The following is a 57481-nucleotide window of genomic DNA, read 5'->3' on the forward strand; positions in this document are numbered from 1 at the left end:
CTCTTCTTTCTCATATGAGAAGGAACAAGAAAAAAGGCATTCTTGTTGAAGCTGATCCTGAACCTGAAAGGACCCTAAAGAGGAAACTAAGAGAAGCTAAATTACAACAATCCAGAGACAACCTTACTGAAATTTTTGAACAAAAAAGGATATGGCAGCCGAACCCAACAACAATAATGCAAGGAGGATGCTTGGTGATTATACTACACCTACTTCCAAGTTTAATGGAAGAAGCATATCAATTTCTGCTATTGGAGCAAACAATTTTGAGCTGAAACCTCAACTAATTGCTCTAATGCAACAAAAATGCAAGTTTCATGGACTTCCATCAGAAGATCCCTACCAGTTTTTAACTGAGTTCTTGCAGATCTGTGAGACTGTTAAGACTAATGGAGTAGATCCTGAAGTCTACAGGCTCATGCTTTTCCCTTTTGTTGTAAGAGACAGAGCTAGAACATGGTTGGACTCACAACCTAAGGATAGCCTGGACTCTTGGGATAAGCTGGTCATGGCCTTCTTGGTTAAATTCTTTCCTCCTCAAAAGCTGAGCAAGTTTAGAGTGGATGTTCAGACCTACAAGCAAAAAGATGGTGAATCCCTCTATGAAGCTTGGGAAAGATACAAGCAGATGACCAAAAAGTTTCATTCTGACATATTTTCAGAATGGACCATGATAGAGATATTTTATTATGGTTTGTCTGAGTTCTCTAAGATGTCACTGGACCATTCTGCAGGTGGATCCATTCACCTAAAGAAAATGCCTACAGAAGCTCAGGAACTTATTGAAATGGTTGTAAATAACCAATTCATGTACACTTATGAGAGGAATTCTGTGAATAATGGGACGCCTCAGAGGAAGGGAGTTCTTGAAATTGATGCTCTGAATGCCATATTGGATCAGAACAAAATGTTGACTCAGCAAGTCAACATGATTTCTCAAAGTCTGAATGGATGGCAAAATGCATCCAACAGCACTAAAGAGGCATCTTCTGAAGAAGAAGCTTATGATCCTGAAAACCCTGCAATGGCAGAGGTAAATTACATGGGGGAAGCCTTTGGCAACACCTATAACCCCTCATGGAGAAATCATCCAAATTTCTCATAGAAGGATCAGCAAAAGCCTCAACAAGGCTTTAATAATGGTGGAAGAAACAGGTTTAGCAATAGCAAGCCTTTTCCATCATCTTCTCAGTAATAGACATAGAATTCTGAGTAGAGAACCTCTAACTTAGCAAATATAGTCTCTGATCTATCTAAGGCCACTTTAAGTTTCATGAGTGAAACAAGGTCCTCCATCAGAAATTTGGAGGCACAAGTGGGCCAGCTGAGTAAGAAAGTCACTGAAACTCCTCATAGTACTCTCCCAAGCAATACTGAAGAGAATCCAAAAAGAGAGTGCAAGGCCATTGACATAATCAACATGGCCGAACCTAGAGAGGAAGGAGAGGACGTGAATCCCAATGAGGAAGACCTCAGGGGACGTCTCTCAAGCAAGAAGGAGTTCCTTATTGAGGACTTAAAGGAATCTGAAGGTCATATAGAGACCATAGAGATCCCATTAAACCTCCTTCTGCCATTCATGAGCTCTGAAAACTATTCTTCCTCTGAAGAGGATGAAGATGTAACTGGAGAGCAAGTTGCTCAATATCTATGAGCTATCATGAAGCTGAATGCCAAGTTATTTGGTAATGAGACTTGGGAAGGTAAACCTCCCTTGCTCATTAGTGAACTAGATACATGGGTTCAGCAAACTTTACCTCAAAAGAAACAAGATCCTGGTAAATTCTTAATACCCTATACCATAGGCACCATGACCTTTGAAAAGGCTTTGTGTGACTTAGGGTCAGACATAAATCTTATGCCACTCTCTGTAATGGAGAAGCTGGGGATCATTGAGGTACAGCCTGCCATATTCTCATTGCAAATGGCAGACAAGTCAGTAAGACAAGCTTATGGATTGGTAGAGGACGTGTTGGTAAAGGTTGAAGGCCTTTTACATCCCTGCTGATTTCATAATCTTGACACTAGGAAGGAGGAGGATGAATGCATCATCCTTGGAAGACCTTTCCTAGCCACAGCAGGAGCTGTGATAGATGTTAACAGAGGAGAATTAGTCCTTCAATTGAATGGGGACTACCTTGTGTTTAAGACCCAAGGGTGTTCTTCTTTAACAATGGAGAGGAAGCATGAAAAGCTTCTCTCAGTACAGAGTCAAACAGAGCCCCCACAATCAAACTCTAAGTTTGGTGTTGGGAGGCCATAGCCAAACTCTAAGTTTGGTGTTGAATCCCTACATTCAAACTCTAAGTTTGGTGCTGGGAGTCTACAATATTGACCTGATCACCTTTGAGGCTCCATGAGAGCCCACTGTCAAGCTAGTGACATTAAAGGAGCACTTATTGGGAGGCAACCTAATTTTTATTTATCTTATTTTATTTTTCTTTTATTGTTCTTTTATGCTTTATTAGGTTCATGATCATGTGGAGTCACAAAATAAATATTAAAATTAAAAACAGGATCAAAAACAGCAGAAAAAAAAGCACACCCTGGAGGAAGGGCTTACTGGCGTTTAAACGCCAGTAAGGAGCATCTGGCTAGCGTTCAACACCAAAACAGAGCATGAATCTGGTGTTGAATGCCAGAAACAAGCAACATACTGGTGTTTAAACGCCAGGAAAACACCCTAAGGAGAGCTGGCGCTGAACGCCAGAAACAAGCATGGAACTGGCATTCAACGCTAGAAACATGCTACAAATCGGCGTTGAACGCCCAAAACAAGCATGAAGCTGGCGTTCAACACCAGAAATAAGCATCAATCTGGCGTTGAATGCCAGGATTGCATGAAAAGGGCGTTTTACACGCCTCATTGGTGCAGGGATGTAAATCCTTGACACCTTAGGATCTGTGGACCCCACAGGATCATCTCAGGATCTGTGGACCCCACAGGATCCCCACCTACCTCAACTCACCCTCTCTCCTCTTCACACAATCCAATAACACTCTTCCCCAAAACCCTTCACCAATCACCTCAATATCTCTTCCCCATCACCTCTTCACCACTCACATCCTTCCACTCTTCCCCATAAACCCCACCTACCTTCAAAATTCAAAATCTCTTTCCCATCCAAACCCACCCTAAATAGCCGAACCTACTCCCTCTCCCTCTACTATATAAACCCCTCTATTCTTCTTCATTTTCGCACAACACAACCCTCTCTTCTCCTCCTTGGCCGAAACAAAACCCTCTCTCCCTCTCCTCCAAATTTTATTCTTCTTCATCTATTCTTTCTTCTCTTACTCGAGGGCGAGCAATATTCTAAGTTTGGTGTGGTAAAAGCATAGCTTTTTTTGTTTTTCCATAACCACCTATGGCACCTAAGGCCGAAGAAACCTCTAAAAAAGGAAAAGAGAAGACAAAAGCTTCCACCTCCGAGTCATGGGAGATGGAGAGATTCATCTCTAAAGCCCATCAAGACCACTTCTATGATGTTGTGGCCAAGAAGAAGGTGATCTCTGAGGTCCCTTTTAAGCTCAAGAAAAATGAGTATCCGGAGATCCGACATGAGATCCAAAGAAGAAGTTGAGAAGTTCTAACCAACCCCATTCAACAAGTCGGAATCTTAATGGTTCAAGAGTTCTATGCCAATGCATGGATCACTAGGAACCATGATCAAAGTATGAACCCGAATCCAAAGAACTATCTTACAATGGTTCGGGGGAAATACTTAGATTTTAGTCCGTAAAATGTGAGGTTGGCATTCAACTTGCCCATGATGCAAGGAGATGCACGCCCCTACACAAGAAGGGTCAACTTTGATCAAAGGTTGGACCAAGTCCTTATGGACATATGTGTTGAAGGAGCTCAATGGAAAAGAGACTCCAAAGGCAAGCCGGTTCAATTAAGAAGACTGGACCTCAAGCCTGTGGCTAGAGAATAGTTGGAGTTCATCCAACGCTCCATCATCCTCACTAGCAACCAATCCGAAGTTACTGTGGATCGGGCCATCATGAGGAAGCTCATCACCAAGGAATCCCAGAGATGCCTCAAGGGATGCACTTTCCTCCCAACAACTATTGGGAACAACTCAACACTTCTCTAGAAGACTTGAGTTACAATATGGATCAATTAAGGGTGGAACATCAAGAACACTCCATCATTCTCCATGAAATTAGAGAAGATCAAAGAGCAATGAGGGAGGAGCAACAAAGGCAAGGAAGAGACATAGAAGAGCTCAAGGACATCGTTGGTTCTTCAAGAAGAAAGTGCCACCATCACTAAGGTGGACTCATTCCTTGTTCTTATTTCTCTGTTTTTCGATTTTTAAGCTTTATGTTTCTATGTTTGTGTCTTTATTACATGATCATTACTATGTAGTAACTATGTCTTAAAGCTATGAATAATTCCATGAATCCTTCACCTTTCTTAAATGAAAAATGTTTTTGATTCAAAAGAACAAGAAGTACATGAGTTTCGAATTTATCCTTGAATTTAGTTTAATTATATTGATGTGGTAACAGTACTTTTTGTTTTCTGAATGAATGCTTGAACAGTGCATATTTTTGATCTTGTTGTTTATGAATGTTAAAATTGTTGGCTCTTGAAAGAATGATGGACAAAGAGAAATGCTATTGATAATCTGAAAAATCATGAAATTGATTCTTGAAGCAAGAAAAAGCATTGAATAGCAAAAGCTTGCGAAGAAAAAAAAGTGGTGAAAAAAATAGAAAGAAAAAGAAAAAGCAAGCAGAAAAAGCCAATAGCCCTTAAAACCAAAAGGCAAGGGTAAAAAAGATCCAAGGCTTTGAGCATCAATGGATAGGAGGGCTCAAGGAAATAAAATCCAGGCCTAAGCGGCTAAATCAAGCTGTCCCTAACCATGTGCTTGTGGCATGCAGGTCCAAGTGAAAAACTTGAGACTGAGTGGTTAAAGTCGTGATCCAAACCAAAAAGAGTGTGCCTAAGAGCTCTGGACACATCTAACTGGGGACTTTAGCAAAGCTGAGTCACAATCTGAAAAGGTTCACCGAGTCATGTGTCTGTGGCATTTATGTATCTGGTGGTAATAGTGGAAAACAAAGTGCTTAGGGTCACGGCCAAGACTCATAAAAGTAGCTGTGTTCAAGAATCAACAAACTTAACTATGAGAATCAATAATACTATCTGAAATTCTAAGTTCCTAGAGATGCCAATCATTCTAAACTTCAAAGGATAAAGTGAGATGCCAAAACTGTTCAGAAGCAAAAAGCTACAAGTCCCGCTCATCTAATTAGAATTAATATTCATTGATATTCTGAGATTTATAGTATATTCTCTTCTTTTTATCCTAATTGATTTTCAGTTGCTTGGGGACAAGCAACAATTTAAGTTTGGTGTTGTGATGAGCAGATAATTTATACGCTTTTTGGCATTGTTTTTAGGTAGTTTTTAGTAGGATCTAGCTACTTTTAGGGATGTTTTCCTTAGTTTTTATGCTAAATTCACATTTCTGGACTTTACTATGAGTTTGTGTGTTTTTCTATGATTTCAGGTATTTTTTGGCTGAAATTGAGGGACCTGAGCAAAACTCTGATAAAAGGCTGACAAAGAACTGCTAATGCTGTTGGATTCTGACCTCCCTGCACTCGAAATGGATTTTCTGGAGATACAGAACTTCAAATGGCACGTTCTCAATGGTGTTGGAAAGTAGACATCCAGAGCTTTCCAGAAACATATAATAGTCCATACTTTATTCGAGATTAGATGATGCAAACTGGTGCTCAACACCAGTTCCAAGCTGCATTCTGGAGTCAAACGCCAGAAACACGTCACGAACCAGAGTTGAACGCCAGAAACACATTACAACTTGGCGTTCAACTCCAAAAAAACCCTCTGCACGTGTAAAGCTCAAGCTCAGCCCAAGAACACACCAAGTGGGCTCCGGAAGTGGATTTCTGCATCAATTACTTACTTCTGTAAACCCTAGTAGCTAGTCTAGTATAAATAGGACATTTTATTATTGTATCAGACATCCAGGATTGTATTTTTGATCCTGTGATCACGTTTTGGGGGATGGTGATGATTTGATTTTTGATGGTTTATAATTTCACAAATGAATTCTCGTTGCAAGTATAGTTCCTAAACCAAACAATAATCTTTTCATACAAAAAGTTGTTTGTCACTAAAACAAACCCCTAAATTTATAAACCGAAGTATTGAAACCTCGGGTCGTTCTCCCTAGGAATTACAATAGAGTGTCTTATTATTGGTTGTGATGTGTTTTGGGGTTTTGGATAAGAAGTATGAAAAGTAAATGGCAATGAAAATAAACTAACAACTATAAAAGGCTCTTGGCAAGGTATGAAAATTAGAAGTCTTATCCTAGTTATCCTTCTCAATTGTGATGAGAATTGTTCATTGCTACCACTTAGTTAACCCTTACTAAATAAAGGAAAGTCAAGTGGATGAATTGACTTGAGCCACAAGTCCTAGCCAACTCCCAAAGAAAGACTAGCTTTAGTGCACTCCAAACCAATTAGCAATCTCTCCAATTACCAATCAACAAAGGGATTAGATAACTCAAGTGTCACTAATTACTCTACCTAGGCCAAGAGGAACAAAATCTATACTATAACTAGAAGAGGCATTTCAACAAACACATAAAAGGCAATAAAAGTAAACAACATAAATTGCAAGAATTAAAAAAAGATCTAACTACAAAGGCAAGAGATCAACAATAGAAAAGCAAAGAAGAACAATTATTATGAATTACCTCTTATTGAATTGAAAGAAAATGGAAGGAACAATAGTAGATCTACAACAAAGTGTAAGAACAACATAAAGGAAATTACAATAAAAGAATGGAAGAAGAATGAATGTAACAACAAGGAATTGAGAAGATAGAAGTAGAAGAAGATGAATTAAAATCTAGATCTAAGAACTAATCCTAATCCTAATCCTAGAGAGAAGTGAGAGCTTCTCTCTCTAGAAACTACTTCTAAAACTAAACTATGACTAATAGTAACTAACTTCTTTTTCCCTCTTCATTCCTTGGGTTAAATAGCATCAGAAATGAGTTGGATTGGGCCCACAAGGCTTTAGAATTCGCTGGCCACGTTTTGCTTTAAGTGAACCAGGTGGCAGCAACGGCACGTGCGCGTACTATGCGCGTGCGCACCACCATACGTGTAGCAACTATGGCAAATCTTATATCGTTTCGAAGCCGCGGATGTTAGCTTTCTAACCCAACTGGAACCGCATCATTTGGACCTCTGTAGCTCAAGTTATGGTCATTTAAGTGCGAAGAGGTCGGCTTGACAACTTTCCGGTTCTTTCATTTCTTCATGAGTTCTCCAACTTTTCATGCTTCTTTCTTCATTCCCTTGATCCAATCTTTGCCTCCTAAACCTTAAATCACTTAACAAACATATCAAGGCATCTAATGGAATCAAGGAGAATTAGATTTAGCTATTTTAAGTCCTAAAAAGCATGTTTTCACTCTTAAGCACAATTAAGGGAGAAGTTATAAAACCATGCTATTTCAATGGATAAATGTGGGTAAAAGGTTATAAAATCCCCTAAATCAAGCACAAGATAAACCCTACAAATGGGGTTTATCAACCTCCCCACACTTAAACCAAGCATGTCCTCATGCTAAAATCAAGAATGAAGTAAGGGTATGGCGTTTATTCAATGTAAATAAACTATATGCAATCTACCTATATGCAACTATCTATATGAATGCAATTGCTTGGTCAAAATAAATCAATTCCCAAGAAGCATATATGCACAAGGGCTAAGGACTAGCAAGTCTAATCCACAATTGAATTGAGTTATTAAATATTTTTACATACTTACATGAAAAGAGATGATCATGGGTGGAAACATGTAATTGAGCAATCGAACCCTCACCGGATGTATTTGCACTCTATTCGCTCAAGTGTTTAGGGTTGATTCTCTCAATTCTCCCTAATCATGTTTTCCAAGATTTGTTCTTCTTCTAACAATCAACATATATTTCATGCATGCATACAAGTATCATGAGGTCTTTTCTTTGGCTGTAATGGGGCTAGGGTCAAGGTATGATGCATATATGGTTAAGTGAGCTTGAAATTTGAATCTTTGATAAGCTTAAACTTCCCACCTAACCTATGACATCCTATACAATTTCAAAGCTACCCTAACTACCCATTTCTCACTTTTTCACATACTCATGCAATTTCTTTTCATTTCACAACACATATGCATTGAGTTTTATTGGACTTGCTTTGGGGCATTTTGTCCCCTTTTATTACTTTCTTTTTCTTCTTTTTTTTCTTTCTTTTTCTATTTTTTTCTTTTTTTTCTTTTCCATATTATTTTTCTTTTCTTTTTCTTTTGTTTTTCTCATTTTTTTTCTTTCTATATACAAGAACCTCAATGCATAAGGTCTATACATTTGATCAATACATGAGCATGTACCCAATTCCTAATATTTTCAATAAAAATACAAAACTACCCTTTTATTCACCCAATGTCACAAGATTCCCACACTTGAATGATACTCACACACACTTGCCTAAGCTAATCAAAGATCCAAATTAAAGACATTTATTGTTTTCTGCTTTAGGCATGTAATGTGCTAAAATTAAGAACAAGTGGATTAATCGTAGGCTCAAATTTGGCTAACAATGGAAGATAAAAGGTAAGGCTTTTGGGTAAGTAAGCTAAATGAAATGATGGCCTCAATCATATAAATGCATGAATACATAAAATAATGGAAATAAAGAATCAAACAAAGCAAAGATTACAATCATAGAAAGAGAATAATGCACACAAGAAGGGAAAAATAAGTGGTTATAAGATGTAACCACACCATTAGGCTCAAATCTCACTTGCTTATGTTCTTAGCTCAAAAACATGATCCACAAGATATATAATTCAAGCAAGTTTAATGAAAAGTTTTCACTCAAATCAATTGGTGCCCTATAGATAGAAATTCTTGAAAATTTTCGTTATTTTGACTAAGCTTATTGTGTATACATATGCAAAAATTAAGAAAATGCAAGTAAAAATCCTAAAATCCTAGAATGAAATGCAAAAGTGTTGGGATTAGAATTTTGTCACCCAAAATCGCCGACCGATCGGACACCTCCCTACACTTAAAAGTTTACACCGTCCTCGGTGCACTCAAAGATGAGCAAGGGGGTACGGCGACTCTCCGGATTGCTACGTGTTCTTAGTCTTGCTTCCGTTATTGCTTGTGGTGCATTGTTCATGGAAAACAAAAATATAACACCATAAGATGAGACAATACAAAATCAAGGAAGCATACTTTGTTGGAGTGAGGTAAATCACTAGAATTGAGTGAGTGAATTAGTGTGACATTAAGAAATATTAGGTGTGTGAATTCTAAATTGCGCGGTTTAGAACACACATTAGCCTAAAAAGTTATGTCACAAAAGAAGCATGCACTTTACTCATTCTAGTATGCTTGAGATTCTTTTAAGTGAACTTGTAAGGTAAAACAAGCATTAAAGAAGCATGAAAGCATGCAAGCTAAGCCTATAGATGCATATGTTTATGAAATACAATGCATTAAGGTAAATGCACAACACCATCCATCAAGAAGTTGCCTAATTACAAAATAAGGCTCAAATCACATGGTGGCCAAATCATGCAATTCAAAAAGAGTTACAAGCTCGAAGGCAATTCTCATCACTTGGTATTCTTAAAAGGTAAGCATGAAGAACTCAAAACCAAGTAGCAAAATATAACCTCAATCATAGAATCCAACAAAGATTGTAAACATAATGATGTTAAGAAAACATCCCTTTTTAATACTTAGCAGCAATTAATGGTAAACAAGAATATCAATCCAACACTTACAATGAAAAAGAGAAAATAGAATGAAAACTAACTAAAACTAACTAAGCAACTAACTAACTAACTAATTAACTAATTAACTAATAACTAACTAAAATAAATGGTTATCAATGGTGTTTGGAAGTGTTGGATGAGGGGTAGAAGAAATAAAGAAGAAAAGGGGAATGAAAGAAATGGAAAGAGGAGAAGAAAAGAGAAGTGGATGGGAGAAAGAAATCCGCGCGTACTGATGAGCGGATAATTTGTATACTTTTTGGCATTGTTTTTAGTATGTTTTTAGTATGATCTAGTTAGTTTTTAGTATATTTTTATTAGTTTTTAGTTAAAATTCACTTTTCTGGACTTTACTATGAGTTTGTGTGTTTTTCTGTGATTTCAGGTATTTTCTGGCTGAAATTGAGGGACCTGAGCAAAAATCTGATTCAGAGACTGAAAAGGACTGCAGATGCTGTTGGATTCTGACCTCTCTGCACTCAAAGTGGATTTTCTGGAGCTACAGAAGCCTAATTGGCGCGCTCTCAACGGCGTTGGAAATTAGACATCCTGGGCTTTCCAGCAATATATGATAGTCTATACTTTGCCCAAGATTTGATGGCCCAAACCGGCGTACAAAGTCACCCTCAGAAATCCCAGCGTTAAACGCCGGAACTGGCACCAAAATGGGAGTTAAACGCCCAAACTGGCACTAAAGCTGGCGTTTAACTCCAGGAAGAGTCTTTACACGAAAATGCTTCATTGCTCAGCCCAAGCACACACCAAGTGGGCCCGGAAGTGGATTTTTATGTCATTTACTCATCTCTGTACACCCTAGGCTACTAGTTCTCTATATATAGGACCTTTTACTATTGTATTTTCATCTTGGTTCTTCTGGTTCCCTCTCTGGGGGCCGAAACCAATGATCACTTTTGTTCTTATGTATTTTCAAAGGTGGAGTTTCTACACACCATAGATTAAGGTGTGGAGCTCTGCTGTACCTCGAGTTTTAATGCAATTACTATTGTTCTTCCATTCAATTCCGCTTGTTCTTGTTCCAAGATATCACTTGTTCTTCAACTTGATGAATGTGATGATCTGTGACACTCATCATCATTCTCACTTATGAACGTGTGACTGACAACCACCTCCGTTCTACCTTCGATTGAGTGAATATCTCTTGGATTCCTGATTGCACGATGCATGGTTGATCGCCTGACAACCGAGTGCTCGTCTGACAAACGAGCCAGCCATTCCGTGAGATCAGAGTCTTCGTGGTATAGGCGAGAACTGATGGCGGCATTCAAGAGAATCCGGAAGGTCTAACCTTGTCTGTGGTATTCTGAGTAGGATTCAATGATTGAATGACTGTGACGTGCTTCAAACTCCTAGCAGGCGGGGCGTTAGTGACAAACGCAAAAGAATCGATGGATTCTATTCCGGCCTGACCGAGAACCGACAGCTGAATTCCACGTGCTGTGACAGAGCATATGCAATCGTTTTCACTGAGAGGATGGGAGGTAGCCATTGACAACGGTGAAACCCTACACAAGCTTGCCATGGAAAGGAGTAAGAAGGATTGGATGAAGACAGTAGGAAAGCAGAGAGACGGAAGGGAATGCATCTTCATGCGCTTATTTGAAGTTCCTACCAATGAATTACATAAGTATCTCTATCTTTATCTTTATGTTTATTTCGTTCATCACCATATCCATTTGAGTTTGCCTGACTAAGATTTACAAGATGACTATAGCTTGCTTCATACTAACAATCTCCGTGGGATCGACCCTTACTCGCGTAAGGTTTATTACTTGGACGACCCAGTGCACTTGCTGGTTAGTTGTGCGAAGTTGTGTAATGCCATGGTACTGAGCTACCAAGTTTTTGGGGTTCATGACCGGGGATTATGAGAGTTGTGAAAAGTATTGTTCACAATTTCGCGCACCAAGTTTTTGGCGCCGTTGCCGGGGATTGTTCAAGTTTTGAGCAAGCTTTTGGTAACATCAGTGCCAAGATCCGGCAACAACACCAAGTTTTTGGCGCCGTTGCCGGGGATTGTTTTGTGTATGGACAACTGACGGTTCATCTTGTTGCTTAGATTAGGTATTTTTCTTCAGAGTTCTTAAGAATGAATTCTAGTGTTTCAAGGTGATGTTCTTATCATCACCAAAGCTGATTGATCTTCATCAATTTAGCTCTTGAATGCAATGTTCTGCTGAAGCTTGGCTAGCCATGTCTAATTCCTTTAGACTGAAGCTTTAGACTAACCTTGCATGATTCCTGGAATTCTCATTAAGAATTTTGATACCTTTATTTTCTTTTTCCACTTAATTTTCGAAAAAACACAAAAAAATCAAAAAAATCATAAAATCCAAAAATATTGTATGTTTCTTGTTTGAGTCTAGTGTCTCATTTTAAGTTTGGTGTCAATTGCATGCATTCATTCATGTGTCTCAAGGATCTTCAAGATGTTATTGATGATTTCTTTACTCTAATCTTTAAATTCTCTTGACTTGAGTGTTTATGTGTCTCATATGCATTCACATTTTATTAAGTGTCAGTAGTATACAAACTGCTAAGTTTGGTGTCTTGCATGCATTGTTATTTGATTTTAGTTGCATTTTGATTATTCCTTATTATTAAAGAATCCAAAAATATTTTTAATTTGTGTCTTTTCAAGTCAATAATACAGAGAATTGAAGACTCATAACATACAGCAGAAGAATTACACAGAAAAAGCTGGGCGTTCAAAACGCCCAGTGAAGAAGGACAGACTGGCGTTTAAACACCAGCCAGGGTGCCTGGTTGGGCGTTTAACGCCCAAAAAGGTAGTGCATTGGGCGTTAAACGCCAGAATGTGCACCATTCTGGGCGTTTAACGCCAGGATGGCACAAGGGGGAGGATTTTGTTTTCAAATCAATTTTTTTTCAAGTTTTCAAAGTTTTTCAAAATCAAATCTTTTTCAAATCAAATCTTTTCAATCAAATGTTTTCAAAATCAATTTCTTTCCTTTTTCAAAGATACTTACTAGCAATTAATGATTTGATTGAACATTTTAAGTATGTTGCCTTTTCTGTTGAGAAAGGTTTAATGTTTGAATCATATCTTTTCTTGTTAGGCAAGTCATTAATTTTTTAAAATCAAATCTTTTTAAAATTGTTTTCAAATCATATCTTTTCAATCATATCTTTTTAAAAACCATAACTTTTCAATCAAATCTTTTTAATCACATCTTTTTCAAAATAGTTTTCAATCAAATCTTTTTGATTTCTAATTTCAAAATCTTTTTCAAAAATCACTTGATTTCTTTTCCACTTTTAATTTTCGAAAATCAATTAAAGTTTTTCAAAAATATTTTCAAAATCTTTTACTTAATTTTCGAAAATTACTTCCCTTCTTCTCACATCCTTCTATTATTGGAGTACCACTCCTTCTCAATGCACAATTCGAACTCCATCTAATTAAGTTCGAATTCTTCTCCTTCTGTCTTCTATTTTTCTTTTCTTCTGACACCTCAAGGAATCTCTATACTGTGACATAGAGGATTCCATATTTTCTTGTTTTCTTCTCTTTCATATGAGCAGGAACAAGGACAAAGGCATTCTTGTTGAAGCTGATCCTGAACCTGAAAGGACCTTGAAACGAAAGCTAAGAGAAGCTAAGGCACAACTCTTTGTAGAGGACCTAAACGAATTCTTCAAGGAAGAAGAACACATGGCAGCCGAAAACAACAATGCCAACAATGCAAGGAAGGTGCTGGATGACTTTACTGTACCTACTCCCGACTTCCATGGGAGAAGCATCTCTATCCCTGCCATTGGAGCAAACAACTTTGAGCTTAAGCCTCAATTAGTTTCTCTAATGCAACAGAATTGCAAGTTTCATGGACTTCCATTGGAAGATCCTCATCAGTTTTTAGCTGAGTTCTTGCAAATCTGTGACACTGTTAAGACTAATGGGGTTGACCCTGAGGTCTACAGACTAATGCTATTCCCTTTTGCTGTAAGAGACAGAGCTAGAACATGGTTGGACTCACAACCTAAAGAAAGCCTGGACTCTTGGGAAAAGCTAGTCAATGCCTTCTTGGCAAAGTTCTTTCCACCTCAAAAATTGAGTAAGCTTAGAGTGGAAGTCCAAACCTTCAGACAGAAGGAAGGAGAATCCCTCTATGAAGCTTGGGAAAGATACAAACAATTAATCAGAAAGTGTCCTTCTAATATGCTTTCTGAATGGAGCATCATAGGTATTTTCTATGATGGTCTCTCTGAACTGTCCAAGATGTCTTTGGATAGCCCTGCTGGAGGATCTCTTCATCTGAAGAAGACGCCTACTGAAGCTCAAGAACTGATTGAAATGGTTGCAAATAACCAATTCATGTACACTTCTGAAAGAAATCCTGTGAACAATGGGACTAGTCAAAAGAAAGGAGTTCTTGAGATTGACACTCTGAACGCCATATTGGCTCAGAACAAAATATTGACTCAACAAGTCAATATGATTTCTCAAAGTCTGTCTGGAATGCAAAATGCACCAAGCAGTACTAAGGAAGCTTCATCTGAGGAAGAAGCTTATGATCTTGAGAACCCTTCAATAGAAGAGGTGAATTACATGGGAGAACCCTATGGAAACACCTATAATCCTTCATGGAGGAATCATCCAAATCTTTCATGGAAGGATCAACAGAGACCTCAACAAGGTTTCATTAACAATAATGGTGGAAGAAACAGGTTTAGCAATAGCAAGCCTTTTCCATCATCTTCTCAGCAACAGACAGAGAGTTCTAAGTAGAATACCTCTGACTTAGCAACCATGGTCTCTGATCTAATCAAAACCACTCAAAGTTTCATGACTGAAACAAGGTCCTCCATCAGAAATTTGGAAGGACAAGTGGGTCAGCTGAGCAAGAAAATTACTGAACTCCCTCCTAGCACTCTCCCAAGCAATACAGAAGAAAATCCAAAAGGAGAGTGCAAGGCCATCAACATGGCCGAATTTTGGGAGAAAGAAGAGGCAGTGAACGCCACTGAGGAAGACCTCACTGGACGTCAACTAACCTCCAATGAGTTCCCCAATGAGGAACCATGGGAATCTGAGGCTCAAAATGAGACCATAGAGATTCCATTGGACTTACTTCTGCCATTCATGAGCTCTGATGAGTATTCCTCCTCTGAAGAGGATGAGTATGTCACTGAAGAGCAAGTTGCTAAATACCTTGGAGCAATCATGAAGCTAAATGACAAGTTATTTGGAAATGAGACTTGGGAGGATGAACCCCCTTTGCTCACCAAGGAACTGGATGACTTGTCTAGGCAGAAACTGCCTCAAAAGAGGCAGGATCCTGGGAAGTTTTCAATACCTTGTACCATAGGCACCATGACCTTCAAGAAGGCCTTGTGTGATCTAGGGTCAAGTGTAAACCTCATGCCCCTCTCTGTAATGGAGAAGTTAGGGATCTTTGAGGTGCAAGCTGCAAAAATCTCACTAGAGATGGCAGACAATTCAAGAAAACAAGCTTATGGACTTGTAGAGGATGTTCTGGTAAAAGTTGAGGACCACTACATCCCTACTGATTTCATAGTCCTAGAGACTGGGAAGTGCATGGATGAATCCATCATCCTTGGTAGACCCTTCCTAGCTACAGCAAAGGCTGTGATTGATGTTGATAGAGGAGAGTTGATCATTCAAGTGAATGAAGAATCCTTGGTGTTTAAGGCCCAAGGATATCCCTCTATCACCATGGAGAAGAAGCACGAAGAGCTTCTCTCAAAACAGAGCCAAACAGAGCCCCCACAGTCAAACTCTAAGTTTGGTGTTGGGAGGCCACAACCAAACTCTAAGTTTGGTGTTGAACCCCCACATTCAAACTCTAAGTTTGGTGTTGGGAGGTTCCAACATTGCTCCGAGCACCAGTGAGGCTCCATGAGAGTCCTCTGTCAAGCTATTGACATTAAAGAAGCGCTTGTTGGGAGGCAACCCAATGTTTTATAATTAACTATTTTCTTTTGTTATTTTATGTCTTTTGTAGGTTGATGATCATAAGAAGTCACAAAATTAATGAAAAAAGCAAAAACAGAATGAAAAACAGGAAGAAAAACAGCACACCCTGGAGGACGCACCTACTGGCGTTTAAACGCCAGTAAGGTTAGCTGTTGGGCGTTTAACGCCCAGTCTGGCACCATTCTGGGCGTTTAACGCCAGAAAGGGGCACCAGACTGGCGTTAAACGCCAGAAAGGGGCAAGAACCTGGCGTTAAACGCCAGGAATGGGCACCAGCCCGGCGTTTAACGCCAGAAATGGCCCAAAACGTGTTTTTGAATGCCATTTGGTGCAGGGATGACTTTTCCTTGACACCTAAGGATTTGTGGACCACACAGGATCCCCACCTACCTCACCACCCCCTCTCTTCTTCTTCACCCATTCACCAATCACCTCTACCACTCTCCCTCTCCTCCATTTCTTCTTCTTCTACTCTCTTCTTTCTTCTTTTGCTCGAGGACGAGCAAACATTTTAAGTTTGGTGTGGTAAAAGCATTGCTTTTCGTTTTTCCATAACCATTTATGGCATCCAAGGCCGGAGAAACCTCTAGAAAGAGGAAAGGGAAGGCAAAAGCTTTCACCTCCGAGTCATGGGAGATGGAAAGATTCATCTCAAGGGTGCATCAAGACCACTTCTATGAAGTTGTGGCCTTGAAGAAGGGTCAACTTTGATCAAAGGTTGGAACAAGTCCTCATAGACATTTGCGAAGAGGGCGTTCAATAAAAGAGAGATTCAAGAGGGAAGCCGGTTCAACTGAGAAGGCATGACCTCAAGCCCATCACTAAGAAAAGGATGAGACCCCACTCATCATGAAATCCCTGAGATGCCTCAAGGGATGCACTTTCCTCCACAAAACTATTGGGAGCAAATCAACACCTCCCTAGGAGAATTGAGTTCCAACATGGGACAACTAAGGGTGGAGCACCAAGAACATTCCATCCTCCTCCATGAAATTAGAGAAGATCAAAGAATCATGAGAGAGGAGCAACAAAGACAAGGAAGAGACATTGAGGAGCTCAAGCACTCCATAGGATCTTCAAGAGGAAGAACAAGCCGCCATCACTAAGGTGGACCCGTTCTTTAATCTCCTTGTTCTTTATTCTTCTGTTTTTCGAATTTTATGCTTATGTTTACCCATGTTTGTGTCTTGTGATCATTAGTGTCTTAGTGTCTATGCCTTAAAGTTATGAATGTCCTATGAATCCATCACCTTTCTTAAATGAAAACTGTTTTTATCACAAAAGAACAAGAAGTACAGGATTTCGAATTCATCTTTAAAACTAGCTTAATTAGTTTGATGTGGTGACAATACTTTTTGTTTTCTGAATGTATGCTTAAACAGTGCATATGTCTTTTGAATTTGTTGTTCATGAATGTTAAAATTGTTGGCTCTTGAAAGAATGATGAAAAAGGAAACATGTTACTGAGGATCTGAAAAATCATAAAAATGATTCTTGAAGCAAGAAAAAAACAGAGAAAAGAAAACGAAAAAAAAGAAGAGAGAAAAAGAGAAATAAAGTTGTGATCCAAGGCAATAAGAGTGTGCTTAAGAACCCTGGACACCTCTAATTGGGGACTTTAGCAAAGCTGAGTCACAATCTGAAAAGGTTCACCCAATTATGTGTCTGTGGCATGTATGTATCCGGTGGTAATACTGGAAGACAGAGTGCTTTGGGCCATAGCCAAGACTCAAAAAGTAGCTATGTTCAAGAATCATCATACTTTACTAGGAGAATCATTAACACTATCTGGATTCTAAGTTCCTAAAGAAGCCAATCATTCTGAATTTCAAAGGATAAAGTGAGATGCCAAAACTGTTCGGAGGCAAAAAGCTACTAGTCCCGCTCATCTAATTTGGAGCTAAGTTTCATTGATAATTTGGAGTCTATAGTATATTCTCTTCTTTTATCTTATTTGATTTTCAGTTGCTTGGGGACAAGCAACAATTTAAGTTTCGTGTTGTAATGAGCGGATAATTTGTATACTTTTTGGCATTATTTTTAGTATGTTTTTAGTATGATCTAGTTAGTTTTTAGTATATTTTTATTAGTTTTTAGTTAAAATTCACTTTTCTGGACTTTACTATGAGTTTGTGTGTTTTTCTGTGATTTCAGGTATTTTCTGGCTGAAATTGAGGGACCTGAGCAAAAATCTTATTCAGAGACTGAAAAGGACTGCAGATGCTGTTGGATTCTGACCTCTCTGCACTCAAAGTGGATTTTCTGGAGCTAAAGAAGCCCAATTGGCGCGCTCTCAACGGCGTTGGAAAGTAGACATCCTGGACTTTCCAGCAATATATGATAGTCCATACTTTGCCCAAGATTTGATGGCCCAAACCGGCGTACAAAGTCACCCTCAGAAATCCCAGTGTTAAACGCCGGAACTGGCACCAAAATGGGAGTTAAACGCCCAAACTGGCACTAAAGCTGGCGTTTAACTCCAGGAAGAGTCTCTACACAAAAATGCTTCATTGCTCAGCCCAAGCACACACCAAGTGGGCCCGGAAGTGGATTTTTATGTCATTTACTCATCTCTGTACACCCTAGGCTACTAGTTCTCTATATATAGGACCTTTTACTATTGTATTTTCATCTTGGTTCTTCTGGTTCCCTCTCTGGGGGCCGAAACCAATGATCACTTTTGTTCTTATGTATTTTCAACGGTGGAGTTTCTACACACCATAGATTAAGGTGTGGAGCTCTGTTGTACCTCGAGTTTTAATGCAATTACTATTGTTCTTCCATTCAATTCCGCTTGTTCTTGTTCCAAGATATCACTTGTTCTTCAACTTGATGAATGTGATGATCCGTGACACTCATCATCATTCTCACTTATGAACGTGTGACTGACAACCACCTCCGTTCTACCTTCGATTGAGTGAATATCTCTTGGATTCCTGATTGCACGATGCATGGTTGATCGCCTGACAACTGAGTGCTCGTCTGACAAACGAGCCAGCCATTCCGTGAGATCAGAGTCTTCGTGGTATAGGCGAGAACTGATGGCGGCATTCAAGAGAATCCGGAAGGTCTAACCTTGTCTGTGGTATTCTGAGTAGGATTCAATGATTGAATGACTGTGACGTGCTTCAAACTCCTAGCAGGCGGGGCGTTAGTGACAGACGCAAAAGAATCGATGGATTCTATTCCGGCCTGACCGAGAACCGACAGCTGAATTCCGCGTGCTGTGACAGAGCATATGCAATCGTTTTCACTGAGAGGATGGGAGGTAGCCATTGACAACGGTGAAACCCTACACAAGCTTGCCATGGAAAGGAGTAAGAAGGATTGGATGAAGACAGTAGGAAAGCAGAGAGACGGAAGGGAATGCATCTTCATGCGCTTATTTGAAGTTCCTACCAATGAATTACATAAGTATCTCTATCTTTATCTTTATGTTTATTTCGTTCATCACCATATCCATTTGAGTTTGCCTGTCTAAGATTTACAAGATGACTATAGCTTGCTTCATACTAACAATCTCCGTGGGATCGACCCTTACTCGCGTAAGGTTTATTACTTGGACGACCCAGTGCACTTGCTGGTTAGTTGTGCGAAGTTGTGTAATGCCATGGTACTGAGCTACCAAGTTTTTGGGGTTCATGACCGGGGATTATGAGAGTTGTGAAAAGTATTGTTCACAATTTCGCGCACCACGTACGCACGCATGGCGCGCGCGCGTCGATGGCTTATTCGAGAGTGGCTCGTACGCGTCATGTGCACGTGCGCGTGAATGGGGTTTGTGCCTCAAGCCCAATTTCCACACAGTGCAGGCCTAACTCTCGGGTCAAGGTATGGAAGGTGGAACTTCTCAATCCACGCGTACGCGCCATGTACGTGTGCGCGTGGATGGTCGAAAACGCTTGATGCGCGTGTACGCACGCAGTGCGCGTACGCGTGGATGGTGCTCTGTTTTTCAAAAATTTTTGCTATGTTTTTGCACCAATCCAAGCATTCCAAACCTCCAAACAGCTACCCAAACACCATAAAACCTTATTTAACATACTAAACTACCAATTAGACTCATTAAAACAATTAAAACAATAAATTAGACTAATTCTACCAATATGTACAAAAGAGAAAATGAGAGAATTTTACCATGGTGGGGTGTCTCCCACCTAGCACTTTTGTTTATTGTCCTTAAGTTGGACTTATGGGGAGCTCCTCTCAAGGTGGCTTGTGCTTGTACTCATCTTGGAACTTCCACTAATGCTTGAATCTCCATTGTGCCCCAAGATTTCCTATGGGTTGAGCCAAGTGTTGATGGAGTTCTTCACAAGCTTGGGGCTCCCAAAGTTGATCCTCTTCTTGTAATCCGGGATCCCACACTTTGTTTTCACACCCGTCTTGAGGTTGATCATCACTATTAGTCCAACCGGGTGGTGAATAAGGTGAATTCTCTATACAGTGGCCAACAATCCTCCTAGACCATCTATTTGAGCACTACCCCAACCTTTATATCTCATGTTTGATGCATCAACCATAATGAGCCTTGATTTGCAACGCCCACCACAAAACCTTTTCCACTTACGCTTCATCCCACAAACTTTCCTAAGTTGGCCATCCATTTCAAGCAAACCATATTCAAGTGGGATAATAAAAATAATAGAAATGAATTTCACCCACTCAAATGAAGGTGTAGATGGCAACCTAGGCAAAGATGCTTCCAAAGATCTTGACAAAGCATAACCAACCCTCGTTCTTCTATCTCTAGGGATTTCCACCTCTTCACAAGATCTCTTGATCGCAATCCTTTGTTCAACAATTTTATCTAAACCTTTTCCTTTACTCAAATCATAATAGGGAGGGTGAAAAAAATTTACCTCCTTAACGCTTTCAAATCCAACCGGAGAAGGTTCTTCATGCTCAAAGGATTCTTCACCACTAAGACTTGATGCTTGATATTCATCACCAAGGGAACTCAATCCTTGCTCTATCCCATCCAAGTCTTCATATGGAGTATGCCTTGGAAGGTGTGTACTTTCCTCTCTAGCATCAATTTCAATCATCTTGAAGGGGTTTTCTTCAACTCTATGTTCCCATGGAGGCTCCGCATCTCCTAAGTCTTCTACCACTTCTTCCTTGTCTTCAACAATTAAAGCTTCCTCCAATTGTTCCAATACAAAGCAACTTCCTTCATTTCCCACCGGAGTTTCCAATCTCTCCTTCATGCTATGTTCGTCTTGAGCCATGGGAGTTCCTTGAGTGTTCAAGCATTGGGAGGCTAATTGATTTGTTACCGCATCCAAGGCGGCCATGAAATTTTGCACATCCCTTTTCATCTCTTCTTGCCCTTGAACAAGAACACCAAGGGTTTCATCCATTAGAGGTTGGGGTGGGTGGAAGGGTTCCTTATTTTGGGGGAAGGGTTTATAGTAGGAAGGTGGTTCTTCTTGGTAGAATTGTGGTGGTTTTATGTTTTCCACTCTTTCCACTTGTTGCACAACACACTCCATGGTTGCTTGAAATTGATCCAATGCTTCCTTGAGACGATCCCTTGACTCTTGTTCCTCTTGGATAATATGATTAGGATCATGTAGCTCTTGGATCAATGGATATGAGTATTCTTCCATGGGAAGTTGTGGTGGAAAGTAGTATTCATCTTGTGGTTGAAAATTTTTATATATTGGAGGTGGTTTATCTAGGTAATAATGTGGAGGAGGTGGCTCTTGAAAATATTGATGTTGGAATGTTGGTGGCTCTATATGTGGTTCATATGGCTCATATGGTTGTTGGAATGGTGGATATGGATTAGGGTCATATGAAGGTGGTTGGTAAGAAGGGGCTTGTGAGTATGGTTGAGAGTTATGTTGAGGATATGGTTCATAGGCATATGGTGGTGGTTCTTGAAAGTCACAAGGTGATTCACCATAGCCATTGGATTGGTATGCATCAAAGAATGGCTCTTCTTCATAGTGCATTGGTGGAGGTTGTTGCCAAGAAGATTGATCATATGCATATGGCTCCTTCCACCTTTGGTTATCCCATCCTTGATACACATCCTCATTGTAGCTCTTATCACCTACAACATAATTGTAATCACACTCATAGCCAAAATGAGAATTCATGGTAGCAAGAAAAAATAAGAAACAAAAACTAATAAGAAATAATGAAACAAAATACTAAGACTAGCAAAAACTAACAAGCAATCTAAAAAGCAAGCTATTCACAATATTCACATATATACAATAACCAATAACATAACACCATTGCAATTCCCCGGCAACGGCGCCATTTTGATGATTAGATTTTTGATGGTTTAGAATTTCACAAATGAATTCTCGTTGCAAGTATAGTTCCTAAACCAAACAATAATCTTTTCATACAAAAAGTTGTTTGACAAACCCTTAAATTTATAAACCGAAGTATTGAAACCTCGGGTCGTTCTCCCTAGGAATTACAATAGAGTGTCTTATTATTGGTTGTGATGTGTTTTGGGGTTTTGGATAAGAAGCATGAAAAGTAAATGGCAATGAAAATAAACTAACAACTATAAAAGGCTCTTGGCAAGGTATGAAAATTAGAAGTCCTATCCTAGTTATCCTTCTCAATTGTGATGAGAATTGTTCATTGCTACCACTTAGTTAACCCTTACTAAATAAAGGAAAGTCAAGTGGATGAATTGACTTGAGCCACAAGTCCTAGCCAACTCCCAAGGAAAGACTAGCTTTAGTGAACTCCAAACCAATTAGCAATCTCTCCAATTACCAATCAACAAAGGGATTAGATAACTCAACTGTCACTAATTACTCTACCTAGGCCAAGAGGAACAAAATCTATACTATAACTAAAAGAGGCATTTCAACAAACACATAAAAGGCAATAAAAGTAAACAACATAAATTGCAAGAATTAAAAAAAGATCTAACTACAAAGGCAATAGATCAACAATAGAAAAGCAAAGAAGAACAATTATTATGAATTACCTCTTATTGAATTGAAAGAAAATGGAAGGAACAATAGTAGATCTACAACAAAGTGTAAGAACAACATAAAGGAAATTACAATAAAAGAATAGGAGAAGAATGAATGTAACAACAAGGAATTGAGAAGATAGAAGTAGAAGAAGATGAATTAAAATCTAGATCTAAGAACTAATCCTAATCCTAGAGAGAAGTGAGAGCTTCTCTCTCTAGAAACTACTTCTAAAACTAAACTATGACTAATAGTAACTAACTTCTTTTTCCCTCTTCATTCCTTGGGTTAAATAGCATCAGAAATGAGTTGGATTGGGCCCACAAGGCTTTAGAATTCGCTGGCCACGTTTTGCTTTAAGTGAACCAGGTGGCAGCAACGGCGCGTGCGCGTACTATGCGCGTGCGTGCCACCATACGTGTAGCAACTATGGCAAATCTTATATCGTTTCGAAGCTGCGGATGTTAGCTTTCTAACCCAACTAGAACTGCATCATTTGGACCTCTGTAGCTCAAGTTATGGTTGTTTAAGTGCAAAGAGGTCGGCTTGACAGCTTTTCGGTTCTTTCATTTCTTCATGAGTTCTCCAACTTTTCATGCTTCTTTCTTCATTCCCTTGATCCAATCTTTGCCTCCTAAACCTTAAATCACTTAACAAACATATCAAGGCATCTAATGGAATCAAGGAGAATTAGATTTAGCTATTTTAAGTCCTAAAAAGCATGTTTTCACTCTTAAGCACAATTAAGGGAGAAGTTATAAAACCATGCTATTTCAATGGATAAATGTGGGTAAAAGGTTATAAAATCCCCTAAATCAAGCACAAGATAAACCCTACAAATGGGGTTTATCAGCTGGCCATTCGGCCATGCCTGGACCACCATCACTTATGTATTTTCAACGGTGGAGTTTCTACACACCATAGATTAAGGGTGTGGAGCTCTGCTGTACCTCGAGTTTTAATGCAATTACTACTATTTTCTATTCAATTCAGTTTATTCCGGTTCTAAGATATTCATTGCACTTCACCATGACGAATGTGATGATCCGTGACACTCATCATCATTCTCATCTATGAACGCGTGACTGACAACCACTTCCGTTCTACCTTAGACTGGGCGCATATCTCTTGGATTCCTTAATCAGAATCTTCGTGGTATAAGCTAGAATTGATGGCGGCATTCATGAGAATCCAGAAAGTCTAAACTTTGTCTGTGGTAGTCCGAGTAGGATTCAGGGATTGAATGACTATGACGAGCTTTAAACTCGCGATTGTTGGGCGTGATGACAAGCGCAAAAGAATCAATGGATTCTATTCCGGCATGATCGAGAACTGACAGATGATTAGCCGTGCTGTGACAGAGCATTTGGACCTTTTTCACTGAGAGAATGGGATGTAGCCATTGACAACGGTGATGCCCTACATACATCTTGCCATGGAAAGGAGTAAGAAGGATTGGATGAAGGTAGTAGGAAAGCAGAGATTCAGAAGGAGCACAGCATCTTCATACGCCTATTTGAAATTCCCATCGATGATTTACATAAGTATTTTTATCTTTATTTTCTATTTATTTATTATTATTATTCAAAAACTCCATAATCATATATTATTCGCCTAACTGAGAATTTCAAGATGACCATAGCTTGCTTCATACCAACAATCTCCGTGGGATCGACCCTTACTCACGTAAGGTTTATTACTTGGATGACCCAGTGCACTTGCTGGTTAGTTGTGCGAGATTGTGAAGAAAGCGTTGAGTTATAAGCGCGCATACCAAGTTGAATTCCATTGTTAGAGATCACAATTTCGTGCACCAGTATGCACCAGTAGCTAATTATCTAGTTAGCCACACTTTTCCTCCAAATTTTACTAAGCATCAAAGAGACAAGCTGAAAATTGAGTCCAAATATTATATATGGGATAATCCATATTTATGGAGGTGTGGTGCTGACCAGGTAATTAGACAGTGTGTGCCTCAATCAGAATTCCAGTCCATTTTAGAGGTCTGCCACTCATCTGAGAGTGGAGGACATTTTGGCCCTCAAAGAACAGCTAGAAAAATTCTATACTGCGGATTCTAGTGGCCTACTCTTTTTAAAGATGCTACTGAATTTTGTAAATCTTGTTCCCCTTGCCAAAGGTTTGGTAATATATCCAAGAGGGATGAGATGCCTCAACAGATTATGCTTTTCTGTGAGATTTTTTATGTTTGGAGCATTGACTTCATGGGTCATTTCCAAATTCTAATGGTTACTTTTATATACTGTTAGCTATAGATTACGTTTCTAAATGGGTGGAAGCAATTCCTACCCATACTGATGATGCTAACACTGTTGTTTCTTTTGTGAGAAACCATATTATTTGTCGCTTTGGATCACCACGAGCAATCGTGAGTGATCAAGGCACTCACTTTTGTAACAGGAGACTAACAGGATTGCTGAAGAAGCATGTGATAGTTCATAAAGTAGCAACAGCCTACCATCCCCAGACTAATAGGTAAGCCGAGGTGTCTAACAGAGAGATAAAGCGTATATTACAGAAGATAGTCAAGCCTCAGAGAAAGGACTGGAGAACCAGGCTCCAAGATGCGCTTTAGGCATATCGGACATCATACAAGACACCAATCGGGATGAGTCCCTTCCGCTTAGTTTATGGAAAGGCCTGTCACCTCCCAGTTGAGGTAGAGCACAAAGCCTTCTAGGCGGTAAAAGAATGCAATATGGAATTTGAGAAAGTCGGAGCTGAAAGGAAGTTGCAACTGCAAGAATTAGAAAACCTTCGCCTAGAAGCTTATGAGAACTCCAGGCTGTACAAAGAGAAGGTGAAGGCTGTGCATGATAAGCACATCAAGAGGAGAGAGTTCCAACTTGGAGACTTAGTCCTCCTTTACAACTCCAGATTAAGGCTCATGCCAAACAAGTTGAGATCAAGATGGGACAGTCCCTATTAAGTAGAGAAGGCTGAGCCATACGGAGTCTTTCACTTTAGTCATCCTTCAAGCTCTGAATTCGTCAAGGTCAATGGACATCGCCTAAAGCTATATCATGGTGAGAAGATGCAGAAGAACAAGGAGTTAGAGATCTTCCTCTTGGAGGATCCACTAACAGCAGGAGACTGAGCTAGTGGAGTGTTCAACTTAAGGACGTTAAAGCAAAGTGTTGGTAGGAGACAACCTACCATGGTATGATCGTTCTTTTCCCTCTCCTTAGTTTTCTTTTTAAATAACTCTTCTCATTATTAGTACATATAGTTGCATCTTCATCTGCATACTATATAAAAAAATGGCACATGACGCTACAGCGTCGCCGACGCATCCGCGTCATATGTGCCTTGGGAAGACAAGAAAATTTTACAGAAAGTCGCGTGAAAGCGTGGCTGGAGGTGTGCCTTTGGCACAAATACGCCCTCGTGACCGCGTCACTGACGCTTCCGCGTCATGTGGAAAAATGGCCTCCCACGCATCCGCGTCATCCACATGAATGCGTGCCCAACACAAGCCCTACCACGCGAAAGCGTGCCCCACGCGTCCGCGTCATTTTTCAACAAATGGCCTTTCACGCGATTGCGTCACCCACGCGAACGCGTCACCCTAAATTTTGGCAAAATGAGTTTGAAACAGAAAGTTGCGCGAACGCGAGGCTGCTCTTGTGCCAATAGCACAATTCATATCACGCGAACGCGTTACCCACGCGTCCGCGTCGCCTGCTGTAACACCCTACCACACAGGGCCTTACGCTTAAGTCGTAAAGCAGAGGTGGCAAGGTACTACGACTTCTAAAAGAAAAGGATATGTACATAGATATAGTTGAATGACGTCATATCTAGGAGCCTTGAAGAACAAGCTAAACAAATTGATAAACAGAAAATCGTGACACACTCGCATGGATATTCGTAAAACGGACAGGTAAAATCGAAAGATAACTGAACACATATATATACATATCAGAGTTCCAAAACTCAGATAGCAAGCTCCAGACTCGACCTGCGAAGCTAAGGCCGACCAGAGTATATAATTATGTATATATACAACCCAAAATAAAACTCAAACCACAAAATAAACCCCTGTATCTCCAAGTCGACCTCTAGGAGGGACAAAACACAAAATATACATGCGGAGATTCTATAAACATATATACATAGCCTAAAACAAAATATGACAGTCCAAAAGACAGTTCTTCGCTCGTAAGGAGGATACCCAAATGCTCAACGAGGTGTCTCTCAACCTGCATCTGAAAAACAACAACACAGTATGGGATGAGAACCGGAAGTTCTCAGTATGGTAAAGGTGCCCGCATAGTTAATATAAAAGGTCTCGGGAAAGCCAGAGGCATTTCTAAAACTTCGACACTCAGATTTCAGCTTAAGAATTCAACTAAACCGGAAGTTAGGTAAATTGTCTAAGGTATTCTAGTTCTAAATCTAACTTTAACTTAATACTTCACTTTCTGACTCCTCCAATCCTCCGAGACATTGGTGGAACAACCTTCTCTCCTCACACCTTCGTCAAGAGGAATTTCTCAAAAAGCATACACATACAATTCAAGCAAGGAAAACACAGATAGAGAAGCATTTACAGCAAGTAGAACAAGTAGCAGATAAGCGGAATTAAACAGTTAAACAAGCCAAAACAATACACGCTCAAGCAAACAAACAAATGCATATGATGTATGCCTGTCCTATGGCTGATGAGTCTCATCTGTCGGTTATACAGCCAACCCGATAAGTCCTGGTAGTTAACCATTGGACAGTCCCTCTGTGCGCGCATCCCCAAGCTCAATAATATTCCATGGAGTCAAACTCCAAGCTCAAATATAATATTCCATGGAGTCACACTCCAAGCTCAATAGTATAGTATTCCATGGAGTTAAACTCCAAGCTCAATAATATTCAATATTCATATTTATATGCATGCCCATGGGGGAATCCGGGGAGTTAAAGTGCCCGGTCACATCTTGCGACAGAGGGTCAACAAATAGTCTCAAATACACAAGCCACATAATAATCTCTTTCCCTTTTAAAATGTTACCTCAAATCAAAACTCCAATTTTTAAAGAAATTTTGGCAATATCTCCTCTAAGACTCAAATTTCTGCCACCCTTCAAGGGTCCCAACTATCAAACCAAACACCTCTCAGTCACTCAAATCATGTCCAGTAACAAATTATTTCATAATCAAACAAATACTAATATTAAATCTTTTTTCCAAACCGACCAACTTCAACAACAAATTATTGACAACAGCTAAACCTCACATCTTATACTATATACACAATCCATCAATTATACATTCAGTTCATTCCTATCTTAAGGTCTTTTAGCCTAAGTTTTCACGTGACATTAAACATTAACTACAAGAAACCAAAACCATACCTTCGTACGGAATCAAAATATTCAAAATTCTGGAGAAACTTTCTGACCAAACTATCAAAGAAGAAAACGTCCAGAATCGTCTTTGCCTCCTAAAACTCTCGTTAGCCAAATCCAAAGAAAAGAGGAGCTACGTCATTGTCAACTTCCACTAATCAAAAATGGTGTCAACGTGTAGAAGAGGAGGTTACAAATACTCTTACCGGATTAGATTTTTGATTGGAGTTACAGATTTCCAGAAATCGAAGCCGGAAGTTTGGAAGAATTTACGTTTTTTTTTCCTTCGTTACGTTCTCCCCTCCTTCTATTACGATATTCACATAGATATGTTTATATATATATATGACCGTCTTGGCTTTTCTTTTTTTTAATTATTATTATGTATAAACCGCCTTAGTTTCTTTATTATATAGATGCCACATATATATATATATATATATATATATATATATAACGTAACCTAATGCATAATGATAATAACAATATATATGTAACCTGATGCAAAGTTTAAACCACCTTTTATCTCCTATGCTTTATAGCTAATAATAATAATAATAATAATAATAATAATAATAATATAAATTTGATTAAATTTAAATTATTATAAAATAAGTTTTATTATTGATAATAAAAATAATTTTTTTTTAAATAAAGAATTCTAATTTTTATAAAATAAATTATAACTTATTTATATTTATATTTTTAAAATTGAGGGTTGCTACACCTGCACCGCACAGCTTATCCAGATTAGCCAAATATCATATATTTTCTTCCCCAAATCCTAATTTTTCTTTTCCCTTCTTCTTTCTTTCTTCTTCCTTCCTTCCCTCTTCATTCTTTCCCACTTCTTACTTACTTCCCCCCTCTTTCTTTTTTCCACTCATCATCAAAGTTCTTTTCTTTCCTTCTTCTCTCTTTACTTTTCCATTTATTATTTTTATTTTTTTCTTCTTTTTCTTTTTCCTTTCATTATTTATGTTTTCTTTTTCTTTTTCTTTTTAAACCATTTTTTATTGGTGTTGGAAATTTATTTGGGTCTTTATTCTCTATATTTCGCTTGTGGATTATTAAGGATTTGTTTGACAATTATATTACTTTTCATGGGATTGCTTGCATGTTCAAATTTCTTACTTTCAAAAATATATTTACCATGCATGCTATGTGTTTGTGAAAAAGTCCGTCTGGCATTATGCACTATTTTTAGAATTTTTTTTATTCTACTACTCTAAATGCTTGCTTTTCACGAACCCCTTTTATATTTTATTAATTAAATATAATTGCTATTACAAACAGATTTTTAGTTTGAAAGACTTGGTAATCTAACTTGGACATTGCATGCTTGATCTATGCTACTCATGCCCTTTTCGGCATGCCAATAAACATCTTGCATTTAATTGTTCCACCATGCACTTGCTATATTTTCATTGATGGACTTTTCACATGTAGTCATGACCATGTGTTAACGACATTCTTCTTTACCGTGCATTGATTACCAGCTTTACTGTTTGCTCTCTTGCTCTAACCCTTAGCTTTACAAGTTACTTTCTTTTTCCCTTTTCAGGATGGCAACCAAGAAAGGCAAGGAGAAAGCTACTTCCAAACCACCAGCAAGGAGAGGAACAAAACGAGCATTAGTGGCAGAGCCATCTTCAACAGCGGAGAAACCCTCAACAAAATGAATCAAGAGGATCATCAAGGTCGATGAAATAGAGAAAGCCTTCCCAGCAAGGGACACTCTGCGATTTACTAACCGCTACTGTGAGCAGATGTTCCCCATTCTGGCAGAAAGAAACTATAACAATGAGCACCTTCTCATCCTCCTGACCCAAATTGCTGAATTTGTTGAGCCCCGCATTGAGTGAAGACAATGGGGATTCCTACAGAGACAGCCACGTCAGGTTAATCTATCATCGGTAGTTGAATTCTACTCCAACTTTCACTTGCCAACCCTGCAGTCTATCTATGTCCGTCAGAAGTAAGTCCCCATCACAGAAGAGGCCATGCAAAAAGCTTTAGATCTTTCCCCTGCTCCAGAAGGTTTGGACGCATTTCAAGAAGCTGCACTCAAGTGCCAGACATACCAATTTGATTGGGACACCGTTCTCAGAGTTATAGCACAACCTGGCAGCACATGGATCTACGGATACCATCGTTCCCGACCTAAGGGAATATCGGCTTCCGCACTTGCCTTAGAAGCTCGAGTATAGACACAGATTATGTCCCATTACATCTTTCCGAGCACTCATGAGTCCTCCTTCACTGCAGACATGACTGTTCTACTCTGGTGTATCATTACAGACCAGCCTCTAAACCTACCAAAACACATCCGGAGTGCCATGGGACATGTACAAATTACGGACAACTTATCTTTTCCCGCCTTGGTTTCAGATCTCGTCTCAGTAGCCGGAGTCTCATACAGAGCTGGAGACACCAAAGCCATGCTTCCACGGAGTGATCAGTACGTCCCTAACGGGAAAAATATCAGACCTCCAGCAGCCACTACCAGCCAACTTGCAGAACATGCTGAAGACATTCCCCCTTCCACACCACAAGCACCTTCAACAAGTCAGCTGCTCCATCAGATACTGGAGAGGTTAGACCGGCAAGAATAGAAAGCGAAGCTACGAGAGTGCCGTAACCAGCGCCGATTCAAATACCTTAAGAAGCTACTCACAGGAGACCACAGACATTACAATGACCGAGACACCCCGGACTCCACTTCATTTACTAGCACAGGGAGCCATGACGGTCCCGACTGTGGAAATACTACTACCAGCCCCCCTTTGTTCCTGATAGATGGCACCGAGGACGGTGCAAAGCCTTAAGTGTGGGGAGGTCGGTCAGTACCTGATTTCCGGAGGTAACTTCTCTTCCCTAATATCAATAAAGTAGGATATTTAGTTATTTTTCCTTTGATTAGGATAGGATAGATTGTTTAATAATAGGTTATTTGCATGCATGTTCTATTTGGTTGAAATATAATGAGTTTCTTTTTAAGACCCTATTTTTGAAAATTTTCACTAATTTAAATCGAAACTTTTTGTGTTAAATTTATTTGAAGTTGTATTTGGAACATGGTTTTTTAGGCAAAGAACACACAACCCGTGAGATTTTGAACTTATTTATATGGTTACACTATTTAACCATAAACATTTCATTCTTGTGTGTTTACTTCTCTATGATTGTAATTTATATTTTGTTTCATCCTATATGTCCAATGCTTAATGTGTTATATGCATGCATATGATTGAGACTATTACTTATTTAGCTCACTTATCCCAAATGAACCTACCCCTTAAATCACCCTTGTCAGCCACTTTGAGCCTTTTAAACCCCATTTGTTCTATATTTTATCACATCACTAGCCTTAAGTAGAAAAATAATATAATTATCCCAAATTGAATCTTAAGTTAGCTTAAGATAGAGACTGTGTGTTAATTAAGTATGGGAAAAACTGTGGGAACATGGGTTAATAAGGGAATGTGTTATGTTCTTACTTTAATAAAATATTGGAAATTTGGGTGCCTACTCATGTAAAACAGAAAAAAAAATCCATATGCATTGATATGTTATTTTATCTTAAATGTCTTTATTTTAAAAAAAAAATATATATATATATATATTCAATAAATAAATAAATAAGGGGATAAAATTACCCCAATGCTAAGTTTAATTAAAGATCAATGCATATGTGATAAAAATTAAAAGAAAAGTTGATACATGAGTAGTAATGCAAAGTGAGAAATTTTGGATAGCTATGCACGATTCTAATTTATATAGAGCGTATGTATACTAGGTGAGAGGTTATGTTAGTCAAAGATTCATATTTTAGCTCACTTAGCCTTATATATATATATATATATATATATATATATATATATATATATATATATATATATATATATATATATACCCTTACCCTTACCTTAGCCCCATTACAACCTTGAAAAGACCTCATGATGTTTGCATTGGTACATTAAATATTGTTGATTGGTTAGGAAAAGAACAAAGTTTAGAAAGCATGATTACAGAAGGATAGAGTGATTACCCTATACACTAGAGAGATTAGAGTGCACATACACCATCAGTGAGGGTTCAATGCTTGATCCTATGTTTCCTGCTTTTATGAGCTGTCTTCTTACAAGTTTACCTGTTCTTACTGTATGACTTGAATTAGTGGAATTTGATTTATGTTTGTCTTAAAGAACTTATTTGCTTTTAACCAAGTAGACAAAATCATATAGTTGCATTCATATATATATAGGTTGCATCGCATTGCATGAGTCTTACATTTCCCCTACTCATTTATTTTATCTCCTTGAACTATGCATGAGGACATGTTAATGTTTAAGTGTGGGGAGGTTGATAAACCATTATTTTATGATTTATATTGTGTTTAATTGAGTGGTTTTATCAAGTCTTTACCCACTTATTCATGTGATTAGCATGATATTACAACTCCTTCCCAAAGTTGTTCTATGGTTGAAAACTTGCTTCATAGAGATCTTTTTATTGTGTATTTTAATTCTCTTTTATACCATTCGATGTCGTGATCCGTGTGTTAAGTGTTTCAGATTTCATAGGGCATGAATGACTTAGAGAATGGAGAGGAAGCTTGCAAAAATGGATGGAACACAAGAAATCAAGGAGATGACCAGCGAACACCAACGCGGACGCATGGCTTGTGCGACCACGCGAAATGGAGAAAATTGCAGTGACACGTTCGTGTGCCTGACGCGAACGCGTGGATTGAAATCTGCACGGATGACGCGAACGCGTGGACGACGCGTACGCGTGGCGAGGAAAAACACTGGATGACGCGATCGCGTGGACGATGCGTACGCGTGACATGCGCCATCTACAGAATTTACAGAAATCGCTGGAGGCAATTTCGGGCCACATTTTGACCTAGTTTTCGGCCCAGAAACATAGACTAAAGTCAGGGAACATGCAAAGACTCGAGGGAGATTCTCATTAGGATTGTTTTTAGTTTTTAGATCAGATTTTACTCCTCCTCTAGGTTTTCTCTCTACACATTTATAGTTCTTAGAATTTTATTTGCTTTTGGATTTGGATATTGAAAAGAGTTGTTACCTCCGCCAAGACTTCATCATTCTAGTTTATTTTCTTACTTTTCACTTACTCTTTCATATCCTTAATTTGTCCAGAGTTACAATTGGATTATTTTTAGATTTTATTAATACAAGAACTATTTTTATTTTTAATTGATCTTTTTTATTATTGTTTATCATGTCTTTCTTTATTTTTCCTTTTAATTTTGTGAAGTCTATATTCATGATAATGGAGTAGTTCTCCAACTTGATTGGAAGCTGATTAAAAGGAGAATCTTGAGTTGGAATACTCAGGAGTCAAATTGTAATTGGGTTTATTGTTGGTTGACTCTCTAGTCACTAACGCTAATCCTTCCCAAGGGAGAGGATTAGAACTTGTGAATAGAAGTTGACTCCCAACTTATTTGACTTTCCTTTATTCAGTAAAGGATAACTAATTGGAAACAACTACCAATTATCAATTGATCTTGAGAAAAATCCAACAAGGATAAAACTTCCAATTAATCTTCTCCCGGTCAAGATCTTTATTTAAATTACATAAATTCACTTATTTATTTTCCTGTTTCTCAAACTCAAAATTTCTTGGAAAACCTCTGACCAATAAGCTGCACTTTTTTGTCAATTCGTTGGGAGACGACTTGGGATTCATACTCCCAGTATTTTTATTCTAATTTTGTGACAACCCTTTTAAATTGATAAGCGAATTTTCACTGGTTAAGAAATGTACTTGCAACGTATTTATTCCATTAAATTCTTAATCGGTCAATTTCCGCCTCCGTCAGTGTCGCCTTACTAGGAACCATATAGGTTCTCATCCCTTCCTTTTTCCTTTTCCCCCAAAGGGAGGATTTCAACTTGATTGCCGAAATTGGAGTTATATTTAGAGAGGACAGAGCACGCATTTTTAGACCCTACAGAAGATGCTCGAGACTAGTCTTGAGATGATGCCTATAGACTTATGTCCCAATGGTGAGAAGAATGTGGGATAGATGGTCTTTATTCCTTAGACTTTGCTTTTCCTCACTTGTGTAGCATTTTTTAAGGGTAGGACTTGATATTTTTCTTTTCTTTTTTCAACTCGGATACCAGTTAGGGATTTTCTATAAGAACCAAGTATTTTGAAAACTTGTCAGTTGTATATAAGTTTATATGTATATCTATATATAGCTAAGCATGCCAAGTTTGTATGAACTAACTTAAGATGTATATATGTATAAAAGTTTTTCTGTAATCTTGTTGCTATTTGATTTTGCTATTAGTTTGGTAGTTATTTTATTTTGTATATCTTTGATGATGTTTATGGTTTTGCTAACGTATTTATTAAGAAAAGCATATGATAAAAATAAGCTAACATACGTGATCCCGTTAGTACGAAAGACTCATATGTAGTAACTATTATCGAGTCTAGAGTTTTATAGGATTATTGAAAAGTGACACCTGATGACTGGCAGTAATCCAGACCTGCCAAAAATTGGGTTGTTACATGGATAAATCCAAATATTGCACCTTTCACCAGAAGCATGGGAACACTACTGACGAGTATGTAATAACCAAAGACCTGTTAGAGCGATTAGCTCGGCAAGGTCACCTAGACAAATACATCAGTGGACACATACAAAATCATGCCACATCCTTTGCCGACCACACCTCGGCAGGACACTACTCCCGAGATAAAGAGAAGATGACTCATCATCATCATGACCAACTACGAGAAGTTATTAACTGTATTTCAGGAAGCTTCGCATGTGGAGGAGCAACCAGCTCAGCACGGAAACGTATATACTGAGCTATGCTCTCAGTAGAAGGCAATCCAAGTGCAACTCAAACTACTCCATACCTTCCACAAATGACGTTTCGAGAGTCTGATTTTCATACAAACACAACAAATTTGGATGACCCAGTTGTGATTTTCATCCAGTTAGGAGACCTTTTGGTTCGTAAAGTGTTACAAGACCCTGCAGTGTAGATGTTTTATTCTATTCAACATTCCAAAAAATGAAACTAAGCAATAACTTACTCCAACCTTCTACTGGAGACCTGGTCGGATTCTTAGGTGAGCATGTTCTGGTATTAGGATCTGTGTGGTTACAAAGCACACTGGGTAATCATCCTTTATCTAAAACTGTGGACGTGCAATACTTAGTTGTTGACTGCTTTTGTCCTTATAATTTAATATTCGGCCGACCTTTTTTTAAATAAGTTCGACGCTATTGTCTCTACCATTCCTCTCTGTGTTAAGTTTTCTATGCATGATGATCTTACCGCAACTATTCACAGTGATCATCGTGAAGCTCGGTAGTGTTACAACATCAGTCTCAAACTGCCAAATCAAGGAAGAAAAATTAATTCAAAATTAATTTTTTTTGAAATAATTAAATCTTGATTCTATTTGTTAATCACAAAATTAGTATTCTCTCCAAATTATATGTAATAAATATTTGAAAGAAGAAAAATAAAAATATAAATTAAAAAGATAAGTAATAAAAGTTGAAAACTAAATAAAAAAATTTAAAAAATATGTACATAATAATAATAATAATAGCAATATATTTTTTTTACATGAATAATACTATGAAATTATTTTTTAATTATATTTAATTATAAATTTAATGTATTCTTTATAATTTTATGAATTTATTTGAATTATATTATTTTATTAATTTTATTTTTTGTAAACCAGAAAAATAGAGAGAGATAGAGAATGAGAGAGAAAAGAGAAAGAAAGATAAAGAAGAAGAAAATTGTTAATTTTGGAAAAAAAATTAATTGTAATGAAAAATATTTTATGGTATATTTTGGTTTGTCAAATTAATAATATAAAATATAAAATATAACTTATAAATTATATGTAAGGTGAAAATAGTAAAGAGAAAATAACAGAAAAGGTGAGAAAGATAGATAAGAGGATGGGAAAAAAATTTATTAATTTTGGAGAAAAATATTTCATTGGCTCCTCATACTTTCCCATTTTAATAAGAGAGCGTCTTGTGATATATTTGATTGTTAAATTAATAATGTAATATAGTTATATTTTAATTTTAATTTTAACTTTAGTTTTAAATTCAATTCTAATTAAAGGATGTCATGTTGTATACTTTAATTGTCAAATTTATAATTAATTATTGATAATGATATATAAAAAAAATGGAGGAGGAGAAGAAAACGTGACTCTTTAATTTTGAAGAAAAAATTAATTTCAATTTCAATACCAAATTAACATGTGGCATAATTTTACTCCTCTTTAATTTTGAAGAAAAAAATTAATTTCAATTCTAATACTAAAATGATATGTGATATATTTTAATTGTAAAATTAATAATGTATAATAGTTAATAAATTTTTGTATCGAAGTCCAATTGAAATTAAAGAAGTATTATTCTCTAATTTGACATACAAAAATGTTTGAAAATAAATTTACTAAAAACAACTAAAACTTATCTTCTTTATTATTCTTTAATATATATAAAAGGTTCAAATAGAGTTCACCCAAATGACCCAGCCAATAATTATTTAGGTGTATAATTTATTTAAAAATAAACAAAGTTACATGACCAACAAAATTTATTATTTTGGTCCACACTCGATCAATAAAAGTATTTTTCTTACTAAATTCTAAAACTTAATACCCAAAATATTAACAAATATTAATAAAAAAGTATTTGCCTTCTAATATCTGTCTTTTAGAAATAACATAAAATAATTAGGGTTTTGGTTTAACCTCTATGGTATTGTTGTATTTCTAGCTATGGTGCATGTGGCAATGATTTTCGGCATATGGGGCATGTGGAGTGTAACATGAGCCATGGATCAACACAAGCTTGGTGAAAGACATGGCCACAACCAGGAAGAACCCTCAACATCTCAATCTCTTTGTAATCCCCTAAGCATATGATGCATCCACCTCCAACACTACTTTTCTTCATTACTTCATCAGAATATGACATCTTAGGAGAATTCTCGTAACCCGTGTCGATGTGACCGTCTATGTGGCCATGGCAGTGACCGTGCTCTAAAGACTCGGCCACTGACACGGACACGTAAGGTGATGGAACATCGACCGGTGTGTGGAGTATGGTGGGGATTCTTGGAGGCCTGAAAAAGCAAGAATGTAAGAAATTTATGGTCTTAAACAAGAATATCAAGCCAAATATGAATGCCATGGCATGAGTGAAACGAAAAGCACTGTCGTTGGAGTTATTAATTATCATCGTTAAAACAAAGTTTTCGTTATCGGAGTCGGAGTTGGAAGTGGAATCGGACATCTTCAATGGAGAAATTGTTGTAGTGGGGTTGGAAGAGGGTTAATGGGGTGGGTGTGTTTGTGTGTGATCGATAATAAGGGATTAATTTAACAATTTAATTTCTATAAGGTATTTTGTGTGTTGGTTCGTCAATGTCCTTTTTATATTCGATCATTGCATTAATTAAATACCATTATAATTCTCCTATTGTAGGAAAAAGAAACGGAACAAAGATAAAAAGAAATTAACGCATCAATGCTATATTTTAACAAATTTTTTAAGATTTTTTTTATGGTTTGGTTGAATTTTTTTATTAGTTTTTTATTTTTGTCTTATGCTAATTTTTTTTTTTAAAGATCAAGCTTTAAATATTTTGGTTGTAAAAATTTTGATACTATATCATAAACATATAAATAATTATATTTTTAACAATTTTATTGTTCATTACAAGTTTAAAATAAAAAAAATGCTATGTGAACACACAAAAAGTAATCATTATTATATATTTATGTATAAATATATGTGTGGTTTAATTATATATTTTTTAATTTATATTATATATATATATAACTAATTTAATACTTAATTTTAATATACACATAACATTATTATTTAAAATAAGTAAGAGAAGTTTGAAGTATTTATTATATATTTTGATAATTCTATTCTTTATTATAATATATAAAATATAAGATTTAATATTTTCTAATATAATTAGATAATAGAGGTAAAATATAATAAATAATTAAAATTTAGGAGAATTTGAAAATGAGAGTTTTAGTCTTTTAGAGGAGTTGTAAAAGACTAACAAATATCTCTAAAATTTTCCTCTGATCTTCTAAATAGTAAAACTCATGAACGGTTTTATACTCTCAAATATTATTGAATTTCTCAAATAATATTGAATTTATAAATTTTAAATGAGTTTTATTATTTTAATTTAAGAATAATTAATTTTTTTAAATTATTAATTTTCTCATTTTAGAGGAGTTTAATCAAATTAATAACATATTAAAAAAATGAAAACTTTTTAATTTTTACTCTTCTAACGAGCGAGTGTATCTAGAATACACTCTACAAAATTCCTTATTTTAATTTGTTGGTTTGAATTGCCTTTTAGTTTTTTTTTTTTTTTTTTGAGGAGCTTCTATTTGAATAATATGTAGGTAGGATATAATTAAGCGGATAACACAGGAGAGATCGACAATGACTTTACGCAAACCTATGTACAATGACAATCACCTATTCAATTGTTTTCTCAACTATGTATGTATATTGGAGAAGTTGAAGAGATATAAATATATAAATTATTTGAACAGCCAAGTAATGAAATAAAAAATTAAATTAATTAATTAAAATTTGATATTTTCAATACTTTTGTGATGCATGCATTTGTTGAACAAATTATCTTGCAAATTATTGGATATTAATTAGAACGTAAAATAATCGCATAAGTATTGAATAATTATTTTGCAACAGCTAAGCATGCAATTATTCCCCGTGTATTTAGTTTTAAGAATATACCACTTACAAAAAATATTATATGCCTATAAAAAATCAATTACTATATATTTATATAGAAATATATTTATAATTTAATTTATTTTAATATATATTTTATACTAATAATTAATTTTAATATACATTTAATAACATATATAGCTAGTTGACCACCGAATCATGAGAGGTCAATGATTTTTAAATGAATACATACGTGTACTTGCCTTTTTATATAGTTAACAACTTTTTAAGGTTTTACCTGCATAGTTTAAGGAGTAAACTCTAAATTCTATTTTCAACAAAAAAAAAAATGCATATAATATAAATAAAATAATCTCTTAAAAATAACAACTTCGTGTTTCTTTCTTTCTATTTTTTTATGGGAGAATTTATCCTTCACTATTAAAAATTAATATTTAAAAATTAATATATTAATTCTTTACAATAATACATGTAGAAAATGATCAATGATTATTATTTTAAACCTACCTTGACATTTATATATATGTTTTGTCAAAAGACAAAATTAGATGAAGAGACATGTTTCCACTTAATACATTGATCTTTAAAAATGTGTTGATGGCTTCCTAAGGGATTTGTCCACTTGTTTTAAAGTAACAATACATGTCTCCCACTAGATAGAGATTAGATAGAGACACAATGTCTGTTTCTTAATTAAGTTGTTGGAACCATTATCTCTGTACTTGAAAACATAAAGTTCATTAATGAATCAAGTATAGAAAGTTTTTCCAATGAAAATTCCTCTATTCCCTCTCCATAATGGAAAAAATTCTAAAGAGAGAGATCCTTAAGAACTGTGGGTAATCATGGTTTTCTAGCTAATGGACCCATCACTTATTTGTCTTTAGCATGCATGTAGCAACTAATGTAGACAAATAACAACTTGATCAAAGTGTTGCCAAAGTATATATGTCCCAAGCATATAAGAATCGGAATTAAATTAAATTTAATATGATAGTGTAATGTGTATCGTACTTTTTAAGTAATCAAGATTCACTTTTAATTTTATTCTAGCTACTATTTTATAGCTATTTTTTTAAAATTGTATCTTTTCTTTTTATGTATGTGATTTTTTCCTTACAATTTTATAAAACATATTTACTTCTCATATATAAATAACATTATTCTTCTGATAATTTTTTAAATTTTATATTTTGTATTAAAAATTTTAGTTAAAATAGTAGATCATGATAATTTTTTAAACTTTATATTTTATACTAAAGACTTTAATTGAAGTGGAAGATTATGAAAACTTTTCAAATTTTATATTTTGTACTGAAGACTTTAGCTGAAGCAGCAAATCATGATAGCTTTTCAAACTCCATATTTTATATTGAAGACTTTAGTTGAAACTGCAGATCTTGATCAGATCATGACAATTTTTTAAACTTCATATTTTGTACTGAAGACTTTAGTTGAAGTATCAGATCATGATAATTTTTCAAATTTCATATTTTGTATCGAAGGCTTTAGCAGAAGCAGCAGATCATGACAATTTTTCAAACTCCATATTTTATACTGAAGACTTTAGTTGAAGTGGCAGATCATGATCAGATCATGGCAATTTTTTAAACTTCAAATTTTGTACTGAAGACTTTAGTTGAAGTATCAGATCATGATAATTTTTCAAACTTCATATTTTGTATCGAAGGCTTTAGCAGAAGCAGTAGATCATGACAATTTTTCAAATTTCATATTTTATAATGAAGACTTTAGTTGAAGTGACAAATCATGATCAGATCATGACAATTTTTTAAACTTCAAATTTTGTATTGAAGACTTTAGTTGAAGTATCAGATCATGATAATTTTTCAAACTTCATATTTTGTACCAAAGGTTTTAGCAGAAGCAACAGATCATGACAATTTTTCAAATTCCATATTTTATATTGAAGACTTTAGTTGAAGTGGCAGATCATGATCAGATCATGATAATTTTTCAAACTCCATATTTTGTACTAAAGATTTTAGTTAAAGTGGCAGATCATGACAACTTTTTAAACTCTATAAGTTTAGTTGAAATATTAGATTATGACAGTTTTTCAAACTCCATATTTTGTACTGAAGTCTTTAGTTGAAGATTATGACAACTTTTTAAATTCTATATTTTGTATTGAATTGAAAGATTTAGTTGAACTAACAGAACACGACAATTTTCTAAACTCCATATTTTATACTGAAGGCTTTAGTTGAAGTGGCAGATCATGACAACTTTTTAATTTAGTTGAAATGGCACATCATGATAATTTTTCAATTTAGTTAAAGCGGCAGATGATGACAACTTTTCAATTTAGTTGAAGTGATAGATCATGGTGCCTCACTGCTTCGTAGTATGCTACATTTGAATTCGAGTTTAGTCTAGTCAATGCAGTGTGTGTGAGTTTAAGTGTATATCCAAAAAAGACTTCACATTTTGGAATTGACAATCATAAAGTAAGAAATTAATTTTAGAAGCTGAACTGAACTGAACAATCTTAAAAGTTAATTACAATAATTATTTCTTGCACAAGTTCAACCAAAAGTTTAAAGTCTAACATAGATTAGTGTCTCTATGAATCAAAATATTCTTGAGCCTTTAAGGTAGCATGTTGTCACCATTTTATCACTCCTGTAAATAAGAAAGACCGAAACAAAAATTAGAAACAAGATATAACACTAATTATAATTTTTTTCATTAATTTTTATCCAAAATATTTAAAAAAAATTTGACAGAACTTCCCCTAAAACTTTGATATTTCCACCGTCTATGGTTCCAACAAAAAAATTCTATTTTTTGAAACAAAATAAAATTATTTTAAAAAATATATATACATAAATTTTTTTATTCTTAAAGTGTTTAACATTTTGAAAAAAAAATGTTATAAAATATACTTATATTTGTGACAAATAATTAACTTGTTATAAATAATATTGAATTTTGTGACAAATTAATTTTTTGCTACAAAACAATTGGAGTTTTTGAAACAAAAAGATATTTTGTTACAAAACAATTGGAGTTTTTGAAATAAAAAAATATTTTGTTACAAAATATTTAGAATTTTTGCAACTTTTTTTGTTACAAAATATTATAATATTTTGTAACAAAATACCATTTCGTTACAAAAACTAACGTAATTTGTAACAAAAAAAAAGTAGGTTGTTACAAAATATTATCATATTTTGTAACAACTTGTAATGTTGTTACAAAACATTATTCTTTTGTAACAATTACCAATTATTATTACAAAAAATTATTTATTTGTAACAATTTTAAATTTGATACAAAATTTTTGTACAAATGTTTTATTTTCTTATAGTTGTACTGAACTGGAGGCTTTAGTTGAAGTAACAGATCATGATAATTTTTCAAATTTCATATTTTATACTAAAGACTTTAGTTGAAGTGGCAAATCATGACAGCGGCTAATCATGACAACTTTTTAAACTCCATATTTTATACTGAAGGCATTAGTTGAAGCGACAGATCATGACAACTTTTCAAACTTCATATTTTATACTGAAAGCTTTAATTGAAGTAGCAGATCATGAGAATTTTTCAAATTTTATATTTTGTATCGAAGGTTTTAGTTGAAATAGCAGATTATGACAACTTTTTAAACTCTATTTTTTGTACTGAACTGAAGACTTTAGTTGAAGTAACAGATCATAACAAATTTTCAAACTCCATATTTTATACTGAAAACTTTAGTTGAAATAGCAGATCATGACAATTTTTTAAATTTCATATTTTGTACTAAAGACTTTAGTTGATGCGACAGATCATGCCAACTTTTTAAACTTCATATTTTATACTAAAGGCTTTAATTGAAGCAGCAGATCATGACAACTTTTTAATTTAGTTGAAGTGACAGATCATGGTACCACAATACCTCGTAGTATGCTGCATTTGAATTGAATTTAGTCTAGTCAATACGGTGTGTGAGTTTAAGTACATATCCAAAAAAAAACTTCATATTTTAGAATTGAGAGTCATAAAATAAGAAATTAACTTTAGAAACTGAACATCATAGTCTTAAAAGTTAATTATAATAATTATCTCACTTATAAGATAGACTATAATTATATTAATAATATTTTAAGAATTACTAAACCGTCTTACTAACTATTAAAGTATACTTTCTCACTTTAAGTAATCACGATTCACTTTTCATTTTATTCTAGCTACTATTCTATAGCGCCTTTTTAAAATTGTATCTTTTCTTTTATGTATGATTCTCTCTTTACAATTTCATAAAATATATTTACTTCTCATATATAAATAACAATATTCTTCTGATAACTTTTTAAACTTCATATTTTGTATTGAAGACTTTAGTTGAAGCGACAGATCATGATAACTTTTCAAACTCCATAATTTATATTAAAATTTTAAATTTTGTACTGAAGACTTTAGTTAAAGTAGCAGATCATGACAACTTTCTAAACTTTATATTTTGTACTGAAGCCTTTAGTTGAAGCAGGAGGTCATCACAACTTTTCAAACTCCATATTTTGTACTAAAGACTTTAGTTGAAGCGGCAAATTATGAAATTTTTTTAAACTTCGTATTTTGTACTGAAGACTTTAGTTGAAGTATTAGATCATGATAATTTTTCAAACTCCATATTTTGCAGGGAAGGCTTTGGCAGAAGCAGCAGATTATGACAACTTTTCAAATTCCATATTTTATACTAAAAACTTTAGTTGAAGTGGCAGATCATGACCAAATCATGACAATTTTTTAAATATCATATTTTGTACTGAAAACTTTAGTTGAAGTATCAGATCATGATAATTTTTCATACTCCATATTTTGTACTGAAGGCTTTAGCAGCAGATTATAACAACTTTTCAAATTTCATATTTTATACCGAAACTTTAATTAAAGTGACAGATCTAAATCATGACAATTTTTAAATTTCATATTTTGTACCAAAGACTTTAGTTGAAGTATCAGATTATGATAATTTTTCAAACTCCATATCTTGTACCAAAGATTTTAGTTGAAATAGCAGATCATGACAATTTTTTAAATTCTATATTTTGTACTGAACTGAAGGCTTTAGTTAAAGTTACAGATCATGACAATTTTTCAAACTCCATATTTTGTACTGAAAGTTTTAGTTGAAGTGGCAGATCATGATAACTTTTCAATTTAGTTGAAGCGGCTGATGATGACAACTTTTCAATTTAGTTGAAGTGACAGATCATGGTGCCTCACTGTCTCATAGTATACTGCATTTGAATTCGAGTTTAGTCTAGTTAATGTAGTGTGTGTGAGTTTAAGTGTATATCCAAAAAAAACTTCATATTTTAGAATTGACAATCATAAAGTAAGAAATTAACTATAGAAGCTGAGCTGCACAATCTTAAAAGTTGATTACAATAATTATCTCACATATAAAAGATAGACTATAACTATATTAATAATATCTTAAAGATTACTAAACCGTCTTACTAACTATTAAAGTATATTTTCTCACTTTAGAAGAGTCTCAATAAGCCCTTGTAGCGGCCAAGGGAGCAACTTCAGCAAGAGGGGTGGGTAATGGAGAGTTCCTACACATTGGACAAGAAAGGTTTAGCCTCAACCATACATCAATACAATCCCTATGAAAAAAATGGCCACAATCAGGTAATAGCCGTAACCACTCTGAGTCTGCATAATCTGCCAAACATATTGAGCAACTAAGAAGTTCTGTTGGATCATCTGCCTTTTGATGAAGCTTGGCTTGGGAGAACAACAACATAGGATAACTTTTGAGGATTGATTCTTGCATTTGTTGTTGCTCCTCACCAATTTGGATTGTTATAGAGGATGGGTCTCTGTCCATGATCACTGTCCTGTTTGAATTGAAACTGCTATTGGTTCTTCCGGAGCTTGGTCCGGTTCGCTCGTCTCGAATCCTGCTTTTGCTGCAGTAGTATGCAGTGAGAGCTATGAATGCCATCAAGAGGAGGAAGCCAAGAGACAAAGAAACCGAATAATACGTGTATCCGGTTATGTCCTCTTGAGAGTCCTCAGTAGAATTGGAAGTGTTGTTCATGGAACAAAGGAAAAGCTTCAAAGTGTTGCTTTATGAAGAAGAAACTAAGAAGATGCACTATGTTATACTATGTTACTCTTTCTACAAAGGAGGATAGAAATGTGGCCAAGGTGATGGATGAAATTGTGGGGGTTAAGTGTTAATGTGTAGGCAAAAGGAATAAAATGTCAACTTGTGTGGGGAGTTACTATGTGGTGGTGGCGGTTTGTGAATATACCTAACGATAGTTTTGTCTCTAGTTGGTGGCGGCTACATGCAATGCAAGTGTCATATATAATCTTGACAACCTTAATCTAAATTGTCTATTCATAAAACTAGGATTTTTGGTCCCAGCCACCACTACCAACTTATCTGGACAAGCTTTAAGTAGGTTGCTTGGATTCAAGTTTAACCGGATCAAAGTTCTTATGGAGGGAGAGACTTAATAAAATGATAAAGTAACGAATTAATCACTATTAAATTAAGATACAAAATTCAGATACGATAAGAGTTACAAATTTTATGATAATTAATATCTTGCTTTATTATTTTTCATTTCTTCTTATTTTAGAGGATTTAACTTCATTAATATTACTAACTTCTTCCTACCTTTTTCTTTTATCTTCTGTTTGCTTTTTAAATATCACCATTACTTTTTATTGTTTACATAACACATTCGAATGTATTAATTTAGAAATATAAAAGAAAAAGTAATCAGTTTTATTAGATAGATAATGACTTTTGTGAACAATATGAATAATATACTTTAGAATTGACCCAATAAAATAAAAAAATATTCTATTCCTAAATTACTTTCTAAACACTAACATTAGAATAACCATTTGCACACCTAATTCAGTCGTTATTAAGCTGTGCATGAATAAATTAAATTAAATCAAAAGAAATAACAACCATCTAATTAAAAATCAACATAATCATCTGCATATTTATTGAATTAAACATTTAATATATCTATTATTCATATTATTTAATATTCTTATTATCTCCTATATTTTTTCAAAAATAATAGCAAGTTAACAACAAATATCTAGCATGCATTTCTTCATAATCATCCAAATAATAATAATAGAAATAATGATTTAGACATAAGTCAACTGTGATTGCTCTATTTTAGATTTTTAGCACTTCAACGACTTACTCATTAATAAGATTATTATATGTATATTTTCCTTCCAACAAGCAGTAGAATTTTTTGGATGGATTAGCGTAAAGGGGTTCCCCTTTGTGGATATGTAACAATTTTATAATTGGAAACCCGATATAAAATGAAAAATGGAATCGAGTTAAGAAAAATACCAAAATAGTCAACTTACATTATCACTTTGGTAAACGTACTCCGTTTATCATAATATATATAAACGGTTAATTAATTATTTTTTGTTTCTTCCATTTGAAGCCAACCCTCATTTCAAAGGGTAAAATCAAATCGATGTGACTTTGAAAATTTAGCCTAGATAAATAAATTAAATTTTTTTGTAAAAAAAATTAAACAATAAATATTTATATTAAAAATAATTTATAATTAAATTATTTTATATTTAATTTTTTAATTTTAAAAATATTTATTTTTAAAAAATAATAAAAAAAATTTATTATAAAAACTTTTTTTTAATTTTTTTATAAATATTTAAATAATTTTTTAAAAAGTCACAATTTTATTTTAAAAATTATATCAACTATTAACATTATATATTTTCTATTTTCATAAGTTAAAAGTTAAAAAAATTACTTATAAACCTATCTAAACCGACTCTTATTTGTATACAATTTCGAAGTAAAAATTCCTGCATCATCTAAAATCTCAATAGTCACTGAAGTGGCACTGCTCCAAGAGTGAAGAGTTATTCACTTTATTCACCTGATTGGACTCAAATCAGGCTATCAACAAAATTAATGCACACTTGGATAAATCGGTAACCCATTCTCCTTACCACAATTCATGGCACTTTCATATGGATATAAAGTAACTATAGTGCATAGAAAACTCCCTTTTTTCTTCTTTTTCTTGTGTAGTACAAATAATTCTTTTTTCTTGATAAAATAGTATAGTACAAAATGTCAATCATGATTCCAAAAGGCTTATTACAGGAAATAAGTAGCACAAGTCAAATAATTTCCAAACATCCCCAGACCAAGAAATGGCTAAATAAATCAAGCAAGTTCTGCACAACTTTACAGGGCCCTGACTCATGTCTGCATCGCACAGATGACAAAAGAAGAAGCAGCATCATTCTCTAACCTAACCACGTAAGGATGCCCGGGGGACGGCAGGTAAACCCAGTTCATCTTCATTCTGTCAGTATCAAAGCAATCCAATCAGAAATTAAAGCTAGATAACATTTTGAATGATAATAAATGAACACAGTAACATTCTAGTACAGAGCCTCAGCATTTTGTATCAAGGATCACTGGTCATTACTCACTACTAAGCAATAGCAGATGCAAAGACATAGGTTGACATTAATAAGGATAATTTTAAGTGTATGGGGCATAATGCTGCCGCTAAAAAGCTTAAGACAAGCCTAAATCAGGATGCCGAGAAGTGAAGAACCTCTTTAATCCCCGCATTTGAACCCCATCATGTCAGAACAGTTACAACTACACTGAAGTGAAAAAGGCAAGCGTTTTCTTATTAGAAGCTAAAGATGGAACGAAATCATACTTGGGGATTGGATCTGCCAGCTGGTACTGTTGTTTGTCCTGTTGGAGCTGGAGGTAGGTTAAGCTCTGCCTCCAAATCAGTTTCTTTATCAGGTTGGAGATAGGAGGGGACACCATCAGCTTCAGTTTCATTTCCCATGTCTAATTCCAATGCATCAAGTTCTGTTTTAACCCAAAAGAAAAAAGGAAAAAGAAAAACGAGAGATAAACAAGACAACCAATTCCGAATAAACAGCTGCAGAACCTCACCATTCAACCCAACCATGCAGCCCCATTACACAGGAGCTTTGGCCATCTTTCCATCATTTATATCAAAAGCTTAAAGCAGTCCATTAACTTACCACCCATAAGTTCATCCTCGTCAATGTCGTCAGGCACATTATAGCTTCTACCCAAAGTCTCTTGGATTTCATTACTAACATCCATCAGGTCCATCATCTCATCTTGCAAGTTCTACACATAACATGGATAACAAATTAAGACCTGAGATTCTCACTATTAGTTAAATAGAATTTATAAGAAGCAGAAAGAGAATGCAGACATCAATGTCTTGTATCTTCACAGTTTTCATCATCCCCTTCAACTCCTTGTTGGCAGACTTCAAAGCTGACATCTGAAAAGTAAAAGATAACGGGGGAGAAAAAAAAGAAGTCATAAACACCTGGTTTTGAATTCTATCTTGACAAAATATTCTTTGGAAGTCATATGATTTCTGAATTTTGAAAACTTAATACAAACAAGAACAAAAGTACAATGCACAATTAATAACAATTCTAGGAAGAGACCCCCACTCCAATGACACATACTATTCATCCACTACCTCTGATGAGGTAGGCAGCAGGTTCCAAACAGGGTACAGATAAAGCTCCGCCTCGAACCATTCCCCTTAAAGCGCTAACAAGACAAATGAATGTTTTATAGTGAATATGATTGATTACCCCAGTCAAACTATATTCATATAGCATAAAATTGGAAGAAATTTTTCAAGTTGTTATAGCCATCCAAATAATTTGTCCTTTAAATTAAAAAATAGACCCTTTGGATTAATCTCAAAACAAAATGACATCCCAGTAGGTCACAAGGCTCCCACCATTGTAGGGTTTAGAAAGGGTTACACAAATACAGCCCTACCCCACCATGGAGAGTGTTTTACTCACTAAAACCTGTAACTACTAGGTCACATGGAAGCCTCTTACCAAACGCAACCAATCTTTCCTTCTTTCTTTTTCTTTTTTCTTTTTTTTTTGGAATTTTTTTGAAAACATAATGGAGAGAGGCATGCCATAATTATTCAATTTAGACAGAAGAAACCTTTGAGTTTTGATGATATGATGAATTAAAACATTCACATAGGCCATAATAATAATAACCAGTAAATATAGTGAAAAAAAGAGCACAACAGAAAACTTTCAAAGAATACTCTAAGCTATTTGATATTTGGGTGCATACAGTTTGTTGAGCATCTTTAATGCCCTCAGCAGCAAATTGAACTTGATCAAGATTGAATGTCTGATTATACAGCATGTCCCGTTGACCTTCATACCTGACAAGAGCGTAGTGTAATACTATATGAGTACACGATGAATCATTCACATTGCAAACTTTTGGGGGAATTTTAATTCTTCAATTGAAAATCATTCCAACCTTAATGAGAATATTGCAACCTTATTCCTACACTTGACCTACTACTTTAGCATAACCAAGTAGCTACCACATTAAACACACTAAGAAAACAATAATGAAGAACTTACATTCGCTTTTGCTTAAGAACTCTCATAGCCCTAGCTTTAACAGCTTCCTGGGCAGGACCAGGTCTTGTTTTCTTGATCTGCTCCTTATATCTACTAAGTTCCGCATCAAGTTTCTTAATTTTTTCATCCACTGAATCTCCACGTTTAGTAATCTAGAACATCCAAATATATATAATAATTAATAGTTATCAACAAGAACAACATCAACAGATGAACATAATTTGAGTCAAATATGAATGTGTTTGGACCCCCAAAACCTATAGTTGAAGCCTTTGATCTCCAAATTCTAGGGTTTGGAGCCAAAACCTTAGTTTCAAAATTAAACGTGGCTTAGTTTCAAAATTAAACGTGGCAGCTAAAAAGATTTAAACAGATCTGCGGCAGTATCAAAGCCGTAGAGAAGATAGATCAGATGCAGCACGCGAATTGAACCAACGAAAGCGAAAATTTAAGAAATTAGAAAGAAAAAAATTGAAAACAGACCCTTTCATTGGCATCATCAATAGAAGGAGGGGGGTCTTTGTTCTTCTTGACACCGAAGACTCTCTTCATTCTCTATTCTTTCTTCTTTTTCGGTTTGAATGGAAGTTGAGGGAGATGAAGATCAGAAAGCGCGGTGGAGAGTTGATTTTTTATTTTTTATTTTTTTTCGCTTTGAGTTTTGCGAAAAACGGAAAGAATTAGGATTGCGACGCTTTTGTTTAATTTTGATTTCTTCTGCTTTGGATTTGGGTAGAAGTTTCCATTAATTGTTCTCATATATAAAGTCTACGCGTTTTGCCTTTTTTTAAAAAAAAAAAAAAAACCATCAACGTTAAGGAAACCAAATTTGTTTCAGCGGTCAGATTTAGTTTTTAATCTGTGTGTTAGTTGCTAATCATTAAAATTTACAAAAGTAGATATCATTATATATTGAATATTTTTAAATTATAATTAAAATAGTCATTTAAAAAATATAAACCAATTTAAAAATTTATTCTTATAAACTTACAATTATCCATTTTTATATTTATATATATACACTCAAAAATACTCCTTTAAAAAGAATTTTTTTTAGTATAAAAAATCTAGAGAGAATTAGATTTACCTAAGTGATAAAATACACCAAATTCTTTCATATATAGATGATTATGCCCAAATAAAAAAAAAATAAGATTCACATTTTACAGGTTATTTTTAGAAGACAGGTCTTAGTGCAGTGGTCAAAATGAACTTGAAGTTGAGGCTCTGAGATTTTACAATAAGTTTTTCTATGGTGATCTTCATGTGGACTTAGAAGTAATGGATATTCAACTCAGACTTTTTTCATAGGCTTGCATGATCTACGAAACAGATTTCAAAAGCGGAGGTCCATAATGCAGTAATAGAGATTAACTCATTTAAGACTTGGGAGTTGATACTTTTCAGGCTTTTTTCTTTAAGGAATACTGAGATATTATGGATAATGAAGTTTGGTAGCTTGTATGCCAAGCCTTTTCTGGTGACTTTCTTAATGCTTCTCTTTAATACTTTGATTGTTTTTATTCCAAAGATTAATAATCCTATTAGAATGAAAGATTTTTATCCAATTAGTGTTTGCAATGTTATATATAAGGTTGTTACAAAAGTGATGGTAACAGGTTACGGCCTTATCTAACTGAGATCATAGGAACACTGCAAGGTAACTTTATTTCAAGAAGGAGTACCTCAAATAACATCATTTTAGCACAAGAAACTTTACACTTCATGAAGAAGACTAAGTCTAAAAAAGAAACTCTTGCTCTCAAGATTGGCCTTAAGAATGATAGAGATAACTGGGATTTCTTAAAGCAAATTCTATCTATGTTTGGACATGTCGTCATGAATAGACTTATTATGTGGTGCGTCAGATCATCTTCTTTGTCTATTATGTGAAATGGTAATAAGTTGAATAATTTTCTGTCCAAAAAAGCGCTTTGCCAAGAGAACCATTTATCACCCTATTTTTTTGTCATGTGCATGAGAGATTAAGATGTTATACTTCTCATCAAGTGGAGCAGAAACTGTGAAAACCAGTAACTATTTCTAGAAAAGTTCCGTCGATATCACAATTAATGTCTGTTGATGACTTTGTACTCTTTTATTAAGCAACCAGGACACAGGTTTAGTGAGCTCTACAATCTTAAATCTTTTTTGTAAAGCGTCTGATATAAAAGTGAATTTTGAAAAATCTAAAGAAATTTGTACTCACTGTTTCTAGACAAAAAGGATATGTTCACAAGCATTTCTTCCATAAGATTTGTTAACTCATTAAAAAAATACTTGGGAGTGGGGTTAGAACACTCTAGATCATCAAAAACTGATTTCAATGACGTCCTAGATAAAATCTAGAAGCAGCTAGCTTCGTGGAAAGGTAAATTTCTCAATAGAGTTGGGCGAATTTGTCTTGTAAAGTTTGTGATTGCCTTCATTCCTATTTATAGGATGCAAATGAGCTATTTTTCCAGTGCTACTTGTAATGAAATTGATATATTGGTGTGACAATTTGTATGGAGTGGTGCAGCCAACACCTGGAGTCAACATTAATTTCATGGAGAACTCTTACCATTCCCAAGAGGTTCCACTACAAGAAAAACGTCGAGTACCATCGGAAAAACAAATAAAATTCGATGGTAATTTAAATACCATCGGAAACAATCAGACGGTATAAATCTCGTCGGTAAATGTTTGTTGTCGAACTTTTTTTGTCCAACGGTAATTACCGTCAGATTTTGCGAAAGAATATAGTAAGCGTGAAAATAGATCGTGTTGGATTTTACTGTCGAAAATTTTCGACGGTAACATTGGTGCCGCCTCGTTCATTTTTCCGCTATATTACCAACAGATTTATCCGACGGTAATGCCGAGGGAAATGTTTTTAAATTTTTTTTAAAAAAAAAAAGTGTTATTGTCAGAATATTTCGACGATAATTTTTTAATTTTTTTTAGTTATCTTTTCCCGTCAATTTCTAGTGTTCCCTTATAATTAACAATTGAAATAGTGCTTTAAACCTTATGTGAAGTACAAAAAATATAAATTACAAATATTGAATGATGGTAATTAAAATATCTAAAAACAATGCTAATTATTTTGCAATCACAGAACTATGTTTACAGTCACTAAAATATATATTACAAATACAATTAGGTTTTTAAAGAAATACATATTACAAAACAATGTTTACATTAACACTATTCAGATTCAACATCTTCTTCCTCTAGTTCCCCATCCTCCCCTTCCGATGTAGTTTCCTGATTATCATCGAACTCATTTTCCTCTTCTTTGTCGCCATCGACCCCGTCTTCTTCTTAAAGATCGTCGTCCTGTGGTGGAAGTGCATCGGCATCTAGTCTAAGGTCAATGATATCATCATCCATAACCGCAGACTTAATGGTGATGGGCTCACCGGTATCAATTTCCGTTCTCGTAGGAGTAAGGTCGTCAATCTGGTAAGGTTGTTAACCCTCTTTCCTATCATCAGACTCAATGTGGCCTCTTGATTTAGTCTTAATCACAACCACCCAACAGGACTTGCATGAACTCGGATAACGAAAATAGTATACCTTTCGTGTATTTTGAGGTAGAATAAAAGGATGGTAACACCTATATTTCCTGGTTATAGTAACTTCAGTGATATCGTAGTCTTTGTGCTTTCATATTTCTTATCGCGAGCTGGGATCACACCATCCACATTTAAATATGCACACCTTGTACTTAGTGTGACAAAAATATTCTAACTCAATTATGTTGTGTAAGATACCAAACTAATCAGAGTGACCCCTGCCTGACTCTCCTTGAACCCAAACTCTGGTGTTATCTATTTTCTTTCGATCAATTACTGTAAGGTATAAAACTGATATCCATTAATAGTGTACATTGGGTAGTTAATGCCCTTATTCATTAGGTCCTAACTAAATGCAACTAGTTCCGAATTTGTTGTGTCAGTTAACTGCACCCTGATGTATTCTCTGAACCAACGTAAAAAGTTGTTCAATGAGGTATCAGAATTTTCATCTTGGAATAACCTATATGATTCATCAGAGGATAAAGAAGTTTTAATCAGATTAAGAAGTTAATATCTTACTTATTGCAGTATCTGCTAAGACTTAAAAAATTCACATGAGATAGGATGAAATTTGGTCACAATTAAGCAACACATGCAGATGTGCAGCATCAATTTCCTTCTGCTCCAACTAGTAATCACTGCCCGCACCCATTGCAGCTCCTTCTGGTAAAAAAATTGGGTATGTTGTTCCACTTGACGAGGATTCTCCGCTCTCATCATTCCTTGCAACCCTTGTTTTACGTGACTCTACATGAGACTGAAATAGAATGATCAAAATGCAAATGTTTTCTTATCTAGGAATGCTTCGCAGATGCTGCCCTCAATCCGAGCTCTGTTCTTTACAATGCGCTTGAATGAACCAATCATCCTCTCAAATGGGTACATCCACCTAAATTGGACTGGTCCACATAGTATTACTTTGTACGGTAGGTAGACTGTTAAGTGTTTCATAACGTCAAAAAAAGATGGAGGAAATATCCTTTCCAGCTTACAAAGTATGAGAGAAATGTTCTTGTCCATGACTGTGAAATCATTAATGCTAAGTTTCATAGCACATAACTCCCTAAAGAACTCACTTATTTCTATGAGGGGTTTTCAAATGTTTGTTGAAAGTTCTCTGAATGTGACAGGAAGCAAAGACTCTATAAAGATATGACAATCATGATTTTTTAACCTAGCAAGCCTACCTTATGACACGTTTGTACACCTACCCAAGTTGGAGGCGTAACCATCAGAAAACAATAACCCTCTAATCCACTTACAAACATTTTGTCTCTACTCCTTCGTTAGAGAGAACATCGCCTTTGGTTTATCCCACCACTCATTATTAAGTCTTCTTAAGTTTAGATCTGGCCGCCTGCAAATGTTCTCCAAGTCTAACCTAGCCTTATTGTTGACCTTTGTTCGCTTATTGTCCATTATTGTATGCATGATATTGTCAAACACGTTTTTTTCAATGTGCATCACATCAAGATAATGTTGCACCAAGTTGTCTTTCCAATAAGACAACTCCTAAAATATACTCTGTTTAGTCTAACTATACTCTCGGGCATATCTTGGAGGTCTGAAACCTGCCCATTATCGACGACCCTTGAAATTTTACAGACATGTTGTCAAACTTGCCTACCATCCAACCTTATAGGTCCTTCTTTGTATTCAGTTTTATTCTTTTTGAATGAGTTCTTTTGCGCTGAAAAGGATGATCATAGTCGAGGAATCTACTATGGCAATCAAACCACGAATTCTTACCGCGATTCGGCAACCAAAATACATTCGTGTCCTCCACACAAATGGGACATCCTATTCTGTCCTGGGTGGACCAACCTGACAACATCCTATGTATAGAAAAGTCGTTGATGGTCCACATCAACGCAGCCCGCCGTTGAAAGTTTGTCTTCTTCAAAATATCATATGTCTCTACACCATCAATCCACAACTCCTTTAATTCATCCACCAAGGACTGCAAGAAGACATCTATTTTGGTCTTTGGATTGCAAGGACTAGGTATGATGCAAGTTAAGAACATGTATGGATCCTTCATGCTCATTTTGGGACTCAAGTTATAAGGTGTCACGACTATAGGCCAACAAAAGTACGGATTACCATGCAAACCCTTTAGAGCACAAAGCTAGTCTAACGTTTCTAGGCTCGCTCGCAAATGTAGGATGGACCCGATCAAAATGCTTCCAAGCTTCTTCGTGTGATGGATGCGTCATGATTCCATCATCTCTCTTGTTGTTACTATGCCAAGTCATATGAGGGGCCAAACTCTCGATGCATACAATCGTTTCAGCCTAGGGATTCAAGGCAAGTAGTGCATCTGTTTCTTTGGAATTCTCTTTAACCGACATTTACCGATCTGTTCTTTCTGGACTTGGAACCTTGGTGATCTACAAAATCTACATTCTGTTATGTTTGCATCCGTCTTGTAGTACAACATATAACCATTCAAACAACAATCAATTTTCAACGCATTTAGACCCAACTTCGAAACTAGCTTCTTTGCTTTGTAGTGGTTTCAAGGATGCCAATAGACCCGACAGGTACCAGTTCATTGTAAAGGATAGCCCACTTATCAAAGGACTCTCGGGTATAATTTGACTCTGACTTAATACTCATTATCCTAACACTTGTAGACAACTCCGAATGAACGCACCCCTCGTACAAAGGTTTCGTAACAGATTCTAATAGATGATAAAATGTCTTCGCTTCTGGGTTAGGCTCTTCTTTAGCCTCTCCCAATTCTGTAACACATGTTACATCACACACCATCTCGTTGTATCTCTCTTGGTTAGCCTCCTAAATCATGTCATCCATGTTTAGGTCTCTCAACACCTGAATTCTCGTTGATTAACAACCAAACCTATTCAAATTAGAGATAGATCAGTTAATTTTTTGCTCGTCCACTTCTCCCTGTTTTGTCAACATCCAATATCCATCATTGAACCCGTTACGGTAGAAGTGAAGTATTATGTCTGCCGGTCCTAACCACTTAGCCAGTCGAAACTTTTAACAATGACACCTAAAAACCCCTTCAGACATAAATGGTTCCATGCTGAAAACATGTGCGACAAACGCATCAACCTCCTCAAATAATTCCAGTTTTAAACCCCCGACCATCGTTATCCCTCTCATACATCCATGGACGATGACTCGAAATTATATTGAAACATACACTCTAGAATTCAATGAACAACAGAAATTATTTAGGTTTTTAGAAAATTCGACAGAGTGTCCTCTATAATTAGAATCTCCTGTCAAATACAATAATCAGTTTCTGACATACCAAACATGTAGTAAACAATTTAAATGATAATTCATATACATTATCCTTAATTCAGCAACATCCGTTAAATAAAGACAACAGTTTTCACATAGGAAACAATTGCAGGCATAAATCATTAACATACAAGCGTTCAATAAAATATCAAATTCTAACCGTTCTAGTGCGCAATCCCTTATAACTCCACAATTTTTCAGCAAACAAGGGTTTGAGAAGGCATTACTATGCGACCTTCTCCTACATCCGTTCTAAAACTCTATCCTAGGAAAAGTAAGTCCAACATAAAATTTAAACAATTCATTATATTCAGAGATAGAAAACCAACTTAAAATATTACTGCACAGACAACAAAAGAAGAAAACTCCAATTGAGCTCAGAGAGAGAGAGAGAGAGAGCTCAGAGAGAGAGAGAGAGAGAGAGAGAGAGAGAGACTTTGGATCCAACTTTCGAGAGAGAGAGAGCTCAGAGAGAGAGAGAGAGAGAGAGAGAGAGACTTTGGATCCAACTTTCGAGAGAAGTAAGTATCTCTTAAATAGAAACATCTTTTATATGCAAGTAGGGAATCAATCATCCCTGGTTTGGAAAGCTATTATTAAAGCAGCAGCTGCGCTAAAAGATGGATTTACTTGGTCAATTAAGTCTTTGAACAACTTTTTTTTTGTTTTTATCCTTGGATGAAATGTAGGGCAGTTGGTAACAAGATGGGAGTTATTGAAAAAGAGAATATGACTACAAGATAAAAGATATGTTTATGGAGAACTTTTGGCAGCTGATTATTTATTCTCCTCTATGCTGGAATAGCTAAGAAATGAGATTTTGAATCACCAGACATCTTTGGATACTAAATATAAGTTCAATTAGAGATAGGTCAAAGGGATGTATTCTGCCAAAAAGTTGTTATTTTTTGCTTTTAAATAAACTTGTTGCTTGGGATCCTAGAGAGGATTGGAGGTGGATTTGGAATCTGCATATTCCTGAGAAACTCAGAATTAGTCTCTGGTTGGGGCTTCACAATGTTCTCCCTAGATGTCAAATCTCTATCCTAGATGTCAAATCCACCTTGAGACTACTCTGCATTGCTTAAAAGACTTTTCAAAGGCTAAAGTTATCTGGACTCTCTTAAGATTCGCCAATCCAACTTTTTTCAATGATCTTTCTTTCAAAAATTGGATTCTGTGGATTTTAGGATTGATAAATTTTATACTTTTTGTGATTAGACCGTGGTGCATTTGG

The 57481-nt window shown here is 35.6% G+C and overlaps 2 protein-coding genes, 1 long non-coding RNA gene and 1 other non-coding gene across 4 annotated transcripts; all 4 read right to left on the minus strand.

The window, feature by feature from the left end:
- Positions 1–13931: 13931 nt before the first annotated feature.
- On the minus strand, positions 13932–14039 carry LOC112713862 (small nucleolar RNA R71). Its single transcript, XR_003158823.1, has one exon. It is a non-coding gene; the product is annotated as a small nucleolar RNA R71 (small nucleolar RNA).
- Positions 14040–34568: 20529 nt separating this feature from the next.
- On the minus strand, positions 34569–37643 carry LOC112709417 (uncharacterized). Its single transcript, XR_011866005.1, has 2 exons — positions 36922–37643; positions 34569–35523 (listed from the first exon to the last, which is right to left on the minus strand). It is a non-coding gene; the product is annotated as an uncharacterized lncRNA (long non-coding RNA).
- Positions 37644–44438: 6795 nt separating this feature from the next.
- On the minus strand, positions 44439–44990 carry LOC112713056 (RING-H2 finger protein ATL70-like). Its single transcript, XM_025765826.3, has one exon. It carries the CDS (start codon positions 44988–44990, stop codon positions 44439–44441), a length of 552 nt encoding a protein of 183 aa, XP_025621611.1.
- A 1767-nt stretch (positions 44991–46757) lies between these two features.
- LOC112711453 (vacuolar protein sorting-associated protein 60.1) lies at positions 46758–50207 on the minus strand. Its single transcript, XM_025764121.3, has 7 exons — positions 49886–50207; positions 49403–49554; positions 49101–49194; positions 48193–48264; positions 47993–48104; positions 47653–47813; positions 46758–47283 (listed from the first exon to the last, which is right to left on the minus strand). The coding sequence occupies exons 1-7, from the start codon at positions 49952–49954 to the stop codon at positions 47230–47232; spliced, it is 714 nt and encodes a 237-aa protein (XP_025619906.1). The 5' UTR covers positions 49955–50207; the 3' UTR covers positions 46758–47229.
- Between the last annotated feature and the right edge of the window lie 7274 nt (positions 50208–57481).

This window comes from Arachis hypogaea, chromosome 9, assembly GCF_003086295.3.
Source record: "Arachis hypogaea cultivar Tifrunner chromosome 9, arahy.Tifrunner.gnm2.J5K5, whole genome shotgun sequence".
Classification (NCBI taxonomy): domain Eukaryota; kingdom Viridiplantae; phylum Streptophyta; class Magnoliopsida; order Fabales; family Fabaceae; genus Arachis; species Arachis hypogaea.

Coding starts and splice junctions, on each gene's coding strand:
- LOC112713056 (XM_025765826.3), bottom strand. CDS start 44,990: ATGAACAACACTTCCAATTCTACTGAGGACTCTCAAGAGGACATAACC.
- LOC112711453 (XM_025764121.3), bottom strand. CDS start 49,954: ATGAAGAGAGTCTTCGGTGTCAAGAAGAACAAAGACCCCCCTCCTTCT. Junction 48,105..48,192: donor TGAAGATACAAGACATTGAT/GTCTGCATTCTC, acceptor TGTTATGTGTAG/AACTTGCAAGATGAGATGAT. Junction 47,284..47,652: donor CTGGCAGATCCAATCCCCAA/GTATGATTTCGT, acceptor TGATACTGACAG/AATGAAGATGAACTGGGTTT.